The sequence below is a fragment of the Amaranthus tricolor genome, chromosome 3 (assembly GCF_026212465.1).
Source record: "Amaranthus tricolor cultivar Red isolate AtriRed21 chromosome 3, ASM2621246v1, whole genome shotgun sequence".
Lineage (NCBI taxonomy): Eukaryota > Viridiplantae > Streptophyta > Magnoliopsida > Caryophyllales > Amaranthaceae > Amaranthus > Amaranthus tricolor.
This window is the reverse complement of record NC_080049.1, coordinates 8583786-8655874: the sequence shown is the minus strand read 5'-3', so window position 1 is coordinate 8655874 and position 72089 is coordinate 8583786. Positions and strand designations below refer to the sequence as shown.

Genomic DNA, 72089 nt, shown 5'->3' with positions numbered 1-72089 from the left:
TAAAAAATTGGTTCAAGTTTACAGTAGTTCGATCTAAACTTCGTTTGGGTTAAGTCGGCTTTAGCCGGATCGAGTTCGGTTTTGAGCATGATTCGGGTCGGAAATGACTCGAGTCGGTCATTATTAAGTTCGGGTAATCTCGGTTAACAATTACGTGTCGGTTAGAAAAATCGGTTACAACTCGGGTTCAGTTTTCCCATTTTCGGTTGTCTACCGGTTCGGGTAATGTCGGTTCGATAAACCTAAAAAAGGAACACATTTTCAGGTCGGTTTACTTTCGGATCGTACTTCGACTTGGGTCACTTTTGAACAGCTCTAATCCCAGCCCATGGTTGGATCTTGAAACCCAAACCCACATAACAAAGTCTAACTTGTAACAGAAGAGCAATAGATTACAAAAAGAAATCAAAGTCAATTTTACCAAGCATACCTATATACACATGTAGAGTAGCACTTGAGATAAGGTAACCAGTTCATAACAAATTCTTACAAGATCTAGCAAACTCTGTTTGATCACATCCAAGCAAACCATAGAAAATGAAAACAAAACAAACAATAAAGTTAGTAGCTATCACTCATTAAACCAGAGAGCTCATCTTAAAAGACAATACTACCACAAAATTAACTTTTTTTGACATATGATTTAGTGACATTAAAAAAATATCATTGCTTTATATTTTTAGTGTAATAATTAGTGGTTTTTATTAGTTCCACTATAAAGTGATTTAGTGGCTCTATATTTGTCCTTTAGTGACATGTAATTGTTACTATAGCGTGTATAGTGATATTTATCAGAAATGTCACTAGATTCAATGTTGCAAAAAGCTTTAATATAATTTGTTATTGTGCTGCTAAATAGTCCAATAAATGTTATTAAATCCACTAATATATACTACTAGAAATTTAAAATAGTGACATTTAAATAAAATATTACTAAATATATTTCAATAAAAGTATATTATGTTTTAGTGCTACTTAATTAAGTTAGAGAGCATGTTAGACGTATGGACCCCTCATTAATTAGTTCTCTACACAACCAAGGTCAAGGCAAATAACTTGGAATGGGCTTAAATCCGATACGAAGACAAAGTAATCAGACGTAACAATCAAACGACAACTTTAATATATTAGTTTTAATAGACATTCATATGGATTTTTCTTTTTTATTTTTCTTTGTTTTTATAAGTGAGACCGAGAATAACCGACAAAATGCCATCTAAATTTTTCTTCGTTTTTCTTCGATTCGTTTTAATAGACCATCTAAATTTATAAGTCTAGGTCATTCAAATTTTTTTCCACTCTTTTATCTGGAATTGAGACTGAGAATAACCGACAAGCACTTACGGGCAGAGTTTGTGCATTGCTTAAAACTGAATCCACAAAATGCCACTTGCTTTCTTCTAAACATTTCTCAATCTCGTTATAAATGTCATTCAACAACCCTTTATTTCTTTAAAACTCCCCATGGTTCGTACGCTCTAGCATACTTAATACCGGATTATCTATTTGTCATTGTACATGCCCTAAACAATCGAAATCACTTGCTTCATCTTACATTGCACTACCAAAACTCAAACTATCCCCTACTTGAATCTTGATTGTGAATTTTGTTCCTTAAACATGTACTTCCATTATCTTGTTTTTCTATTGTTCCTTTTAATTCACCTCATTAATTTCTATTTTAAACCTTCCTACTCATTTTGCCTTATTTAAATTAATTTCTTTTGATCTCATATATATATATTTCAACTTCTTTTAACACCATCCACACTATTTAATTTCTTTATTTATTTATACTAAATTTACACTTTCCTTTTAAAAGCCTTATTTACACATAATGATGTAAATTCACAAGAACAAAGACTACGTTAACAGTTATAATCAGTGACAGATTCAAAATTAAGAATGAACAGTGGCATCAACATGCAAAGGAAATTAAATTTTCAAATTAGTTGCATGAGAGCCATAAAGACAATAGATAATAATGATGTTGTTAAAGAGATTTTTTAGTATAAATGATAATTGATAAGCGAACATAAAGGTTAGAAAAACTAAAATGGTAGACGAGAAAAATAGAGGTTCTCTAAAAACTTGCAACTTATTTTTGTTTTTCCAAGGGTAGCACCCCTTCATAGTCGATACTCATATATCATCGGTAGGACACATGAAACTTCGTTTTAGACCAAAAATATTGAATTTTTCATATAGAAGTATTAGTTAAATCTGACTTAAATAGATACGCGTGTGTTTCATATGAGCTATTGAGTTTGACTAACATAGATTGTCATGAGTCCATCACTACACCAAAACATGAACTAGGATGCACACAAGAGCTAGATACACTAAGCGAATTTCGCATATGCTAAGTTTGGTGGTTTTGATATACAAAATTTTGCCCTTATAATTCAAAGAGATTGTTTTCGATTTACCCTCGATAAAAAAAAAAGTGTATAACGAGTTAAATCTTGAAAATGATCTACATCTTCACCTTCGGGTATCTCTTTAACCCTAAGGAGTTTTAATCATTACTCCCTTAATAATTACTTCCTTAATAATTACGCTTTGATTTTCTTATAAGTTATACTCTAGATAGAAGTTTCCTTATACTTTAAGCTAAACACCCTAACAACACTTTTAAGAGCATTTTTTATATCAAGTTGGTGTGTCTTGTTTTCTAGAGATCGTTTCTCTATTTATATGCTTCACATGAATTTGAGCTTTAACTGTCAAGTCTTCAAAGACTTTCTTCAAGTTATCTGAGTCTTCAGGAAGGCTATTATGCGGTTGGTCGTATATTTTAAAAGTTTTTTTTTCCAAAATATTCTAAATATTCGTTTCTTGCTCAACAACCTACATTTTTTTTAAATTCCAAAACAACAGAAAATATATCTTCCGCAAGTGTTTGTTGGTTTGAATACAATAGGTTGTGTTTTTATAAATTCAAATATTAATAATTAAATCTTATAATCTAGAATTTAGTGACATTAAAAAAATGTCACTGATTTATATTTTTAATGTAAAAAATTTTTGATTTTTATTTTAAGTTACACACAATAAAGTGACTTAGTGACATTTTATTGGGTGTGTAGTGACATATATAATTGTAAAGTCTATAGTGGCATTTATGAGAAATGTCACCAGTAACTATAAAAAAGTTTTAATATGTTTTTTTATTATGCTCTTAAAGAATCTAATAAATATCACTAAATTCACTATATATACTATTAAAATTTAAATTAGTGACATTTAAATTAAATGTCATTAAATATATCCCACTAAAAGTAAACTATATTTTAGAGTCTATCAAGAATTTAGACGCACTCATAATTTGTAATCGACCCAAAATAATATTCATTGAATTACAAATAAGGAAAAATGGACTAGTGAAAAGTGTTTTCCATGTACGAGATGCTTACAAAGTAATTCCGGAGAATCGGAGCTGTGCTTCAACTCTAGTGGTTACAATCGCATTTGAAGTTATCTTTGGAAGCTTTTGGTAGAGGTGTTTGGCACCTTGGTGTGGCAAATATGGTTAGCTCACACGAAATTGTTTTCGAGAAGATTCAGACTCCAATTGATCCTTGCTAGCTGCTGCAAACAAGCCCACTATGAACAAAGCGATGCAAAACAAAGCTTCTTGGATCCCTTGCTCAAGGCACTCTTAAATTTTGTTGAATCAGACTAGACTTATTGTCAATATCAACATATAATCGAGAAAATACGAAGTGCAAACTCTTAATATGCCAATGAGATATCACCCCAACACTCCGCTCTCATGCATAGTCCATCAATTTTGCATATGGAAGTAATCAATTAAGGTAGGAACATCATTATTCTTCTCGGACCTACCTAAAGTTGTTTAAATCGGGATTCTATTGGAATCGTTCAGACCTGTAGAATCAAGTTGGTAGAATCCAATCGTAGAATCGTAAGATTCTACAATAACCTTAAATCTGCTACCTTGTCATAATTATTCACCTCAAAAGCTTAAGTTTATCAATTAAAGTTTCATTCACTTTATTTTTTTTAAATGAAATAGAAAAATATTTAATAATTAGTTTAAATCTTCATACCAATGAAGAATTTTATTTTTTAAAAATTATAATGATGGATCGTTAAATTGTAAGAAAATTAAAAAAAATTAAGAATAAATTTGTAGAGTCAAATCGTTAAATCGTAAGATCGTAGAATCGTGTTATGATTCTACATCTACATATTTAATTTTAATTAGAATCGTAAGATTCTACCAACTTACGATTCTACCTACGATTCGAATCAGTTGCTTATTTTTGGATCGTAAAATCGTATATCAGAATTGTGAGTTTAATAACCATGGACCTACCATTACACTCCATAAGATTTAGGAGATACCATCCCAAAATCATATGGTATGGAAAGAAGGACTTTAATGACTTATAAAATATGCACATAATTTTTAATTCATAAGATGGAAGGAAGAATTAACAATTTTTTAATCTTTATTGGGCTGACTCATGTACATATAGTGTATTAAAATGATCACTTACAATTTTAAATTAATCAATTAGAGAAATAAGCTAGTTATATGGGTCTGACTCATGGTGAGACAGTCTCATACTAGACGAACTGCTTATTCTATCGTAGCTCTTAATTTGTCTCATTTTTTTATATTAGATCATCCTATATAAATTGAATTTATTAATTTAAAAATAAACTTATTGTTTTCTTTTAATTTTTTCCTATACGTTTTAACTTTATTTTATTTATTTATACAATTCAATTTCATTATTTCAATTAAAAAATATTCATTAATTTTCTTTATTGGGCTAAATACTTGTATTTTCTAGTGATTCATGACGGAGTAGCATATAATCTAGGTTTTAGACTTTTAGCCAATTAGTTCTCCACTTCTCCCTTTTTTTCTCATCTTAAAACCATCTACGTACATGGGTTTTTGACTTTTTTCCAGACTCGTATTTGACGCAAAGGTGGGCTGGGCCAGGGCCTTATATTTCAAAATTTAGGTAGGTTTAAATTTAAATTAAAATATTAAAAAAATTAAGAATTAAGAGTAATAGTGGAATAATATATATTGGCATATAATGCTCACGATTCATTAAATTAAAGAGATTGCAATTTGGTAGACAGCTTAGTACTTGGTATTTAAGAATCGGGTTATATTGCTCCATCTTCATTTTACTTATATTATTATATTATAATAATATTGCGATGAAAATATTCATTTTGTGAAAAAAGGAAAAAAAAAATAAATTAAATAAATAATAGAATCACAAAATAATTTAGCTTTTCATGAATCCAATGAAATACTTTATGAGGATAATAATAAAGATTTTTTAGCGATAAGGACCCCTTTTTTAATCTCGTCTCTAGGCCACCGAAAATTCAGAAATGGGCTTGCTTTTTTCTAACCTATTCCTATTATATTATGTATTATTATATAAAGTTTAAGCACTTGATATAACCCCTAGTCCCCTACGATATTAGCAATGTATATCGTTCTTTTATGTCATTATTTTGTTATTTGATAACTTTATGTTATTATATAACTTAAGTTATGTGATTTTAGGATATATAATGAAAGAAAATCAAGACCAAAAAGGTGTTAGAGGTTATAAATCATCATCAACGAAAAAACGTATTAGAGTTCGCAAATCATCATCACCGAAAAAGCAGAAAAAGCCATCTCAAAGAAGATTACACTACAGAAAACTATCAAATTGGCAACAGACAACTTCGTCGCCATTTGATAGCTAAATGGTCAAAAATAGGGTTGGCGACAGGCGGGCGACGGGTTATTTAGTGGTCGCTAATTTCTTCGTCGCTAATCCCCAAATGGACGCCCGTTCGTCACCCATTTTAAACGAAGACTTGGCGACAAGCAGGCGACGAAATTATCCATCGCCCAAAAGGTACACCTGGCGACAAAATGGCGATGAACAATGGCGTCGCTTCTGGCGACAAATTGGCGACCACTAAGCCGTCGCCCGCAGACATGACTGGCGACCAATTATATTTCATAGCCATGCCGTCGCCTTATATTTTATAGTATAATGTGTTTATATTTTAAATTTTTATATATATTAGTTATATGTATTTTATATTTTATGTTTATATTAATTATATATATTTTATATTTTTATATATTTTATATTAGTTATATTTATTAAACAAAAATATAAACACATAGAACAAATATATTAAAATGAAAAAGCTGAAAATATTATATATAAATGTAATATTTAATTACAAATTCACAAAAATTACAAATATTTTTAATCATTCATTGAGGAGGTGGAGGAGGGGGTTGATTCAAATTAAAATGCGATTCAAGGAATTTCATAAATTGTTCTCGTTCTCTTGCTATTTGTTCAGTCATCCTTTGATGATACTCATAGGCTGTCTGAGCATTTCCTCTTCGTATCGCTTCCCATAATTGATTATTAAACTCCATTTGCCGGGCTTCTAAATCCGCAAACCTTTGTTGTATAATGGCGTCATAATCAGGTTGTGCAGGCTGAGAAGACGGAATATCTGTTGGCTCGGGAGGGTAAATAATCTGAGAGGCGGACCCTTCCAAGTACTACCTTCGACATCTTGCCTATGATTGAAGGTAGCCCTTATTTTGGATGCGATGGTATTTCCGGATATCGGATTAAATCTTACAATAATTAAGAAAATTAGTAAACATTGAAATTTTAATATTGAAAAAATATTAATGATAATAAGATGATTAAAATATTTACTTGTTTATTATTGGTAGCCATGGAAGATCCGGACGAGGATCATCTCCATCATCCTCTTCCATATTTTGAACGGAATCACTTGGAGTATTTTCACTACTCCCTTGAACTGGGTTACTGTTATCTTCGTCGTTATTGTCGTCGTGGCTACTCGACAAATTATTCAAGAAATAGTTGCTAGCCCAATCATTTGGGTCGCTGCTCATTTTGCCTATAATATTTATTTCAAATCCTAATATTATTTTCAACAAAAATCAATCTTATCTATACCATAAAATGTCTCAATTTTATCTACGTAATGATTTTTTTCATCTCAAACTAAACATTACTACGTATACTATTAAAGCAATTCGAAAATTAAATTTAAAAATTACATTAGACATGCTCAAAAATTCGAAAATTTGAAACAAAAAAAAAATTCGGAACTATATAATAACAACATATTAAAAATAAATTACTCTATAATTCAAAAGTTACATATTAAATAAAAAAAATCTAGAAAAAAAATATAACATAAAACATGCTCAAAGTATACCATAATTCATAATTCGAAAATATAAATTACTCCAAAATTCAAAAAACGCATAAAAAAAATTAAACATGCTCAAGTTATACCATAATTCGAAAATGTTAAAAACATACAAAAAATGATGAAACAATATAATAACAGTAAACATGCTCAAAATATACCATAATCCGAAATTTTAAAAAAAACATACATAATTCAACATGAACATCGTGAAATAACTAGAAAAACATGTTCACGATGACAATGTACTCCATAGCTCGAAATCAAACATAAAAAAAAAAGCATTCAAACATAATTTATCATCATCATCATCAAGAACATTGAAATAATTTAAAAAATAAACAATAAACACTAACCTTTTAATAAGAAGATGAGTTTTTTAGAGTTGAAGATGAGTAGAAATCACAAAATAATGAGCAAAAGATTAAAAGATAAAGGAAAATTAATGGAGAAGGAAAATGAAGAAGTATGGAAATGATTAAAAGATTAAAAGATTAAAAGATGAGTAGAAGTTGAAGGAAAATGAAGAAGTATGGAAATGAGGTTTGCGTAGGAAATGAGGTTTGCGTAGGAAATGAGGAATTAGGGCTTCATATGACGTTTTGTCTTCTGAAGTGGGCGACCAGTGGGCGACCAACAGGGCGGTAGCTGCGTCGTCGCCCGAACCTCGAGAATGAACAACTTTACTTGCTGCAGTGGACAAGTTATTTGGCGCAGCTTTTGAAGTGGAATGGCAGCAGTTAGCGACGAGGGGTTGGTCGCGGGGTCGTCGCGGACTGAATTGAAAAGAGAAGATTGTTTGACTTCTCAGGCTGGCGACCAGCGGTCCAGTCGCTAGTGCGTCTCTAAGCATCGATAATTGCGTGCTGCAGTGGTGAAAAATATGGCTGTGCAGTTACCTCTCATTATTACTATTAATTTCATTATTATTAATATTACTATTATTACCTCTCATTATTATTATTATTATTATTATTATTAATTTCATTATTATTATTATTATTATTATTATTATTATTATTATTATTAATTTTATTATTATTATTATAATTATTAATTTTATTATTATTATTATTATTATTATTATTATTGGTATTATTATTATTATTATTATTATTATTATTATTACAACTGTTATCGTTATTAATATTATTATTGTTGTTAAAATCAATATTATAATTATTATTATAATTATTACTGTTTTTATTTATTATTAGTATTGTTAATATGATTATTGTTGATATATATTTATTATTTTGTTGTTGTTGTTATTATTATTATTATTACTAAAAAATATTAATAATTCGAAGGATTATAATTAAATTGTATTAAATATTACAAAATATTAAATAATTACATATAAAAAATTAAATTAATCTTCATCACTAAAATAGTCGTCGTTCTCAACATCTTCATCTTCGGATTGTTCGTCTTCTGACAGTACAAGATCCACATCTTCTTCAGTATCTTCATCATTATCATGCACCTGTTGAACAATTTCGCCAGATGGATCAAGAAGCGGTGTGTGGGATACATCTTCTTCAATTTCAATACGGTCCCTATTTTCTTCTTGGAAAGCAGCATCTTTGGATTCTTGTTCTACTTCTTTGTCAAATTTATTCTGTTTGACTTTGCAAACCGCTCTCCAATCTTTTAAATTTTGTCTTGTACTCGGACATGGAAGATAATACACTTGACATGCTTGACTTGCTAACACAAACGGATCATATAAACGATACGAGCGACGTTGATGTATGTCAACTAACTTATATCGTTTATGAATATTTGTTCCGCGGCTATTTCCAGTAGTAGTTGGGTCATACCAATGACATTTGAACAACGTTACTCTTTTGATAGGTATCCCCGGGTATTCAACCTCTACGATTTCAAGCAATTGCCCGTAAAAATGTTCTTCGTCACGACTGTTGTCAACAGCTTTGACGCACACTCCGCTATTGTCTGCTAATTTATTTGATGCATGACGTACTGTATGGAATCTATATCCGTTCGTGTAACAGACATTGTAACTCCGAGCATGTTTTAGTGGTCCTTCAGTAATCTGCTTCAAAATGTCACTGTTCACTCGGTTATCGAATGATCCTTGTCTTGCCTGTAACACAAATGGAAATAACTTTATGAATTTAATTAACGTAATATTGACATACATACATAATAACTAACGTAATAGATGAACAACATACTGCAGTTCTGAACGCATTAGTGAAATTATCTTGCACAAACGCTTCAATCCTCTGACTTGACCAATTCGGTTGATGTCTTTGAATTGAACTTTTAAACTCAGATACAAATACATCCACTTCTGGACAATTCATTAACACGTATCTATGTATCTCTTTCATCCAAAATATATGCTACTCCTTTTCCATGAAATCTTATTGGATGACTGAAGATTGTGAATACACCAGTTACAACATTGTTGTAACTTCCATCGTCATTCCTAGGAAGGTCTCTGACCCTACATCGCACATGTGGCTCAAAATAATGGGAAACAAAATGCGATGCTTCCTCGGTTAAATATGCGTTGCATATCGACGCTTCAACATGAGTTTTATTTTTGACATTCAGTTTCAAATGTCTAAGGTACCTGTATGGAAAAATTAGTTCACTGGTAGAATAATGAAAAATTTAATTACATATGATTTTTATACCTCTCAAATGGATACATCCATCTGTATTGGACCGGTCCTGCAATTCTAGCCTCATATGCCAAATGGATAGGAAGGTGCTCCATGCTATCAAAGAATGTGGGCGGAAAGATAGTCTCTAGTTTGCAGATGATAACCGGAATATCTGCTTCCATTTTCCTCAAATCCTCCACACATAGCTTTGTGGTTGTCAAACTTCTAAAATATAAGCTCAACTCTGTAAGAGCTTCCCAAACCTTCACCAGTAGCAATTCTCTGAATGCAATTGGAATTAAGCATTGCATGAAAACATGACAGTCGTGACTTTTCATGCCGAACAATTGATGCTTGGCCATTTCAATATTCCTTGCCATATTGGAGACATAACCATCGGGAAATCTAATACTCTTCAACCATTGAAGCAAGGCACGTATCTGTTCTTCATTTAATGTATAGGAAGCTCTAGGAATAGACGTACCTGTATATAATCATATGAAGATGTTATATGAATTATTATTAATTATTAATTAAATAAAGGTTTGAGTGTACACGTACCTATAGGATGCAATTCTGAACGTATACCAAGTTCACGCAGATCGTGTCTTCCCTTGATGTGATCCTTTGTTTTACTTGGCACACACAACAAAGTGTTGAAAATGTTATCAAAAACATTCTTCTCTATGTGCATAACATCCAAATTATGTCGAATCGTGTTAGTTTTCCAATATGGCAAGTCCCAGAATATGCTCCTCTTCTTCCATCCAGCAGAGTACTTACTAGCCTCTTCATTATGTTCCGGTGCATCTTCTTCATTGACTCTAAAAAAACCAACACACCTTCTTGCTATGCGTAAGGTAGAAAGCTTGGGAATCATCCATGCAGTAAGGGCAAGCATATCGGCCCGCAGTACTCCACCCGGACAATATCGAATAAGCCGGAAAGTCATTGATCGTCCACATTAAAGCTGCTCGTAGTTGGAAATTCTCCTTTCTTGACACATCAAATGTACAAATACCCTCCTCCCACAACATATTCAACTCTTGTATTAGTAGTTGAAGATATAAGTCAATGTTGTGCTTTGGGTTACTCGGCCCAGGGACAATCACGGTCAAGAACATATACGGCTTCCTCATGCACATCCATGGCGGAAGATTGTACGGTGTTAAAATGACAGGCCACGATGAATACTGTTGACCCGAACTTCCAAATGGGTTAAAACCATCTGTACACAGACCAAGCCGCACGTTTCGAGTCTCCAATGCAAAGTCTGGATGAATGTCGTTAAATGTCAACCATGCTTCAGCATCGGACGGATGTATCATCTCTCCATCCTTAGTGCGGTGCTCTGCATGCCACCTCATATGCCTAGCTGTTGCCTCTGAAGCATACAATCTTTGTAATCTGGGCCCTAGGGGAAAATAATGAAATTGTTTCCACGAAACCTTATCACCCTTACTGTTTCTTCTCCATCTAGAAGTTTCACAAACGTAACAGCAAGTTGCATTCGCATTATTCCCCCAATATATCAAACATCTGTTAGGACAACAATCTATCTTCTCAACAGGTAATCCAAGAGCAGCTATTTGTTTTTTCGTTTCGTAAAAGTTGTTTACCATCGTATTGTCTTCTGGTAACACTTCGTTCTGAATACCACAAATATCGTCGTAACACCTCTCAGTGAGATGATGGTCTGTCTTCATGTAACATCTCGGAATAACTCGGATCGTACGAAAAGAGAAGATGACCTTTTAAAAACAAGTATATATCGTCCGAGTCAAACCAGGATGTTAGAAGGCAGTTAAAAACGGATTTGAAATTAAGGGAAGCTTGCGGATCGAGTTTTATTAGTGTTATTATGAACTACTAGATATAAGAAATTCTTAGCAGCGGATAAGAACGAAAAATTAAATTTACTTATTACAACTTGAGAACGAAATCGCCTCATAAAACCAAATATTCTTTAAACTTTATTAGAAGTTCTTATCAAGACTTCTGTATCCTAACGATTTATTTCTCCAAGGGACAATCCTCACTCCCCAGACCTGCAACTTAACTTACTGCTAGTCATTGCCCAGATAGGAAACAACATCATCGCAGGGTCGTTAAGACCAAAAGTACACGTCAGCAACGTCGCATACCAAATAAATAATAATATAAGAGAAAGTTTTAATTTATTAGCTGACAATTCACAGAACCTTATGCTTCGATCATGCTTATTAAGAATAATTATTTTCATGTAAAGGTTAGTCAGCCATACTGCTGTACTATCCAGCCATACTGCCGGTACACTCCAAACTCCATAAGTGAGACAATACATTAGGGGGAGCTAACCCCTAAGCAAGTCTCTACCATAGACACTCGCCTTACTTCGGTGCCTATGGTTAAGTATGCATACCCCCGCGGTGGCTCATAATGCCCTCATATACCGCGAGTAATTCATTTCCACCAATTGACGTCATACTACGTCCACTTTAAAGTTAGTGAGGTCATACTACCTCTGCTTATCAAAACAATGTATAAAAAATTATTGATTCGAAAGATAACATTATCCGTACTATATATCCATACTTTACTTTTGTATACCATTATTATATGATACATCGGACTAATGCGAACCACGCTGCGTGTACATACCTTAAGCAAGATAACCAACTCACAAGCGTCTTAGTCAATTCCCGGTCACGAATCGACTTCCTACAAGGTTCAATCATATTCGGAAAATAAGCACACATACACATTTTCCTCAAATCATCCATAACACACATATACAATCACATCCATACCTAGAATACTACACACAACATGAACATCCATCACATACTATAACATGGTATATACACAAAACCGGACAGCCTATACAATATGTCCAAAAACTCAACTTAAAACTGTCAAACTGAAAATCCGATTTCACCGTTGCGTCCGGAAGGCGTCAAAACCCCCGGGTACCAATTTTCATAATTTATAACATAGTATAAGTATTTTTAACTTAATTTCAAAGCCAAAAATGTTCCAAAAACACATTTTTTTCACCATTTTCAAAACCTACGGGATTTTGTCATTCCATCATTTTTTTATCACAAAAATATAAATATCAATGTTTGATGTCCTATTAAATCTAAACAACAAAAATTACATAAAAATAAATTTTAATGAATTATTATTATATATTTTTTTTTCAATATAATTCTTTTTACACAAATGTTTTCACACATACACATCACATATATACATGTATATTTTTTTTTTACCAACATTATAAATTCCTTCTATTAATCAATAAAAATAAATAAATAAATTCCTAACACCACATACATTTTTTTTTTCTATGAACATCCATTTATATATATATATATATATATATATATATATATATATATATATATATATATATATATATATATATATATATATATATATATATATATATATATATATATATATATATATATATATATATATATATTTTCAATCATCCATCAAACAATTTCTTCACTCATATGTAAACATATCCAAAACCCTAAAAAAAACCATACATCAATTTAGATAGAAAAATACATCCCAAAATCATACATGAAATTTTAAATTCTTAAATTAAACATGAATTATAAGATAAAACATATAATAATCATAGAATTTTAAATTAAAACTTAAGAATCAACATAGATTAAGAATTACACTTACAATTGTAAAGGAAAATACCTAATGATCAAGTGTAATGGAGTTAGGAATGTAGATTAGGAGGAATTTTTAAAGGATATGTTTTTTTTTTTTTTTTGTCCTTGGAAACTTTAGAAATAAAAGGATGTAAAAATGAAAATGATTAAGGAATTAAGAAGGATTAATTATATGGGATTAATGCCTTGATCCTTCATTACCCTAAGGGAGTTACAAGCTCCACCAAGAGTCACTCCTATTTTTTTTTTTTTTTTTTTTTTGAAAATAAAAGATGGTTTAAGGAAAAGTTTAGGCCCAAATAATTCTAATTGCCAAAAAGGATTGCAAATCTCATGACCAAGCCCAATAATAAATAAAATATATATATATATAGAAATAATATTATTAGTGAATTATTAAATATATCAGGAAGAAAATATCGGGAAAATATCGGGGTGTTACAGACTACCCCCTTAAAAAGGTTTTGACCCCAAAACCACACTTATCATAACACATAACCACAAAACAAGTAAAACAAACATAATCTCTATACACACATACACAAAGAAACCCAAAACATGAATCGCACGAAAATCCTATCGCCTTCCACCCCCCTTAACGAAGTTACGTCCCAGTAACTTACTAACTTGAGAGAAAAAGTGAGGATACTGCTCTCGCATGGAGTGTTCTGTCTCCCTGGTTGCCTCTTGTGAGCGGTGATTGGACCATAATACTTTAACCATGGTGATATCCTTCCGACGAGTACTATGGACCTTCTTATCCAATATCCGAACAAGCTGTTCCTCATAGGTTAGGCTCTCATCAAGTTCTAACGCCTCTGGATCTAATACATGAGAAAAGGCTGCGACGTAACGTTTAACTGAGAAATGTGAAAAACGTTGTGCACTTTACCCAGAGCATTAGGCAATGCTAATCGATAGGCTAACTTCCCTACTTTCTCCACAATGTCAAAAGGACCTATGAAACATGGGCTTAACTTTCCACGAGCACCAAAGCGAACTACTTCTTTCATTAGAGACACACTAAGTAGAACCTTGTCACCCACTTCAAATTCATTAGGCCGACGTCGGAGATCGGCGTAAGATTTTTGTCTATCTTGGGCTACTTTCATTTTCTCGCGAATTAACTTTACTTGTTCAGTCATTTGAACAAGCATATCAGGTCCTAAGGTGACAGATTCAGTAAAATCATCCCAGCATACAGGACTATGGCACTTACGACCATAAAGTGCTTCAAAAGGAGCTATTTGTTTCGTAGCTTGGTAACTTTTATTATAAGAGAACTCTACCAGATCCAAATGTTCATCCCATGAACCTTGCCATTCCATGGCTATCGCTCTCAACATGTCCTCCAGTATTTGATTGACACGTTCAGTCTGACCATCCGTCATAGGGTGAAAAGACGTGCTATGAAGAAGAGTGGTTCCCAAAGCCTGTTGTAATGACTTCCAAAAATGTGACAAGTATCGAGTATCACGATCAGAGACAATAATACGAGGTATTCCGTGATATCGAACAACGTATCTAATATAGGCACGAGCAAGTTGTTCCATATCCCACTTACAGTTCATCGGAATAAACCTTGCAGACTTAGTAAGCCTATCCACAATCACCCAAAGAGTATCATTACCAGCCTTAGTTCGTGGCAACCCTAACACGAAATCCATAGATATGTCATCCCACTTCCATACCGGGACTTCCAGAGGTTGCAGTAACCCAGCTGGTCTTCGATGTTCACTCTTAACCTTTTGACACGTTAAACACTTGGAAAGAAAATCTGCAATATTCTTTTTCATACCTGACCACCAAAACATACATTTTAAATCTTGATACATCTTATCTCCACCAGGATGAACCGAGTATCTAGAATAATAAGCCTCGTTCAATAATTTTTCCTTCAAGGAGTCACACCCATCCGGCACACACCACCGTCCTTTAAAACGAAGACTACCGTCCTCATGAATTGTAAAACCTTCAGCTTTCCCTTCACTGATCTGCTCCCAAAGTTTAATGAACTTTGGGTCTTCCAGTTGCTTAGCCATAATCTCTTCGAAAAAGGTAGGTTGAATAGACAAGGCACTCAACTTGGCTTCCAATTCCCCTTCTTGGATTATCTCCAAGTTTATTCTCCCAAACTCCTTACACAACTCCTCAGAGGTTATTCACGCTGAGACTGAATGCCTCGATTTTCTGCTCAAGGCATCAGCGACTACATTCGCACGGCCTTCGTGATATGAAATCTCCAAGTCATAATCACTGATAAGTTCTAACCAACGTCGTTGGCGCAAATTCAACTCGGATTGAGTGAACAAAAATTGCAAACTTTTTTATGATCCGTAAAGACCTTGCATTTGACACCATAAAGGTAATGTCGCCAGATTTTCAATGCGAAAACCACAGCCGTTAACTCCAAGTCATGTGTTGGATAATTCACCTCATGAGTCCTTAGTTGACGTGAAGCATACGCCACCACCTTTCTATCTTGCATTAAAACACAACCTAATCCATGTTTGGAAGCGTCACTGTAGACGGAGTATTCCAAGGATGGATCAGGTAAGGTCAACACAGGGGCTGTAGTTAACTTCTCCTTCAATAACTGAAATGCCTTCTCACACTCCTCAGTCCATTCGAACTTCTTTTCCTTCTTCATCAAGGCTGTCAGTGGACGAGCGATGCGAGAAAAGTCCTTCACAAAACGACGATAGTATCCTGCTAATCCCAAGAAACTCCGGATATCTGTAACATTCCGAGGTGTAGACCAATCTCGAACAGCTGCTACTTTTGCTGGATCAACGGAAATTCCTTCCTTAGAAACAATGTGACCCAGAAAAGCCACTTGCTCTAACCAAAATTCACACTTCGAAAACTTAGCATATAACTGATTCTCTTGCAGAATCTGCAAGACTATCCTTAAATGCTCTTGATGTTCTTCTTGGCTCTTGGAATATACCAAAATATCATCAATGAACACCACCACACACTTATCGAGGTACGCGTTAAAAACCCGATTCATCAATCCCATAAACGTCGCCGGTGCGTTGGTCAACCCAAAAGGCATCACGGTGAATTCAAAGTGTCCATATCTGGTTCTAAAAGCTGATTTACTAATATCCTCCTCCTTAATACGTAACTGATGATACCATGACCGCAGATCAATCTTGGAAAAGACTCCTGCCCCTTGTAACTGATCAAAAAGATCATCGATCCGTGGTAATGGGTACTTATTCTTAACAGTGACCTTATTAAGTTCTCTGTAATCAATGCAGAGACGCATCGTTCCGTCCTTTTTCCTTACAAACAACACCGGGGCTCCCTAGGGCGACACACTGGGTGTTATATAACCCTTCTCCAACAACTCCTCCAATTGGACTTTCAATTCTTCCATCTTCTTTGGGCCATTCGGTAAGGAGCTTTTGAAATTCGCCCTATCCCAGGCATCAAATCGATTGAAAAGTCCACGTCTCTTTTCGGTGGCATGCCTGGAAGCTCTTCTGGAAATACATCCTTGAAGTCACGGACTACAGGAATATCATCAATTCGAACCTTCCACACCTCCACCTTACTTATACTACAGAAAAACCACGGTTGTCCCTGCTTTATTAGCTTCCTTGCTTCTAAGGACGACACGATTTTTACCTTGAGTCCCTTGGAAAACTTCCTATATTTAACTTTCTCTCCTGGGGGTCCGCTTAGCGTTACGGATTGTCCCTCACAATCTATACTGCCTTATATCTACCCAACCAATCCATCCCAAGGATTACATCTAGACCTTCCATTTCCAAAGAAAACAAATCACTCGAGAAATTTGTCTTTCCTATATTGACCGACACCCCACGAAATAACATACTACAATGAAAGGTCTCTCCGGAAGGAATAACAACTGAGAAAGATGTTTTCTCGGGATTTTCCAATCCTCAGTCTTTAACTCTAGATTTAGAAATAAACGAGTACGATGCACCAGAATCAAAAAGAACTTTAACAGACTTTGAATTGATGCAAAAAGTACCTATGACCACATCAGACACTTGTGCTGTTTAACTAGCGTTAACTGCTGATAGTCTGCCATTATTGTGAGAGACTGGGGTAGCGCCTCCTTGACTACCTCGTTGTCCAGGAAAGTTCTCATTCCTAGCATTCCCTTGAAGTTGCTGAATTCCGGAATGATTTCTCTGAAACCTAAAGTTTGAGACACCCCCAAGGTTTAGGGTTTCTACCAAAATCACCACCGTTTCGATTTCCACTTCTCGTGTCATTGCCACTCCGACCATTATTGAAGCGTTGTTGTAGAAAACCTCTGTGATTCCCCCCTTGAGGCTCTTGTTGTCCCAATCGAGCATAGCACTCATGCATCCTATGACCCGATTTACAACAGTAAGAACAGCCCATTAATGCTCCCCGACAATCTCTCCCTGGATGATTTTTCTGGCATCTCCTACAGTTATAAATTCTTTCCTTTCCATTGCGGTCATAAAGTGGTTTTTGTACCCTGACCTCAGATGTCGAACCTCTCCCACCTTTACTTGACTGTCCTGGCTGGTACACTTTTTCTTGATAATCCCCATAGGTTTTGTGTTTCTTAAAGTGGTTTTGTGCATGATTACTCCCGCTCTCTGCATTCTGGAACATAGGTTCCCTCCTCTTGTCCCCACTATGGGCCAACTTCTCCTGCTCCTTCCTAATAACATATTCTATCTGGGTTGCCCTCTTATATAACTGGTCTAAAGTATCGTACCTATCGATCTCAATGTGTTTTTGAATCTCGTACGATAAACCCAGTTCGAAGCGTTGCATTTTCTTTGTTACAGTCGGGACGTCCTCAGGGCAAAACTTCAGAAATTCCATAAATTTCTAATAATACTCATCCACTGTTAAATTCCCCATTTCAAACCTAGCAAACTCGTTTGAATTATCCTTCTTCACGTGAGGTGGGTAGAATTGATCCCTTAACGCTCCCTTAAAATGTTCCCAGCTTAATTCACCATCATTCTCCACTATCAGCCTCGCCTTACTATGTGTCCACCAGTAGTCAACATCTTCGACCAGATAAAATGTAGCCTGGTCGACCATAAATTTTGCGGGACATCGAACTACACTAAAGAGTTTGTCAAACTCTCGAAGCCAGTTTTCCAACGCAGAAGGTTGTCCTTTCCCATCATAAGTAAAGGGCTTACTCTGGGCTATTCTCTTACTAATCGATGAAGCCCTCTTTTCCAAGGATTTCTGTCTGGGGTTTCTTGTACCAACTAGGGCTTTCACTAGGTTCCGAAGTACACGGTCAGAATCACCTCTATTTTCGTTCTTTCTCAAGAATGGAGGCATGATGGAGGGTATACTACATATTAATAAACAAGGTATATATAAATATTCTATTTCCATCATCGAGGTTAAACAAAACTTAGGCTAATATAACTTCTTAGAGATAAGGAAGTCTATCCTAATAGTTGGTAGAATTAAAAAGTTTGGCCTGTTGAGCTCCTAAGCTTCCACCAAATAAAAATAATTATTTTAATTGATTATACTAATGCTCAATATTCAAAACATTTCAAAATTCATGATATATCAAACTTCACAAATTCAGCTAATGAGAAAAGGTTATAAATAATTAAACAGAAAATCAAGATGATATTATAATTCAACCCGCATACTCTGCCATAACATATTATTAAATTCCAAAATACTTGGGTACAAAATCCCAAATAATCACTGTTCTTCTTAACCATATTGTCAAAACAAAACAGAAGAAACTTCTCGACAGAATATCCATACATCATTATTAGCGTGGAAATAGTCATATAAAATCATAAGCATAAATACTACAATCAAAAGCAAGATCATATAGTAAAAGGCGATGCATCCATACGATCCCGATCTTCCTCATATAAGTCAGGGTCAAAAATCAGCATCCACGGAGTTGTCACTATATGTGCTATCAGAATCAGTGGGTGTCTCTATGGGTCGGGAGTCACTCATATCTAGTTGTTCCTCAGAATCTGAAAGCTCAACAATTTCTGGTTCGGGTAATATTTCTTCCCACATTGTAATTTCACTATCGACCTCACTCATACTGTCTTCTTGTTCCAACGGCTCTCCTCCCCACATCACAATATATCTATCACTCTATCTCATAATATCTTCCCTATCAGCTGCTTCTACCTCTATATCAACATTACATCCCCCTTCCGCACTATCCTCATAATATTCTTCAGCCTTCTCTTCGGATTTTTCCCCAATATTTTTTTTCCAGACCTTCTTCGGGGACTTCCTCGGGATCTTCTTCTAGATCCTCCTCAGGATCCTTCTCATCAAAATCTATCTGCAGCACTGAGTTAGGGTCGACCACTGGAACATCCTCCTCAACAATCTCAGCCCTTGCCCCACTAGCTTCAGCATTCTTACATCTCTCATTATCTACAACATCCATTCTTCTATCCCATCTGTCAAACTCTCGCTCCAATTGAGCAATTCTCTCATTAAATTCAGCAATTTCCTCAACTATTATTCCCTCATAAACTTGTTGAGACTTTTTATATATCATATCCATCCTGCGCTTATAATCTAGCTCACTCTCTCCTTCTTTCCTGTCTCAAATTTTTAATTCTTCTATCTCTGCCCAGACTGGTACATTTACTAAGGCTCTCCATGGTTCTTCTAGGGTACTACTTTCCCCTTCAGCAGGTCTTTTTCCTTTATCCATGACAGATAAAAAAAAATTTTCGTAATCCTTGACTCACGAATGAAAGAAAGAGCAAAGGAACAATCAATTTCCAAGCTCAAATAATATCATAATTCATCAACAAAAATATCTAACAAGCACACAACAAAATTATCCATAACATCATGATTAAAGACACCAAGCAAAACACATCATATCCCCTTAATGTCTACCCCTTTACTCTCGTCATCATTTTTTTTTTTTTTTTTTGCGTTAGTCTATCAATTTAGATAAATAACACTAAATAAAACTCCCGCTCTGATACCAATTGTAACATCTCGGAATAACTCGGATCGTACGAAAAGAGAAGATGACCTTTTAAAAACAAGTATATATCGTCCGAGTCAAACCAGGATGTTAGAAGGCAGTTAAAAACGGATTTGAAATTAAGGGAAGCTTGCGGATCGAGTTTTATTAGTGTTATTATGAACTACTAGATATAAGAAATTCTTAGCAGCGGATAAGAACGAAAAATTAAATGTACTTATTACAACTTGAGAACGAAATCGCCTCATAAAACCAAATATTCTTTAAACTTTATTAGAAGTTCTTATCAAGACTTCTGTATCCTAACGATTTATTTCTCCAAGGGACAATCCTCACTCCCCAGACCTGCAACTTAACTTACTGCTAGTCATTGCCCAGATAGGAAACAACATCATCGCAGGGTCGTTAAGACCAAAAGTACACGTCAGCAACGTCGCATACCAAATAAATAATAATATAAGAGAAAGTTTTAATTTATTAGCTGACAATTCACAGAACCTTATGCTTCGATCATGCTTATTAAGAATAATTATTTTCATGTAAAGGTTAGTCAGCCATACTGCTGTACTATCCAGCCATACTGCCGGTACACTCCAAACTCCATAAGTGAGACAATACATTAGGGGGAGCTAACCCCTAAGCAAGTCTCTACCATAGACACTCGCCTTACTTCGGTGCCTATGGTTAAGTATGCATACCCCCGCGGTGGCTCATAATGCCCTCATATACCGCGAGTAATTCATTTCCACCAATTGACGTCATACTACGTCCACTTTAAAGTTAGTGAGGTCATACTACCTCTGCTTATCAAAACAATGTATAAAAAATTATTGATTCGAAAGATAACATTATCCGTACTATATATCCATACTTTACTTTTGTATACCATTATTATATGATACATCGGACTAATGCGAACCACGCTGCGTGTACATACCTTAAGCAAGATAACCAACTCACAAGCGTCTTAGTCAATTCCCGGTCACGAATCGACTTCCTACAAGGTTCAATCGTATTCGGAAAATAAGCACACATACACATTTTCCTCAAATCATCCATAACACACATATACAATCACATCCATACCTAGAATACTACACACAACATGAACATCCATCACATACTATAACATGGTATATACACAAAACCGGACAGCCTATACAATATGTCCAAAAACTCAACTTAAAACTGTCAAACTGAAAATCCGATTTCACCGTTGCGTCCGGAAGGCGTCAAAACCCCCGGGTACCAATTTTCATAATTTATAACATAGTATAAGTATTTTTAACTTAATTTCAAAGCCAAAAATGTTCCAAAAACACATTTTTTTCACCATTTTCAAAACCTACGGGATTTTGTCATTCCATCATTTTTTTATCACAAAAATATAAATATCAATGTTTGATGTCCTATTAAATCTAAACAACAAAAATTACATAAAAATAAATTTTAATGAATTATTATTATATATTTTTTTTTCAATATAATTCTTTTTACACAAATGTTTTCACACATACACATCACATATATACATGTATATTTTTTTTTTTACCAACATTATAAATTTCTTCTATTAATCAATAAAAATAAATAAATAAATTCCTAACACCACATACATTTTTTTTTCTATGAACATCCATTTATATATATATATATATATATATATATATATATATATATATATATATATATATATATATATATATATATATATATATATATATATATATATATATATATATATATATATATATATATATATATATATATATATATATATATATATATATATTTTCAATCATCCATCAAACAATTTCTTCACACATATGTAAACATATCCAAAACCCTAAAAAAAACCATACATCAATTTAGATAGAAAAATACATCCCAAAATCATACATGAAATTTTAAATTATTAAATTAAACATGAATTATAAAATAAAACATATAATAATCATAGAATTTTAAATTAAAACTTAAGAATCAACATAGATTAAGAATTACACTTACAATTGTAAAGGAAAACACCTAATGATCAAGTGTAATGGAGTTAGGAATGTGGATTAGGAGGAATTTTTAAAGGATATGTTTTTTTTTTTTTTTTTTGTCCTTGGAAACTTTAGAAATGAAAGGATGTAAAAATGAAAATGATTAAGGAATTAAGAAGGGTTAATTATATGGGATTAATGCCTTGATCCTTCATTACCCTAAGGGAGTTACAAGCTCCACCAAGAGTCACTCCTATTTTTTTTATTTTTTTTTGAAAATAAAAGATGGTTTAAGGAAAAGTTTAGGCCCAAATAATTCTAATTGCCAAAAAGGATTGCAAATCTCATGACCAAGCCCAATAATAAATAAAATATATATATATATATATAGAAATAATATTATTAGTGAATTATTAAATATATCAGGAAGAAAATATCGGGAAAATATCGGGGTGTTACACTTCAGGTTTGTAAGTCGACCAATAATAGACATCTTCGTGTGATTTTTACAACCTTCATACAGAGGACAATTTACAGAATTTAACATCTCAAAAAACTGTTGACACTGTGGGTTTGGATATTCGTCAATGTGTACCGGTGGTTCATTATCTACTGACTCTACATTATGCTGTGAGGGAAAAAAGTGATGGTAATTGTCTGGAAACACACTAGCTACAGCATCATGCACCATCTGTGAGTATGGATTTGGATTATTTGACGATTGCTCTCCGACTTCCGCTACAACATCAGATGTTGTTCCTATCTCTGTGTTCTGATGATATGCCCACTCGTAGTAATTTTCAACAAACCCCCTTCTCATTAGATGTTCCCTTACTTCACCTGCTTCCTTAAAACAACAATTTTTACACTTTTTACAAGGACATCTAATCTCAGAACTCATGGTTTGTGAACGAGCAAAATCTAAAAACTCTTCCAACCCTCTCATAAATCTTAAACTAAACTTTCCATTTTTTCGTCGGTTGTACATCCAACTTCTTTCTTGCCTACAACTCATTTTTAACACCTAAATATAATATAATAACATAATTATTCAACTTATCAATAAAGTAAGTTAATGACAATAACAATATATGACAATAATAATATAATTATTCTAATAAAAACTACTAAAGCAAACTAATGTCAATAAAAATAAAATATAAAATAATAAAAAATATAAAAACTCAAGAAAATAACAATAGAAATTAAATAATAAAATTAAATCAAGTAAATATAAAACTCAAGTAAATAACAAAGTAAATAAAATATGTACTAATTCAATAATAAAATTAAATCAAATTAATGACAATAGAAACTAAAAATAAATAATAAAAATAAATAAAACTAAATCATATAAAAAAAAACAAAAAACTCACTAACCTCTTCAAATTCTTTAGCTTCCAATATATACTACGATACAACAATCGGGTTATTTATAGAATAAAATGGCGAACCCATCGCCAATTCTGAATTCAAATTCATATACATGGCGACCAAAGGGCTACCAAAGAAACTGTCGCCTACTATTTGAAAAATGGACCGTCAAGTGAAAACAAAACTGGCGACGCATTCGCGAGAAACTCTACCCGTCGCCAACATTTAAAATTACAAACAAAAAGGAAAAAAGAACTTGGCGACTGACGCGCGACGACAGCACCCGTCGCCCAAAACAGGGAAATTTAAAATTAAAAAATTAAAAAGAAATGTCTTCTGTGGCGACGCCTGGGCGACCAAGAATCCCGTCGCCAATTTACTTTTTGCCTTGGCGACCAAACCTTCCCTCGCCTATTCGTCGTCAGTTTGCTTTTTGCTTTGGCGACCCATCTTTTGCTCGCCATGTCGTCGCCATTGGGCGACCAACACTTCTCCTCGCCAATTTTCCATCGCTAATTCAAGAGTTTTTTGTAGTGTTAAGTGTTCTGTGCGTAGGTCAATCCAAGGAGCTCAATTGATTCGTGAATAGATCCCACTTCCAACCAAAGCTTCTATAGTAATTTGTCATTAAGTGTTCCCCATAATGAAAGAGTATGACTACTCCATCTTTCTCTATTTCTCTTTTTTTTTTCCTCTTATGATTTTATTAATTACGTTAAATTGATCATTTAGATTGGGAAAATTCTACTCGGTAACCTCGAATTATATGCCAATCACGAATCATATTTAGGTCGGATATGCCAATCACGAATCATATTTAGGTCAGATCATTTAGTTACAGGTCGGTTTAACCACGGTTATTTAAGTTATCAGGTGCGCACCGATTTGTTACCAGTTGAATTCCAATCAAATGTCCATACAAGTGGTACTTTTAATGTTTTTTAAAAAAAATTAATTAAGTAATTGAACATTTGTATTTTTGGTTTTTTTTTAAAGTTTAATATTAAGTCAGCCCTTATTATCTCACGATGAGACGATCTATTGGGCCTATTCATTCGAGCATCTAGTACATATCCAGACCCACATCTGTTTTGGGTATTATTCATACACAAGATCTTAGGAGCGACTCATATTGAGACCAATAACTCAATTGACTCAATTATATTTTTTTAATATGCGATTAATAATTGACCAATTTAATGTCATAATTAATACCTTTAAGGTGAAAATTAATTTCTATTACAAATTACAATTCATCATTTGATTGATCATTTTATATATGATTGATCATTTTAAGGTCTATACTGATCATTTTAACGTCGAAATTAAAAATGGTAGAATAATAGATCCATTTAAGGTTATAAACTTGTAACAATAAATTGATCATTTTATATCAAAATTAATCCCTTTAGGTCAAAATTAATTTTTTTTATTTTATATGATCTATTCAAGGTTTATTTTAAATTAAAATTAATCACTTTAATGTTAGAATTAATACCTTTAATGTCAGAATTAATACCTTTAAGGTCGAAATTGAATTTTTATTTTTAAATTTTTGGCTTTTGAATCACTTTAATTTAATTTTTGGCTTTTGGCCGACCTAAATGTATCGTCTTAATAGGAGGTGGTATCCCCCAAGTTTTTTGTAATTCGGTTTCTTTAAAATTAAACTTGATCCAAATCATATTCTTCAGTGTTAACTTTGTTTTCAACATGGTTTTTACATTTCCAAATAATATTTATAATAAGTTATTTATTAATGTTCCTTATTTTAATGGGCCAGATATTTAAATTTTTTTGATTTTGAATTATAATAGGACTCATTATATCACGTCCAAATGTACTTATTTATTACCTTAAAATGAGTACAATTGCATTCATCTAACCCTAAACACCACTTTAGATGTAAGTCAATTAGTGCTATTGGGCTAATAGAATGTGAATCACCATTATTTAGAAGAGTTCAATTAATTTACCCATTTAAAAAAAATGAGTGATGTCGAAAAGAAGAGTTAATCCAATATATATATATTTCATGCCAACCAATTCATCCGATTCAAAACCCTACAATTTACAAACGTAATTGGTAGATTTCCTAGATTAATCAATTAAAATACCTTAAATGCCTCCTTACAATATTTTTAATACCCACCGAGTAACATACTTTATATTTTTTTTTTACGATTTTTACCATTTAAAGATGGTTACTCAAAGCTCTCACAAGATTCTGTGATACACCATTCCAATCTTAGATATGATGACTTAATACAAATTAAAATGATTAATTTTCTCTTTTGTACTAATTTTTACACTAATTTGGGTTTTATCTGTGTTCTCCGTGTGGGTGAATCCAATGAACTCAGTTGATTTCTGAAAAAGAGCCCCCTTCGAAGCAGAGTTTCTATAGCAATTTGTCATCACCTTTGCTCCGTAAAGAAAGCGTTTAATCTTACTCTAATTTTGTTTTCTTTCTCTTTCTCCTGATTTCATTAATTGTGTTAAATTGATTATTTATATGTTGGATGCATCTTTATGAGTGTTTAATCAAATTTTCTTATTATTGTTTAACTGAAGATTTTGGGTTATAAGTATAAATATTTTGCATAATTATATTTGTATAATTAAACTTTGGTTTCTTGCGCAATCTCACCTTCATCAGACCAGATTTTCTTGTGTAATTAGTAATTTTGTCTGTTCATGCATGAATCTGATATGCTCAAGGTATTACTCTTAGCTTTAGACGATCTATTCTAGTTAATTGGATTGTTGATGTAGCTTTTGCATCAAATCCTCCCACGATGAACATCCTCTTCTAAGCTTTCATACAACCCTTGTTCATCTCTGTGATTATACCATGCATAGACCAATCTATTGTGAATAGTAATTTACAAGATTTTAGTAATGAAGGATGGTCTAATCTATGATGCCAAAAAACATTTTTATTTTGTAGGTGAGGAACAGTTTTATGGGGACTTGTCGAAGGCCACTCATAACCACCATTGTTACTTGTGCCATGAAGCAAGATGCGTCCGAAGATAGGTTTCATTTCTTGATATAAAAAAAAAGATGATGAAAACTCAATAGTAACATTATTGTCAAGACAAAATTGATAAACAAAATTATATTACGATGCATGTTAGGAACATATATGTTTTACGATCTTGCTTCTGTTGTCGCACAACAATTGGTATCATGAGCTCAAGTTTAATCCTATGCAAGGTTTTTTGAGTGAAATAATGACAGAAGATTTTACATTAAGACTTGAGAAGTTTAACGGAAAGAATAGCTTCAGGCTATGGCAAATAACGATGAAGGCTCTTTTGAAACAACAACAGGTCTGAAGACGAATTGACTGACGGGCAATTAGCAGTAATGGAGGAAAAAGCTCATTCTACCATTTGCTAAGTTTGGATGATCATATCATCACGGAGGTTGCTGATTTGGGAACGGCGACTAATGTTGGAATTGGAGTCGTTGTATACGACTAAGTCGCTGACCAACAAATTATTGTTGAAGCAAAGGTTGTTTAGCCTCCGAAAGCAGTTAGGTACCCCCTTATGGGAATATTTAGAAAAACTCAACTTTATTTTACTTGATTTACGTAATTTAGATGTTAAAATTGATGATGAGGATGTTGCCGTTGATTTTACTTGTGTCTCTATTGTCTAGCTTTGAGAATTTTGTTGAATCTTTTGTTGTTGGTAAAGATTCACTAACCTTAAAAGAAGTGAAGGCAGCACTTCATACTAGGAAACTTCGTCAAAAAGCTATAGTTAATAATGTAGATAACGGTATTGTGGGTTGTTTGTTAAGTCCGGAAAGTCTAAAAAGAAAAAGGGGTTTAATAAGGGCATAAATGTTGGGTTGGGTGCTGGAAACGACAATGATAGATCTAGTAAAACTGCTAGTAGGACCTGTTATTACTGTAAAGAACCGGGTCACTTTAGGGCTAACTATCCAGTGAGGAAGGGCAAGTCTCAAGCTGTTGTAGTTGAGGAAAAACCAAACGAGAGCTATAATTCAGAGGAAGATTTAGCATTTGCGAGTTTTGCTAGGTCGGGGAATCTATTTGATGATTGGGTTCTAAATTCGGGGTGTTCGTTCCATATGAGTCCACGTTGAAATTGGTTTGATACATATGAGTCTTGCAATGGGGGTACGGTTATAGTTGGTAACAATGCTCCTTGTAAGGTTACGGGTATTGGGTCCATGAGATGAGGAACTGTTGATGGGCAGAGGTTAACTTTGACTAGTGTGCGATATGTCCCTGCTTTAGGAAAGAATCTGATTTCATTGAGGACCTTGGATGATTTGGGGTACAAAGGTATGTTTTCGGATGAGAAGTTGTCTATATACAGAGGTTCTGAGTTGGTACTTAAGGGTATCAAGAGGAACAACCTCTATGTCTTTGAGAATGTTACACTGTCTAGTTCTATGGTTTGCAATGTTACACTGTCTAGTTCTATGGTTTGCGCATCGGTGTCTCACCAGTAGATAATTAATATTTGGCACATGAGGCTTAGTCATATGGGGGAGAAGAGGATGCAACTATTGTCTAAGAAGAGTCTTCTATCCGGGATCAAGGTTGCCAACCTTGAATTTTGTGAGCATTGTGTGTTTGGGAAGAAACACAAGTAAAAGTTTAATTGGGGTGCTCACATTACTAATGTTGTGCTTGATTATGTTCATTCAAATTGCTGGGGTCCATCTAAAGTAGAAGGTATAGGAGTTTTCCACTATTTTGTGTCATTTGTTGATGACAAGTTCCGATACACATGGCTTAGGTTACTTAAGTCAAAGGATGAGCCCTTCAAAGCATTTAAGCAATGGAAAGCTTTGGTGGAAAATCGACAAGGTAAGAAGATTAAGAAGCTACGAACGGACAATGGGCTAGAGTTTTGCAAACATGAGTTTAATCAGTTCTGTGCGGATAAAGGTATTGGTCGGCATCATACCATGAGGATGACGCCATAGCAGAATGGTGTTGCAGAGCGAGTTAATCAGATACTACTAAAGAGAGTTCGATGCATGCTCTTCAACGCAGGTCTTGGGAGGAGGTACTGGAGTGAAGCTGTAATGACAGCTTGTTATACTATTAATAAGGGTCCTCATTCAGGAATCGACTTCAACATTCACTTTGAGATCTAGAGTGGTAAGTTGCCTAGTTTTTCAAATTTAAAGATTTTTGGTTGTGTTGCTTATTATCATGTTAGTGAGGATAAGCTAGATTCACGAGCCAAGATGGGATGTTTTGTTGGCTACGGTGATGGCGTGAAGGGGTTTAAGATTTATTCACCTTTGGAGGGTCGGGTCATTCTAAGTAGGGATGTCACTTTTGATGAGAGCACCATGTATTCCAAGAAGAGCACGAAGACTTCTGATTTGTGGAAGAAAGGGGAAATTTTGCTACAGACAGATGAGGTGCTTATGGTGCATCAGTTACCATTGCTGATTTAACTCAGGTACAATTTATTGATGATGATGCTGAGTTTTTAGTGTCGGATACTCCTGAACCTTAGGTTACCATACTTCTCCTAACTCTGGGGACGAGGTGGAGCAATCTAATTAGGGGTCATCTAGTCAATACGACACCATTCTTAATAGACCTAGACGAGTTATCAAGAAACCTATTAGGTTGATTGAAGAGATGAAAGGTAGAAATTGTTGTGTCGAGAAGTTGACAGGTTTTGCATTGAGTGTAGATGATGATGTAGAGTCATATAAACCTGCCACATATAAACAAGCAATTAGTTGTAGTGTGTCGGCGCAATGGTTTGCTGCAATGGGTGTGTTCAATCAGTCTCTTTACAAGAACCGAGTGTGGGAACTGGTGAAGGTACCGTAAGAGAGGAAGCTTGTAAGGTGTAAGTGGATTTCCCAGAAGAAAGAAGGGTCATCAAAAACTTAAAAAGTGCGTTTTAAGGCTAGGCTAGTTGCTAAGGGGTTTGGTTAGGTAGAAGGGATCGATTTTGGGGAGATATTCTCACTTATGGTTTGACATACTTCTATCAGGGTGCTATTGTCCATTGAAGCACATTATGATCTTGAGCTGGAGCAGCTGGATGTTAAGATGTTTTTCTTTTATGGTGATTTGTAGGAGGAGATTTTAATGAAGCAGCCTGAGGGATTCGAGATCCCAGGAAAGGAGCTCTATGCATGCAGGTTGCTAAAGTCCTTGTATGGACTTATGCAATCCCCCAACAGTGGTACAAGAGGTTTGATTCTTTCATGGTATTGAATCGTTTTAATAAACACTCTTATGATTGATGTGTGTATCATAGTAAGCTGGATGATGAATCCGTGATTAATCTATTGCTATATGTTGATGACATGTTAGTTGCCACAAAGAAGAAAACTAATATTGCTAGACCGACAACAACAAAGAGTACTTCTATATTTCAATTTATAATCGTTTCAAGGTAAACAGGTAAAAGTTCAATTTGCATCGAAAATCAATTTAATATGAAATAATACTCTACGATTAGCTCTTATCATGAACAACTAAATTTTGTTTCCCATTTTTTTCTAACAATTCCAAATAAACCTAAACTATAGTGAGACTAACTGAAATCTCAACTTTCAATAACAACCTTCAATTTCTAGTTTGATGCCAACAATATCAACTCTCAACAATCTACAATTTTTTTTTTTATCTACACATACAAATAAAGTTGTGTACCACAAATATCAATTTATACTCTTTAAATTTAATTCACCAATTGCTAATTTAACTTGTCTTCATCTTCAATCTAATCAATTAAAACCCAACAATTAATAATTGACCTAGTTTCTATAGGTTCCACATGATTCAAATATAAAACATAAAATTTCACTTATAAAAAATTTAAATCAAGCAATTAGTTTTGTTTGAGTGGGAGTGTACCTCAAGAGAAAAATATATAGAAATGAAAGCTGCACGTTTGTTCAGTCTGTATCTGAGTATACAAATGACATGAGATTTACTATTTCAAATTGAAGAGCCATGAGATGTTTAACAAAGATGAAGATGAATGAACAAGGGGTGGCCCTGAGTGACCATGGCCGACCACGCCTGGCAGCAGCTGACCTAGGTGGCGGCGGTGGGTTAAAATCGGCAGTTCAGATGGCGGTGGTTGTGCTAACTGCATCAAGATAGAAGGCTTTGTCTCTCATTTTCAAAGATATTGATTGAAAGAAAAAGAGAAGTAAGATAAGGAAAAATGATACAAGAAAGTTGTGGCTACTTTCACGTGAAGACTTAAAGTTGATGAATTTTATTATTTTATTATTTGTTTTTAATATTTATCCTTATTTCTATTAAAACTATTACTGATAGTACTACTAGTCTACTACTATTACTATAGTTGCTACTACTACTACTCTTATCTTATACAAGCTATGGAGAAAGCAAAAATTCAAAATTAACCTTAATATACTAAGAGTACTACTTTATTTGGTTTTTTTTTTCAACTAAAACTTCAATTTATTTTATTTTAATACTATACTAGCTTAATTTTAATATTTGGTTATTTACTTTTAAAGCTTTATGAAATAAACACAATATAGCTTCACCAAAAATAATTAATAAGCCTTCATTCAATCTAATAGTTTTAATAGGAGTATTAAATAAGATCTTTTAAAAACAACAAAATTTCAAACATTAATATTATTAATTAATTATGTAATCTTAGTTTAAAATGATAATCAAGGATGTTAAAATTGTAAGTGTTACAATCTCCCCAGCTTCAAGAAGTTTCGTCCTCGAAACTTAAAGCGAAAGCTGTTAGGTAAAACAAATTAAATACCTTCACAGGAAAAAAAAATCAAAATCAAAATCTAAAATAAAAAGTTATTCATTTACTTATTTGAAATACCAATTGTGCCGCAAAATTCATCAATATCTTGAAAATTTTATCATTACTTGATTTCTAGTTTCAAGGTTAGAGTAAAGGTTGATCAAGTCTTCACTCTAACTTGAATACTAGTTGCAAGATTAAAATTTCCCAAAAGGGCAAACAATAATTTCAAACCCGAAAAAGATTTTCTTTAAAATGATAATGATTTTCTTAAAATGCTTTAGTTAACTTTGTGAAAATCGACTCTCAATCTAACAGTTACACTCTAGACTTTCTCTCTTAGTAAAATTTCGTATTCGCTTTTGTCCTCAACATGATGATTGGTGCATCATTACGCAATACAATTTATTCAACTTTCCCTAAAGAAACTTATGTATCAACAATTTTATTCGAACACCAATGATTTGATACTTCTCCTCAACCTTAAGAAAAAACTTCCAACAAAAACAAATATCTTTATGACTTGACCTCAAATTACATGGTAAGCTTCGTCACAATATAAATTTATCAATCAGAAATTTTTTTTGGCATCATAAAGCTTTGTAATTATTTAGTTGAATCCAATCATGACCCATAAGCATTTCTTTAATTATATTTTCTAATGTCTGATACATACTTAAGCATACTTAAAATCATCCCATATCCATCAGTATCTTTGGAAAGAAACTTTGTTCACCTATCAAACTCGACTCATTATTCATAACCTCTTAACACATTATGAAATCTAATATCTTTCAAACCAAACGTTCATCAAACAATCACCAAATGTAAAATTCTAAAAGATCCACATTTCGTCATTTAGTAAAACATTTAATTCTTTATACTCCACAATTTTCTTTTAACAATAAATTATTATATATATTTTTTCCATCAAACTATCTTCAAGTAATCAAGGGATTCTCATGAATCCAGTATCATTCAATCTCTAAAACATAATTTTTATTAATGTTATTCATAATCAGTTATCCTCATAACATAGTATTTATATAAATACCTTTCCAACATTCCCCTTCATGTAAATTCTTGACAAACTAATCATTATAAATATACCTCAACTGAATTTAATACCTTATATTCCTCAAAGCTCGGATATGAAGATCCGTGCGTATCGAAAATCGAACCAGCTTTGATACCAAGTGTAACAACCTGAAACTAACAAGCTGATTAAACAAGATTAATTTAAACTAATGCGGAAGCTTAACACTTATATCGGGCTATTATGTTGATAATATAATCAATTACTCAAATGATTATATTATCTACTAGACATCTATCAAAAATTTAAATATCAGAGTTTATAATCTTTAAAAGATGTAAAGAAATTACATTATAAGAATCATTTGAAACGATTTAAAATATATAAATTTCAGGAGAAAATCCGACAGAGTTTTGTAAATCAGATACCAAATTTTTATTTTTTTTTTCTTTTCCTTTTGACTTAAAGTCACCCTGCAAGTTCAAAACCAACATTTCAAAATAATAACCAGCCAGTGGCACAAGCGCCAAACATTCTAAAATCACAACACCTCAGCATCATCATCATCAATAAATTGTATCCGAGGTAAATCAACAATGTTAGACAGATGCACCTCAAGCACCCCATTAGTCTGTAGCAAGGTTTCCCTTTTCTTACCCAAATCAGAAGGCTTCATGCTCTTCTTAGAATACATGGTGCTTTCATCAAAAGTAACACCTCTATTCAGAATGACCTGACCCTTCGAAGGTGAATAAAAACAAAACCCCTTCACACCATCACCATACCCAACAAAACACGCCATCTTGGCTCGTGAATCCAGTTTATCCCCATTAACATGATAATAAGCAACACAACAAAAAATCTCCAAATTTGAAAAACTAGGCAACTTACCACTCCAGATCTCAAAGGAAATGTTGCAGTCAATTCCCGAAAGAGGATCCCTATTAATAATATAACAAGTTGTGATCACAGCTTCACTCCAGTACCTCCTCCCAACATCTGCGTTGGAGAGCATGCATCGAACTCTCTCTAGTAGTATATAATTAACCCGCTCTGCAACACCGTTCTGCTATAGTGTCATCTTAACGATATGATGCCAACCAATACCCTCATCTGCACAGAACTGATTAAACTCATGTTTGCAACCTTGATCCCCGATAGAAGAATCTTCTTAGACAATAGTTGCATCCCCTTCTCCCCCATATAACCAAGCCTCATGTGCCAAATCTTAGTCGTATCCTGGTGAGACACTGATGCGTAAATCGCAAAACTAGACAATGTAGCACCCTTAAAGACATAGAGAGTGTTCCTCTTGATACCCTTAAGTGCCAACTCAGAACCGCTGTATACAGACAACTCCCCTTCCGAAAACACATCATTGTACCCCAAATTATCCAAGGTACCCTATGAAATCAAATTCTTTCCTGAAGCAGGGACATGCCGCACACTATTTAAAGTTAACCTCCGCCCATCAACAGTCCTTAATCTTATTAACCCAATACCCAAAACCTTACAAGGAGCATTGTTACCAACTATAGTCGTACCCCCATTGCAAGACTCATATATGTCAAACCAATCTCGACGTGGACGCATATGGAACGAAAACCACGAATCTAGAACCCAATCATCAAAAAGATTCTCAGACCTTGCAAAACTCACTAATGCTAAATCTTCCTCTAAATTATAGCTCTTCTTCGGTTTTTCCTCACCTATAGCAGCTTGGGACTTGCCCTTCCTCACAGGACAATTAGCCCTAAAGTGACTCAGTTCTTTACAGTAATAACAGGTCTTACTAGCAGGTTTACTAGATCCATCATTGCCGTTTCCAGCACCCGACGTAGTATTGTTGCCCTTTTTAAACCCTTTTTTATTTTTAGATTTCTCGGACTTAAAAAACAACCCACTACCGCTATCACCATTATCACCTATAGCGTTTTGACGAAATTTCCTAATATGAAGTGCTACCTTCATTTTTTCTAAGGTTAGTGAATCTTTACCAACATAAGTAAAATCAACGCAGCATCTTCATCATCAATTTTAACATCTAAATTACGTAAATCAAGTAAAATAGAATTAAGTTTTTCTAAATGTTCCCGTAAGGGAGTACTTGTCTCCATTCATAGGTTAAACAACCGCTGCTTCAACAATAATTTGTTGGTCAGCGACTTAGTCATATACAATGACTCCAATTTCAACCACAGTTCAACCGTCGTTTCCTGATCAGCAACCTCCATGATGATATGATCATTCAAACTTAGCAAAATGGTATGAACCTTTACTCCAACGGACAATCCATCTTCAGACCCCGCAGTTATATTCTTTGGAGCCAACGGACGCCACATATGCTGTTATTTCAAAAGAGCCTTCATCTTTATTTGCCATAGCCCAAAGCTATTCTTCCCGCTAAACTTCTCAATTCTCATTGTAGAATCACCTGTCATTGTTTCACTCAAAAAACTCTCCAAGGATTAAATTTGAGCTCTTAATGCCAATTGTTGTGTGATAGCGGAAGCAAGATCTAAAACAATAATGAAACAATAAAAAAAAACTTTAAACAAACAACAAGAAATAACACAAGAGATTCAACGTGGTTCACTGTTAATGTGATAGCTACATCCATCGACACCGAGAACGAACAATTTCACTATAAATCGCAAAGGATTACAAGAAGAATCAAAGTTTCTCTCATAAATTACAATGACTCCATTTTGTGATCTCTCTAATTTTGTGGCTTAAAGCTCTAGCACTAATAGAAGGAAGTATATATAATAAATCCTAAGTAGAAGATACTTGGGCTCCAAGTCTTGAAATTAACCATCCCAATATCATGGGAACATATAGTAACCACCACAACATCATGGGAGCAAGAAGTAACCACCCAAAAACTTGTAACTCCTTTTGACCCATCTCTTGATTCATCATTTTCCATGACTAAGACTTGATTCGCGTCACTAATCATCAACAACATATATAAAATAGGCAATATGAGAGAGATGAACCAGAGTGGAAGGTGGGAAAATCAGAGCCTTTACCAATAAAAAATTTCATGGATTCCATTATATGGGGCGTGATGATTGGTACCATTATCAAGAAGCCATGATTTGTTAGAATTGGAGATGGAGTCAGCTAACATGATTCACTTGTGGTGAAAGAGTGTTTGTAAAGACATGAGTATTGTGACGAGAATTACAAGAATTCCAAAGTAATAGATTAATGAACGGTTTCAATGCCAAATTGAATGTTCTGGAAAAATAAACTTCTAGTGAAACAATCTAACGAATGACCATAGCGTAATTAGCTAAGCTTGACGATAGCCTATCTTTTTTTTAATTATTTTTCTTATAAAAATATTATATTTCTCTTTGCTATTAACCTCTAGGAACCAATGTTAACACATTTTTTTGTATGAGCAAAAAGGGCAGAATCAATTCATGTTTGAATAAAAATGGTATAAAAATAGAGTAAAATCGACCAAGATTCTTTTGTCCATACGCAATTCGCTTGGAACTTAGCAAATTGCGTGAGACTGACAATAGACAATCACGCTACTATATAGAATCATAAAGGACAGTTGCAGGAGCCAGGGGATAATTCCCTCTCATTAAAAAGTACACTGTCAATGGTCATTTTTGTCCTCGTCCTATGGCCAAGTTTAGCAACGCTTTCTCTTCAAATGAATTTGTTTTTTAGTGTTAGTTAGTTATAGCTAGAAGTGTTCATTCGGATAATCGGGTCGATTTCGGACGGATGTCATTCGGTTTGGTAGAACTTCGGATCGGTTATCTTTCGGATTCGTGTTACGACAGGTCTCACTCGGGTGGGGTCGGTTAGTCACGGCTTAGTTGAAGATCAGTTATTCGAGCTATCGGGTTTGCATCAATTCGGTATCAGTTGATGTTCGAGTCGAGTGTAGATCGGTCTTGGCTGTTATCGGTTAATAATTAGTTCTGTTTTATCGGGTCCAAGTTTTTTTTTCAAGTAGAATTCGGCTACAAGTTACTAATTACTATCAATCGAATCAATGTCACATTAAGTTGCTAATCATTTTTTAATTCACGACAAGATTCTCTTTACTTAAGGAAATAGTTAAAATGCAAATCAATTAGTGATTATTGCTTTGTTACTTTTACTTGTTTGACAGTAAATTAAAATTAAAGTTTTATCATTTTTCATTTAATTTGATTAAAAATGGTTTAATAAACATTGACCATTGATTATTAACTCTAAATATATAAAACCATGTATTTTTAAAATTTAATTTATGAAAATATCTATCACTTTATTGGATTAACTAATAAGATGATTGAATATGAGTTGATCATACTTCTATATCTAAATTGGTTTAGGTTTATAGCAGTTCGATTTAAAATTGGATCGAGTTAAGTCAATTATAGTCGGGTCGAGTTCGGTTTCGAGCATGATACGAGTCAGATATGACTCGGTTCGATCACTTTTAGGTTCGGGTAATCTCGGTCAATAGTTATATGTCAGTTATAAAAATTGGTCGCAGTTCGGTTCATTTTACCATTTTCGGTTGTCAATCACTTCGCGTGCAACTTCGATTCGAATAATGTCAGTTCGGTAAGCCTCAAAAAGAAAGTTTTTCGGGTCGAACCGGATAACTTCGGTTTCGGGTCGGATTTCGGGCCGGAAAACATTTGAACAACTCTAGTTACAGCAAGTCTTACATGAGACCGTCTCACCGTGAGACGGGCACAAAATCATTCTTACTTAAAATTGAATTAATTGAGTTTGAATTACACAACAGATAACTAAATAAAAACTGATTTTTTATTAGCTTATAGGAAAATAAAAATTCAATCAGCTCATATTAAGTCGTTTTACAATGAGACGATGTTAATAAAAAATTTACCTACCTACTATCCGTACCTTTATAACGTCACCGGTTCTGAATACGCCTACATGTCCTCAAAAAGACTACTAATTGTCACAAATGACTTGGACAAAAAACACTAAACAAATTAGTAGAGAAAAATATACCCTTAATTTGCATCTAAAGGTTAACAAACCAACCGAAATGACCTCAATATCCCATCTAAATAATATGACCATATTTAGGCAAAAAGTCATTGAACACATTATATGCACAATGCAAGCACACAAACAGGAAAACACTAGCAACCATACCTATACGAGAATTCCGTTCAAACACCCAATATAAATGTAATTTCTTAAATAAAAAAAAATTAAAAATTATTTCCTAAAAACAATTAATTAAGTGCTACTTATGTTTTTTTACCACCATCCATCTCCCCTCTTTATCTCCCTACCTTACTCTAATAACATCCTATATTCATTTCGATATTCTACGTCTTTTGACAAGAAGGGAAGAAATAGAAAACCAAAACACCCTTAAAAAAGAATTACCCATATTTTCCACTTCTTTCTCTTCTTCAAAATTTTTTTATTTTTTTATTTATTTTTTTTAACTAGGAAGTCAATTAAGATAATTAATTATTGTATGCATGGCTTCTAAAGTATGGATAGCTCTTGTTGCGGTGGCGGCATTGATTATCGTTACGGAGTCGATGTCGTTTGATAAATCTACGTGGGGAATGTCTCGATTGTCCGTCGATGGTGACGGAAATCTACCCATAATGCGTACTTGTAATGGGCGTAGAGGAGATTGTATTGGTGATGAAGAAGAAGAAGATAATGAAATTACTGACCGTCGCCAATTAGCTCGTAGAAGGTAAATGTGATTTTTGATCCTTCTCTTATTCTTCTACGTGCGTGGCTCAAGCTATTCGTTGATGAGGATTTTAATTTGCTTATAATTAGTTGTAAAAAACAATCGTTTATAATCAGGGATGGCACAGGGTATAATTCTACGAGTATTGCATAGCATCGGCGTGCTAGCTTTATGCAGATGTGGATATAAATTTGGTGGTGTTGGTGAATATGGGTATGAAAAGCTTTATTCGTCATGAATATTGAGTAGGTGATGGGCAAAATATCTTACCTGCATCATATCCACTTGCCCCACTGTATCTCCACCCGCCCCTCCCCAAATCTACAAGTTACTAAATATTTATATGATGGAGTATATTTTTATTAAAAACTATCGATGGAGTATATAGCGTGAACTTGAAGTGAATTTGAGGTGTGTGTAAGATAGATATACCCAATAGACGATAGTGGGTGGGGATGGTTTGAATGAATACCCAGATGGACAGGTATGGATATAAAATTTTTTACCAATATGGATGATGAATATGAAATTTTAGATGGGTATAGGTATGGGGAGGATATACTGCACCTACTCCAACCTAGTTTGCTTGCCATCCCTATTCATAATTACTTTTTCTAATGCATTGTTAATAATAATAATAATAATAATAATAATAATAATAATAATAATAATAATAATGATAATATATAAAAAAAAATTAAAAAAATAAAAAAATAAAAAAAAACTTGAAGAAAATGTTATCAAAAGTATTTTTGTATTAGGTAATTCAAAGAAAATGTAATAGAAAAAAATAATATAAAAGTGGTAATTCCAACATTGGAATATTTACGTTGATTGTCATTAACCTGTTACAACCCTCTTCCTTTAGTTGGATTTACAACGGACACTCCAAATAGTAAGTTTACAATACAAGTTAAAAGAAAACAAAAGAAAAAAAAAATTCCAACGTATGTGATGTAAAAAAATAAATGGATGACGCAGGTACATAAGTTATGATGCATTGAAGAAGAACAACGTACCATGCAACAGGCGAGGACACTCTTACTATAACTGCAACTCTAATGCAAGGGCCAACCCTTACAATAGAGGCTGCACCTACATCACCCATTGTGCCAGGAACCTTGGCTAATTTTCATCTAATGCCTAAAACATTTACCTTTTATTTTCTTCTATTTTACGCATTAATCATGTTTATTCTATACATTTTTTACTTTATTTAAGATATGCTATTTTTGTACTTGAACCAAAAACATTTGGAATAAAGAAAAAAAACTCCGATGTACTTAACATTTATACTTTTTGAACAATGATCTGATCTGATATGATATGACCCGAGATTAAGTTGTTGTAAAGCTGGTGTAACTCGAGACTTGATTTTGTGCCGAAATTGACAGACTAGTCTGATCTGATCTGATCTCTTCTAAGTCGAAACAAAGAAAAAATATTGCGTTTTCGATTTACACGACCAATAACTATCAGAATATAAAGACATTTGAAACAGAATGCAATCTGGCGATTAAAAAGTTTTGAATGAACAAAAGGCAATGAAAATTCTAAGAAAATAGAAGTATCTAACAGGCTCCTGATGCAACAAGCAGTCTCTCAAAATACAACACTGTGTTTGTATGATCTTCCATCAAAAGAACCACCATCTTCGTGGCCTTGACTTCTGCTGCAATCGATAAAACATCGTCATAAGAGAAAGAAAACCTCAATGAGTAGAACGATTGACTACAGTGAACAAGCATACTATTCCAGGCAACTACAGAAGCTGGTTTTAAACAGTTCACGGTTAGGTCATCCGTTAAGGCCATTTTTTTCAATGAATTTAGTTTTCGCTCAAGAACATAATACGACGTAATAGCCAATAATATGTATGCAAGAAAAATTACACTGAAAATGTCAAAAAGACAAAGCCATACTCGAAGTTTTTCCCGGGATACCATAAACATAGCCCTAAGCCCCTAATGATACTAATATTGAGTAGTGAAAAAACCTACACGGGAATTGAATAAAGAACATCAGTCATTCATGTAAAAGGACAACGAATACAACAGCTAAACACGCCGTTCAAGGAGAATATAAGTTATAACTACTACTAAACTAACTAATTTAGAACGGCTTTCTCTCATGTCATAAAGTTCTTTGCGACTTCATCCGATTTCTTTTCTCGTCCTAAATTCATATTTTTCAGATTCTAAAGCCATCCAAATAACAAAACTTTCAACTATTGACCAATAACAAGACAAACAGAAGAATCTAGACACGGGCTTTCTCGAATCCTAATTAATCTTTAAACACAAATGTGTTCCACTCATTCTCAGTCAAATTAAGGGCACTAGCCATGTAGTCAAAGCTGAAACTGGTCCCCCATAGATTAGCAAAGGTAAGAAAAGTAATTTTGACGACATATTACCGCTTTCATAACTATCGTTCAGCCCTATGCCAGGTTATAGACAAAAGCATAACCCGGGATTAGCGAGAAAGCAAAATAAACCATACAGTGTGCAACAACAGAAACTTCAGCATATTAGAGACAAAGAAATAGTGGGGAGGGGCAAAGAAAATCTGGTCATCTCAAGTACGGTACAAAAAACTTTTAGCCCAATATTACCAACCTTATTCTGTTCCAATTTTGCCTCTAACTGCTCAACCAATATTTTCTCAGAGGTTTCCCTTCGAGCGTTGAGAAGAACCGTTGCCTCATACAGTTTCTTAGGATCTTTAAGGTCATCATTACTCCAAAAAGATTCATCTAATGGAAGATTTGATCCCTGTAATCGCAAAACAGAAAGTACATTATTGGACATAGAGAACCATGTTTCAGTCATACGCTACTTCTAAAATCAATAGTGTCATTGGTGAAAAAGCAGAACAATTTTTACAAAAGCACTCCCTCCGTCCACAATTTCAGGCCGTAAGTAGAATCTCAGCTTAAGTAACAGACATATGTATATCTCAGATATTACTAGGATCTTAGTATTTCAATATTTGAATATATGGCGACCCTTTTGGCTTAACTTAATTTTAAATGATGTCAACCTGCAGTCTTACCAGTATGGCAAATGATGCTTTTAACTTACTTCCCAATTTTAGCTTCACAACTTCCATCTCTGGTTCTTTTTTTGCCTTGTAGTAGAAATATTCATTTGAGTCATCGGATCAATTTTGGGTCACATGTTTCCGGACGGTTCAAAATCGGGTCTTGTGTCCACATTGATCTTTACTTACTTTTAAATTCATTTTGAAGTCGGGTCAAGTCGAGTTCGGTTATAAGGTCGGGTAAATATCGAGTCATCGGTCTATTTTGAACACCTCTATCTTGTAGTAAGGAACATTTTAAACTACAACTGAGTCATTGATAAAAGCATTCCATTACCCTAATACCATTAAAAGGCTCCCGCCATGGTGGGTTTAGGGGGTCCGGCTCTACACAACCTTATCCTTGTTATAACCTTGTTAGGATAACAAATTCACATAAACAAGAAGTGCATATAATTCAATGGGCTGTTTTACAATAATCTATTATAATTTGTAACCAAAAAAACTATGACAGGGTCATCTCTAGAAATATTATCAAGTAAAACAAAGGTTAACTAAACAGCTACAGTTCATAGAGTGGTATAGTAGCAAAAATATGTAGGAAATCAAAAGGTAATATCTATCATTTTTTTCAGCAATAAGTTGAACTCATTTCAGGCGGATCAGTGACAGGAGCTTATGAAAGAGAGCTATTACAAACCTTTTTATCTTCAGCTGCTGGATGCATGACGATTGGTGGAGAGAGACCAACCTTCTCAGCATTTTGAATATAAGGTCGCACCTTCTCATCCAGCATCTCATTCAACTATTCATCAAAAGAAATGTTGAGTAATGATTGATTTTGATGATAATAAACAAATGATGATTATCAAACTAATATGTGTTAAGATGTGCATGCACAAGTTATAGGTTATAAATATGAAGGTTCCCAAGAACATCAATCACGTGAAAAGTTATTTCAAAGCATACAACAAAATAAATGAACAGTTTGTTTTTAAGAGATCGTACAGGACAGATATCTGATCCGGAGTAGGATCGTGGATGAGAGTACGTAAAGAATTGGTCAAGAAAGTTGTGATAATTTGTGATATCCAGAAAAGCTGAAATCTGTTAAGGATGTTAAAGGGTAGACAGGAGGTCTACTGTTCCCGGCTAATAGTCTACTGTTTTTGTGTTGATAAGTCAGAGACAATGCAATATTCTCGGAAATCAAGTCTGAAAGATTAAATTCAAACTGAGAAATTCTAAAGAGAAGCTTCGAAGTCGAAGCCAATCACCAGAGACATGGAGATTCAAGTATGAGTGTACTAGGCTTCATGTAAGTATGATGCAACATAGAATATGTTAATATAAGTGAAGGAACAAGATTCTGTCTCGGAACAAGTCAGTTTAGGAATGAGTCAGTTTAAAAACAGGTCACCGTCCCTAACAGAACGAGTATAAGTCAGTTTAGGAACACCCTAATGAATATATGGCTAACAGATCTGCGTAAAACACAATAAGGTATAAAATAATACAAATCAATAATTTAATAATTTATTTATTATTAAAATGATTTGTTTTAAATACGAAGTTAAAAAGATAAAATTTTCTATAAATAGGCCACATTTTAATAAGAGGTTTTTTACTTGAAATAATTAATTCCTTTAGAAAAACCGTCCCTTAAAAAGTGGAGTGAAAATAGGAGATTTTTACTCCATGTTTTACTAAGAGGTTTTTCTTTGAAATAATCAACTCCTTTAGTAAAATAAATCCTTAAAAAGTGGAGTGAAAATAGGATAGTTTTACTCCACTAGAGAAAACGCGTGTGACTTGTTTAATGGAGATATTTTAATTTTAGTTTGCTATTTTTTAGGAAAAAATATCTCATCTTTTTAATAGCTATTTTATCTAATTGTTTTATAAGAAAAAATATATCTTTTCAAATATGATTTTATTAAATATTTTTATGGGATTATTTGAACAGAATTTATATAAAACAAAATTATATTTTACGGTGAAAAGATTTCTAATAAAACAAAATTATGTTCTACGTAAATTAAAAACTGGTTATTGAAAAAAGTAAAAGTCATAAACACCCTTAAATTTAGGAAGATGGGTGTTAAGGAGAATTAATTAACCGACATTATATTTCCACTTTCCTAAATATAAGGGTCATGTAAGTTATATAACTAATGGGAAGTAGTGGGAATTTAACTTGCCGAAATATACCTTTTCTCATTCTTATATAAAGACTTCCGTTAATCAATTAGAAAGTGAGTCTCCACAACTCCACCATGGGGTATTCACTCCTCAAGAGTGTTTACTTCATTAAAGGATGGGCTTCATAAATATTGAGTTTCACGTAATATCCTAAATACATATTTGAAGTCTATTCCTGAAGTTCCTGTCGTGTAATGGTATGTTCCGTTACACAAGTACATTAATATAATCTAAAGTTTCATTATAATATCCTAAATACGTAGAGTTTTATGCTCATCCAACGATGAGTTTGTACTTCGAGAGAAGTGTAGAGAGTTTGAGTGAACTCTTATAATTTGGAGAAGTGAGAGTATGAGTGAACTCTTGTAATTTGGAGAAGAGGGATTTGAGTGAATCCACATAAGAAAGCTGAGAACTTTGAGTTAAGTTCAAGATGGTTGTGTCTCGTGATAGCTTGCTCGAAGTTGGAGACTGGGAACAAGGGGCTATTCCCAAGAGCATTAAGTTTGGAGAGGAACTCAATAGGAGGCCAGTGACTCGTGATAGCTTGAGTGAAGCTGAGAGAAAGTGAGCTTCGTGAGAAGCGAGAGAAAGAGAAAGAGAATTGTTGGCCTAGTTTTGTTTGTTTTATGTAATTGTAACGAATTGCCTAAAACATAGTAGAGAATTTGAAATCCCAGGGGTTGTGGTTTTTCCTTCTATTTAGGCCTAAAACGTTTCCACATAAAATATTGTGTCTCTTTCATTTATGTTTTACAACTTTACGTCTTTAATTCCACAAAAGATTTGAAAAAAGCTATAACTAGCTCATACAACAATTCACCCTCCTCTTGTAGTATCCATCCATAAGTAACAAGAAAGTATTATACTCAAAATGAATATTTTTTGGTTTACAAATTAGTTAAAGAGGAGTGTGAAGTATCAAAAATTTTATAATTTGTGAATATTGTCCTAGTAAATTAAAAACACAACTCTAATGACGCTAATATTCATCAGGGTTAAACATGAGAAATGAATGATATAGAATAGTAACTATCAAAACTAAATGCCTAATAAATATGACATTTTAAAAACTGCCTAATTTAGATGAAAAAAAACGTGTCAATTAAGCTACCTAAATCTTCATTCCATAATCCTAGCAAGCGGGGTTCATTTCCCTCCTAATTCATCCAATTTTCCGTCACATACCCATGAACATAACAAAAGTTGTAATCATCAAGTCCCGCGTGTTTGCAATTCAGAACTCTTTGAGACCGAAAAGATTTTACAGATAACTTGCAAAAAAACGAAGAAGGTCCAAGGCAATATTTGTTCTACAAACATAAAAATTAAAAATAGAGCTCATACTATTGAGACTTTTTACTACCTAGTATCTATTCAAATTGGTTTAGAACTTTCACAAATTTTATATCCCAAACCCCCTTAATATAAAAGCATTTCTCAACAAAGCCAATGAATTATACAACTACGGCTACAACTACCATTTACTTAGACGACTAACAGTAACATAGAAGAAAAGGTGTCACGGTAGGCCCCAAGTAACAAGAAGTTTAAAAGTTTTGTTAGTTGACAATGTTAGGGTGATGGAATTGAAATTTTAGGCAGTTTGATTCTAAAAAGATTATATTAGATGGGAGCCACTTAATGTAATTAAATTACTGAAATATTGTCCAAGTTTTTCTCGAACCGTCATATTTATTAGATAGCTCCTAAGAGTTTTCCTTTGTGGATATAAAATAATTTCCACATATTTCCTGGAAAACTGTAGCTAGTATGGTAATATAGACATTCCTAGAGAATAACGAAGTTAACAATGAACGAAGATATCAGATTGGATAATCCATTTAGTTTGCAATAGCGGCGATTTGAACATGGAGAAAAAGAAAAAAGGAGATGTCATGGATTGTGAAGAAGATCTGGCTAGCTCGAGTACAATCAAAAATATATATATGCTCAGGGAAGCATCCAAAATGACCAACCTTATTCTGTCGCCATCTTGTCTCCCACTGATCATCCAAAATTTTTTCAGCAATCTCCCTTTGAGCATTGAGAAGAACAGTCATCTCATACAGTTTCTTAGGATCCTTAAGGTCATCCTTGCTCCATGAAGATGCATCTAATGGAAGATTTAATTCCTGTAATTGCAAGACGACTTGTATGTTATTGAGAAAAAGAACCATGTTTCAGTCATATGCTACATCTACAGAAACAATGTCCCTGGCATAGAATAAAAACAAGGCCGCATCACGTCGCATCAGCCACGTTTTAAAGGTTGTCAAAATAAACGAACCGATTTCCCGCGTTGTAAAGGTATAAAAAACTGCGTTTTGGTCCGTATCAAGGGATATCTTATGGTTTCAACCGATATTTAGGGGATATGATAACCGCATCAGCGTTCTGTTACTGCATTTTTACACTATGGTCTCTGGTCAGAAGACCATACCACACTTTACACAAAAAGGTCAAACTAAAAAAATTCCACTCCATCCATCCAAAATTTGAAGTTTTAAGTTAGGTAATTTCAATGTCCAAAAACATTAGGTATTTGCATATATTAATCCCAATAACAGTAAACACAACCATCATGGCATTGTAGCTCATATCTATTAATGAAAAATACAACTAAATAATATTGTAGCAATTTTGTAGTAAATCATAATCATCATTAAACATATTTTTAACAGCATCACCATTAAACATTATTAAATACTCTAACTGTGCAATTTCGCTAAGTGACAAACTCAATATGGACGGAGCAGTTGTCTTTGCCACATTTTTTTCCTTTATATTAATGTTCCAAAAGTCAGCTCCCCCCGGCCTTGTAGAGAACAAAAAAGTGACACGGACTATAATAAGCTTGACAATGACAAACATGCACAAGGCCTAGGCACTAGAAAGTAAGAGGCCAGCTTATTATATGACAAACACTTTTATATCTCGGGTATTTACAAGGACTTTAGTCAGTGCTATATATTGAATTGCTGACTTCATTCAACTTTATTTTTATTTAGTCCTACATAAGTAAACCTTCAGTTAAAAGGTATACAAAGAAAACAAATCATACTTACTCCCCAATTTTTTGGTCGTGGAGGAGGAGTTATCTTCATGACTTCCATCTCTAGTGCCTTTTTTGCCTTGTAGTAAGGAACATTTTTTACTACGACAGGATCATCTCTAGCACGGACAGGATCAAGTGAAACTAAAGCCTGTCAACAACAAAAACAACTTTTATTTCTAAATCATATAATCCTATCTAAGAAAAGTTTACATGTTAAAAAGTTTCAAATATTCACAGCAAAGCAGATCAAACCATGCTAAAATAACAGGATTAAAATTGTGCCTGTTCATTCAATATTGCAATTAACAGCTAAAGTATTTCCATCATTTGAGGACCAACAAACACAGCTGCAAATGCTTTCTCATTGCAATTGCGGTGTATGGTGATCGATAACAAAGGTGATGCAGCCATGGAATAAAAACTCCCCCGTTACGTTACGTAACACCCATTATATAACCTGTTTGAAAGTTACCGCGCCGTTAAATCCCGTTATATAACGATGCATGAAATTTCACGGTCAAAACACCACGTTGATCGTTACGTAACGTTTAACGCCCGTTATTTTTCCGTTATAACGATATTTCACCGTTACAACACAGTTTGTTTCCCGTTAAAATTTCATTAATACCCATTAACTTTAATTATTACAATCACTTAAATTATATTTACTCATAGTTTTATGTTGATTAATTATACGCTAAAAGAATCTCAAATATTGCAATTGTAATAGCTAGTTGCATATTATTGCATAATAATTGTAGTTCAACAACAAAGATGCAATTATAAGTTCAAAACTCTCTTTATGTGATTTTTTGTTCAAAAGTCACACCGCATCCGTGACCGCGATTTTTTTCCATGGATGCAGCTATCGTAAAGCCGAATACCGGCCGAGATCATGAGATAACCTTTGAAACGTCCTACAATGCATTTCTTGCACTTCTATAATGCTCTTATCAGTATGCTAGATTGAAAACCATGATACGGCCTTTTTTTCCCGAAAACATCCTCCTCACCCCATCATCAGGAATTATAAACAATCAGGATACAAAACCTTGATATACAGGCATGAAGGAAAACCCTTACCTGTTGCAAATATTCCCATCCAGGCTGTCGTTGAGCCACCACATCTCGCAATTGATCATAACGCATTGAATCCTACAAGAGAAAAATATTTTACCATAAATCAATAATGTTCATAGCATGGAAATATTTTAAATAATACAACATTGCATCACCCTAAGGTCCCCAATCCCACTAGGTAGCTTCTCACCTAGGTGGTGGTAGGGGGAGGGATCAGATGTATATTCAATGATGACTATCAAATGCAGCTGCCAATAATTATCTCTTCTAGCATCATGCACTTAAATTCCTTTGGAATTTGAACTGTATAGCAAGTAAAATGTCCAAAGAAATACACAGCTCACAAGTTACTCGAAAACGAAATTTATCCTTAAACAAATTAGTTGAAGAGAGATTCACAGTTGGTCCTGTAGGTTTTACTAGGAAGAAAAAGAAAAAAGAAAATATAACCAAGGAGACTGCAAAGGATGGACTTTACATGTTAGCTCATACGCCGATGATCTATACAAACAAAATTTAGAGGGTTAAAACTTAAAACTCAGATTTGTTTAATTTCAGATTCAGAACCACTTCATGCTTTACATGGAAAAAACAGGCAATAGATAATTCTCTAACAAAAATAAACAAATATAGGCTGCACGAGCTCAAGTAACAGTATCTTTGAATTTGGAATTGATACAAAAAAATATTATAAACCTTGTACTGCCACCAGATTTTCTGTTTTACTTCATCATCAAAGTTGAATCCACCAACAATTTGTGGCATGGTAAGAAGCCAAAATGCAGCAATGCTTGGATCCTTCATGCTATGGACAATATGCTGCCGAAAAAAGCATCAACAAGGTCAGTGGTTACTGAACAATGAGTATAATCAACCATCATCTGAACCATATTAGCCCACAAAGTGGCATGCAACCTGCTTTCCTTATTCTTTTTTCTTTCAGGATAAATAATAAGAATGAGCCCTACCCATTTCATTAAAAATATGGATAGGATTCATAAACAATGAACATCAAGCACAAAGGCATTAAAATCCTAGAAGGTAAGAAGAAGGTTAGAATTAAAATCAGTGCCAAAGCTAAACGAAACCATTATGATATCATCTACAAAGTTAGGTAATACGAAGCCATTACATAGCGCAGCCTATAAAGCATTTATTAGGTTATCAAAAAAATGTTAGTTAAACCCCGAAATCGATTTTACTATCCACAACATGAGACCAATCCTAATACCTTCTCTAAGTTCATACAAAAGTGCAAACACCAATTTCACAAACACATCTATATGATAAAACTAAGATACTAGTATACGTCACATTGGAAGCCGTATTTCCTTGCTCCAATCTTGAATGTTGAATGTTGAACCCACCAATTCTCACCCATAATTCCTTACTCCAATCTTTGACCAAGTGTGGCTTAGCTTATGTAGTTCCCTCTGCCCCTATTAGAAGCCATTCATTCTAATTGAGAGCCAAAGATAATGATCTTTTAGCAGCACTATAATACAGCATCCTCCTTGATCAAAAAATAATAATATACTAACAAATAATTTTAAAGAGTTATATTAGAACACAAGATCTAGGATATCTACATTATCTAACACTTAATTCCTCAAGTTTCTATGCAAACTGATCATTATGGATTTTATCCTGCACTAGTGTCATAAGCAGAGATTAAAAGGTTGGTACATAGGACATCAAATGTTGAATTTTTTTCTGTCAGAAAAATCAGAATTTGCTTTTCTAAGTTCTAGATACCGAGAAGAATATATATATTGCCGATATAGCCAACATCCTAATCTCATGATTCTTAGAAACAGTACTTTAAAGACATAGATATCAGAATACAACAGTAAGAAAACAATAGGCAAACAGGTAATTAAGAGAGGCAGCGAAAATAAGCCTAGACACTTACCTCATATGGATAGTCCATTTTCTTCAAGACCTTATAAGCTTGCCAAGGAGGCTCCATAATCTGAAAAGAAAATGGCAAGAGTAACGCAAGGGACGAAGAAAAATATTCAGAAAAGCTTTTGCCATAATATATCAGCAAATTAGTAAGATAAAACAAATTCTAGAAAATGGTCAAATGTTTGACTAATGAGTTAAGGCTAATAAGTAATGATTAAAGCTCAAAAGTTCAAACAACTACAGAAGGTTTAACAAGGACTAATAAATTTTAGTTCATATCGATAGAAGTACAAGGGTTTTTGGTGAATACATAAAATCATCGTTGCAATTTCATACAACTCGAGAAACATTTGATAAAATATAGATGCATATTGGCTACATGATTTTATCATTGGTCATAACTCCATCACCCCAAAATGTCATTGAGTGGCTCCCATCTGACCAACGAACCCATTCGAACCCAAACTAGAAAGCAAAACTCACCTAAACTTTTTCCCTCACCACAAGACTCTAATCACCAACCCATAAACACACAAACGGTGGTCAACCTGCCAAACAAACCAAAAGGAAAACCTCTAAGAGAAAGGAAACGAAAGAATGAAAAGAAGGAAAGTGATAGAAAACAGGAAAGAAAGAAAGATTCACAAAAAGAAGAAGAAAAGGTGGAAGATACCACAAATGTTCGCCAGAGAGCATAGTGCAAAAATACGGTAACGGTGACGATTGTGGTAACGAATACGGTCGCGGTGGTGATGGGTTGTTGTATCCCCAAATTTCGACTTAAACTAAGAAATATCGCTTGAAACGGTCGAAAATGCAGTTTTTTACACCTTAACAATACGGATAATATCGATTTAATAAAATTGAAAAGCTTTACGATACGGCCTTATTTTTACTCTATGCCTAAGAGAGAAAATTTGAATGGGAAACGCCATTTTTTTTGGCCGAAGAGTGAACATTGAGGAAGACCACCAAAGAATGTGAAATAGTGGCTGTGGTATTCCGAACGTGGATCTGACAGTGGTCCTGAAAGATCTAACATAGAGGGAGTTGGCCGGAGAAGAAATAGTATATACGAGGGTCTGCTGCGGGACTCGAAATTCTCGACGGAGAACATGAAAACCAGATAAAGTGAGATGAACTTACAATTTTAATGGCAAAAGTCCAATAATAATGGCAAAAGTCACATAAGTGCAGCATCAATAACTTATGACTTATGAATAATAATTGTTAGTATGGTTATTCAATTTTCAAATCACATTGGAGCTGAATAATCCATTGATAAGCCATGACAATATAAAAAAGCAGAAATGTAATTGATATGGTGTTAATGAGTTTCAAGAACTACAAAGATAGAAATACAAGCTTTCGATAGGCTTGCAACTCTTCCAAAATGAGTTTAGAACTCAACCTAAAGTGTTTACGAACGATTATGATACGTATTTCTACTCATTCTTATGTGTTTATACTAGTTTCCATCTCTATACTAACTAACTAATACTAAAAATACCAAATACACCCCTCTATCCCTATATGACGTTGTCAACCCCTTGAAGTTTCCCCTTGTCCTTAAGGTGGATAGAAAAGAAATTCTAATTGCATGTATACCATGAGGATTTTAAAGAAAAAGTTTGAGTGAAAAAGAAGAGAATTAGACATTGGGTGGTTATAAAGGAAGGAAATAAAAAAGTTGGCTTTAAAAACTCTCTTAGGTCCTTCAATACGGCTAATCAAGAAAAAGCAAGAAGAAAAAGGAAATTTAGCTTCATAGCTTCTCCTTCCATTACAGCTCACCAAGAAGAAAAGGGTGCATGTAAAGTGACAGAGCTCACATCAAAAGGAAAATTTCGCTTCCCAAAATTAGCTACAAAGTTTTATTTAGGGCAGCATTTGTTCTTTCTCCCACATCTTTTCTCAACCCAACTTGAACCAATTCATAATCCCCATTCGAACCAAAGGAAGAAATGAAAAACCAATTATCAACCTTTCCTTTGTTCTTCCCCTTCCCTCTTTTCCTTATTCTATTGATGCTATCATCGTCAATGCCATTCTCACCAACCAACTCATCGGAAACATTTCCATGGTCGCTACCATTTCCTTCAGCTCAATCTCAGTTTCTCGCCTTATTTTTCAGTGGTCTTCCATGACCAATTAGAGACCACCATAGCTGGCGATGCTTCATATTCTGACCATCTTTCAGTTAAACTTTCTCATTAAGTTATCTCCTCTTCCTCCTCTACTTCGCAATTGATGGCCAAAGCGCCATTTCCTCTCCTTCGCAACCTCTTCACCGGAGTCCTAGCATTCCCCAGGTACTTTCCTTCGCTTCTCTTTCTTTCTTCTTCCTTTTTTCTTGCTTTTCTCTTTTTTCTTCTTTTGAAACCCTAATTTCTCACCCTTAAATTTTTCGCTGAGCACTCGAACAATTCCATCCAATAATTTTTTGAGGTTTTTCTGTGAAACAAGTTTTCTTGATTGGATTACGTTTTCTCTCTTTAAAGCCTTCAACATTGAAGGAAAGATTTAAATTCATCTTAATATAAATCTTCTCACTCGACGGCGTTTCTGGAATTTGCTCTTCTCTATCCTATTAATTTCATCAGTATGTTCTTTAGCGCAATCATTTTCTTTGAAAGAGATATCACCTAAAGGAAACCATGTTTTAGGTTGCTTTCTTATTTCCAACAAGATTTTCTTGACTTGTGAAAAACGCTTTTGGTGTTTTCTATCATCTCCATGTATGTTTTTTGCAATTGCTGTTATATTTCCATTGTCTCGTTGTTGTACCACGTAAACATTTCATAAAATCCATTTCTTGAATTGTTTATTGCAATTGTTCTGAGTCATCTTCCATTGGAGCTTTCACTGTATGGAAATGTATGCCCAACTCGAAATCGTCAAATACTGAAAAATTTCACATTGGTTCAGCTCTGAATATACAAGTTTCAAGGGACTGCAGCAGTTAATTGATATGCCATGAGAGTATGGAATGGAAATGTAGAGTTTCTTGATGTATTTGATAGAAAAACAAGATATTACAATTTACAAGCATTTAAGAGACTTACACTCTTTCAATAATGAGCATAAGTCTCACCAAAAGTGTTTACAAAATATCATGATATGTTTCCGTACTCATTCTTCCTTATTTATACTAGTTTCCTCTCCCCTATACTAACTAACTAACTTGTACTAAAATACCCAACATACCCCTCTATCTTGTATATGACAATGTATGACGAAGGAATTATGATAATCAATAGTAAGCAAATGAAGATTACAAAAGAGGTCATGAGACTTTATATGGTGAGTAATTAGGTATGAAGGACCGTATAGCGTTTAATAGGAATGAATAGAAAAGATGATCTATTACGTTCATTCGTGTTGATTTATGTGCCAAACCTCATATCTTGGCATTAAGGTTTTCAAATTGTTGTTAATTAATAGTAACTCAAACCATATATTATATAATTATTAGCACCAAAATAACATAGAAGTGAACAAAGAAAAAGATTCGTTTTGGACAACAACAAGAGATAAACTACCAATTCCATTTCAATATCTCTAAGGATCTCAAAATTTTTATTGAGAATATCATTGGATCGTCCTCAAATCAAATCACAGCCAATAAATAAAACAAACAACTGTAGTTATAAAGCATAGAAATGACATACATTTATGTGAGGCAGACAATATAGAAAGATTGGTAAAGAACTAGGAAATGTTCAGACGTTGAGGCACTTACATCATCAGCAGAGATCCGAATCTGTAATTTATTCTTGCATTCAGGACATTTCATCACACCCTGGAACACCACAACGAAAAGCTCTACCAATTGAGAAAACCCAAAGTGTTGCAGAAACACTGGACAATAAGACTCATACACTCACAGAATGAAACAGGTTCCAGAGGTTTGGGGTATCGCTAAAACAAGAAATAGTTGGATACAAACATATATCACCACTACTATAGTACGTAGTCTTACTGTTCCATCACAAGTAGGACAATCCTTTGATGGCAATGGTGAATGGAAATCAAGGGCAGAAGGAACATGAAACAGCTCAGCTTGATTATTGACAATTGCATCTGCAACAGACTCAGCTGTGGTTTTTTCTCCACTGCCAAAATCCCCAAAAATTGTCAGAATCACATGTAATAATCGAACAAATGCCAATGTTTCCTTTAAGATTCTTTCTTATATGAAAATACTACTCGGAAATAATCACAAAAATGAATCTTAACAAAATAAAAGCAGGCGCACCTCTTCAAGGTGTAATTTTTCACTTGATAGCGTACCTCCCCGGTGCCTTTGCACATAGTACACTGTAATGCCTGCCATCCATTACAAGTTCGGCAATCTCTACAATAAAAAAGAGGTTACAATAACAAGATGTGTCGGAGTACTCAGCCGAAGACCTCAAAAGAAAACAAGCACCCCACAATTGATAACCATCAGAAAAAAAAAACATGAAGGAAGTTTTCTCAAAGAACTTCGATATGTTGTATACTCACAAGCAACACTAACATAGCTTTAAACTCAATGCTTATGAAGGAGAAAGATCTACCAAAAGAGAGAAGAAGGTAATTAAAAGAATACAAGGACTCCTTCAACTAGCAAAAAGGAAGATGAAGTGCTAAACACTCAAAATAATTTTTGAAAATCAGTAGTCTCTCTTTTAGGGATTAACAGGAGCTGAAAGCAAGGACTAACAGAGGAAGGTAGATTCAAAGCACCTTTGACATATCACCTTCTTCCCTAGCTCGAACGCGATATCCCAAGTTCCAAGAGTAGCAACTACCTGAAAGCATTCCAGAAATAATCTTTAACAAAACCAAGCACATCTTTCATACCTTAAGGGCATAGAATATTATCATCATTTCTTCGATATAAATAGAAATATAAATAATTTATCCAGCTTCTTTTATCTTACTGTCCTGACTCCTGGTATATTATTCAACTCAGTGTAAAGGTTTCTATTAATTCAAAATATGAGTTATCCCACAAGGAAGAAAAAGAGAGAAATAATTATCTTATAAGCCGAAGAAGTTAGGTTTCCAGATTCCCAATCAGTTTTAGCAAGGAAACACCCAGCTAAACCTATCAATGTTCCAACTCCTTTCCTCTTTCATGAGTAGCACAAGGCCCATTATTCAATGTATATTGAAAAGTTGACAATATACAATCTTACAACATCATTTTTATGTATGCATCTTAGTTAATGCTTGGCAAAAAATCATAAATTACACCCAAGTAACCAACAAGCAAAACAAACACTCAATTCTTAAAGAAATTGCACAAAATCTTAATTATTTGACTTTTTTTCTGGACCCAAATTTATATTTCCATTGCTAAACAGTTCCATAAACAACTCATCAAACAAATGTTGGATTAATTTCAATATGCTAAACAAAAGGCTCAACTTTTCCATAAAATTGAAAAGGGTAAGTAAAAAAAAACATAAAGAATCATAAATTACACCCAGTACCCAACAAGCAAAATAAACACTCAATTCTTAAAGAAATTGCAAACAATCTTAATCATTTGAAGTTTCTTGCTGGACCCAAGTTTATATTTCCATTGCTACACAGTTCCATAAATAACCCATTAAACAAATGTTGGGTTATAATCAATTTGCTAAACAAAAGGCTCAATTTTTTGCATAAAATTGAAAAGGGTAAGTAAAAAAAACTTTAAAATATTAAATTACACCCAATTACCCAACAGACAAAATAAACACTCAATTCTTAAAGAAATTGCACACAATCTTAATTATTTGACGTTTTTTTCTGGACCCAAGTTTATATTTCCGTTGCTGAACAGTTCCATAAACAACCCATCAAACAAATGTTGGATTATATTCAATATGCTAAACAAAAGGCTCAGTTTTTGCATAAAATTGAAAAGGGTAAGTAAAAAAAACTTACAAAAATTGTAAATTACACCCAAGTACCCAACAAGCAAAATAAACACTCAATCTTATAGAAATTGCACACAATCTTAATTATTTGACCTTCTTTTCCAGACCCAAGTTTATATTTCCATTGCTAAACAATTCCGTAGACAACCCATCTAACTAATGTTGGATTATATTCAATATGCTAAACAAAAGGATCAATTTTCGCATAAAATTGAAAAGGGTAAGTAAAAAAACTTACAAAAATGGCAGAATAAGAAACTTGAGAGATGAATTTGGGAATTCCAAAGCCACGAGGGGCAGAACCAGCAATGTCATAAGCAAGAGTGAAAGGTGAAAGAACAACTTTAATGGGGAATTCAAAAATGTCAATAAGCTGCTGTCCATAATGCTTAGTTATAAATTTGTATTGAGAATCTGCGAATTGCTTCACTTGTTCTACCAGCTTGTTTGCTCCTCTTGACATGATTATCAGTATAACCTTATCGAAATGCTAAGAGTTGTTTCGCACTATGGGTGTTTGTTTCAGCCTCAGGACTCAACTGAGGTTTTTAGAGGTTTTTCAGGGGTAAATGCTAATTGACAACAAAAAAATGAGAAAAAAAATTTAAAGGTGATTTTTAAAATCACATTTTTTTTTAGAAAACTAATATCTAAATCTCTCATTTACCAAATACATAATAATCTCATCTTTTGATTCATATGTAAGATTTAACTTTCATATTATTTATTCCACTAAAGTACTTTTCAATTACTTTACCTATAAATATCGGTCTTGTGACCCTCCATTGTTACCGGTAAGACATGCATCAACTATAAGGAGTTTAAGTGCAGTTATGCAAGATTAAAGTTGCATCAGATGGTGTTAAGGTGATATTGATTAGACAATTTATATGAAACAAAATGAAAACTTTACTGATGCATGACCCAAAAAAGATGGTTTGTAAACTCAAGAAATTTATCTATGGACTCAAGCAGCCGTCTCGTCAATAGTATCTAAAGTTTTATCAAGTGATTCTCTCATTTAGTTTCGAGATGAATTTGTTTGAAGAATGCATTTACCATAAGTTTAGTGGAAGGAAATTCATTTTTCTGGTTTTGTATGTTGATGACATATTGCTTGCCAACAATGAAATAAATTTTTGCGTAAAACCAATAAATTTATATCAAAGAATTTTGAGATGAAAAATCTTGGTGATGCCTCTTTTGTATTAGGTACTAAAATACACTGAGATTGATCTCTCGGTATTCTAGGATTATCACAATAAAATTATATCAAAAATCTGTTTAAAAGATATTGCATGCAAATTGCAAACCAGGAGATACCACTTGTAGCTAAGGTAGACAAGTTTAGTCTTTATCAACGCCCAAAGTTAAATTTGAGAAAAGGAATATGGAAAATATTTTGTATGTTTCGACAGTAGGGAGTTTAATGTAAGCTCAAGTCTGCACTCGTTCAGATATAGCATATAAAACAGGGATATAGGACATTCCTTGAGCAATCTAAGATTAGAACATTGGAGAGCAGATAAAAGGGCTTTACGATATTTACAAAGGACAAAGAAACGCATGCTCAGGTATAGCAGGTCAGAGAAGCTTGAGGAATAGGTATATTGACTCCGATTTTTCTAGATGCATTGATACAATGAAATCTACTTCTTGTTATATTTATATGTTAGTTGGAGGTGATGTCTCATAGGAGAGTGTCAAACAATCCATTAGGGCATCTTCTATTATGGAAGCATAATTCATTGCAAGCTATTAGGCATCAAATCATGGGATATGGATGCAAAATTTTGTCATGGGATTGTGTATTGTGGATTTTATTCAAAGACCACTTAAGTTATTTTGTAATGACAATTGCGTTGAGAAATTTTCTAATAATAATAAGACTTCGAGGAAGTCAAAGTTTGTGGCTCTCGAACTCTTGGTTGTGAAGGAAAGAGTTTAGGTTAAACAATTGACAATTACATTGGTATAAACTCTATGATTGTAGATCTGTTTACCAAGGCATTACCACCCAAGCGGTTCCTTGAGCATGTGGCTCATATGAGTATTGCTTTTGCTATACAGGATGTTTAATTACTTTTAGTGGGAGTTTGTATATTTAATTTATTGAACTTGTTATGACATCATGATTTATGTCATTCTTTGAAGGTTGATAGGAGATGACTATCGATTCTTTTCCAATCTTTGGGATTCAACATCTTTTATTAATGAACCCTAGATAACTAAAAAGATCTCTCCATCTTCTCTCATCATGTTCTTCCGCTTGAAGAATGTTTTATAAGTTCCCTTAATAAAAGTTCTAATCCCAATCTCACAAAAGAGAAATCAAAATGAATACTTTTAAAAGTATTCCAAACTTTAAGGCGTAGATGAAATTAAAAGTTCTAACTCTCGTTTACTCTAAGACCTATTACACATGGAAGAGTTAGATGAGCTCTGAAGAACCAAGTTTACAATACTTTTTTATCTTAAGAGTCAAAGTAAGTAGAAAGCTAAATTGTAAGTTGTGTTGCAATTCCTCTAATTAATGAATGAAGCCTCTTTTATATATGTTACGCCTCCAACATAGTTGTTAAGAAAATTTCAACTTCATTCCTTAATTTTCTCCAACTAGTTACGCTGAAGCAGTCTTCAAAGCCTTGGCCAAGTAAAACAGACGCTCCACTTTGACTTATTCATTACAAGCGTGTTTGTTGCAATTTTCTAGCTTCTCCAAAACTTTGTGATCCTGCCACATTAGTACTCATACCAAGCATTGGATATTGATTAATTCAAACAAAATAACCGAATTATATAAGCCACATATTATTCCTTGATTATAGGTTCATTTAAATTAGTCTACCCTATATTTTAGGTGCACTAAAAAACAACTCTATATTTTTAGGAAAACCTATAATTAGAATAACTTACTCACTAAGCAAATTATTTATTTTAATTTAACATTAAAAACCGTGCAATCAAGCTATAAGTTTTACTTAGTTTAAATAACTTATTTTATAAAATATTTAACTTAAGTCAATATATTTTAAACTTATTTCAACACATATTTGGACTTAAATTATTGGGAAATTCCACGTGGTAACCCTGAGGTTTTGGGTTTTCCACGTGGTAACAAAAACTTTTAACAAATTCACGCGGTAACCTTGAGATTTACATAATTGTTCTACCGTGACCTTTTTGCACATAAAAACATTAGCAAACGTTATTTCGAAGCTTTAAGGCTGCTGTACATCTATTTATGTGACTCACCATTTCAATTGCCATGAATTTCAACCTTTTCCCCACAACATAAACCCTAACTCTACCATCTTTCATCCAAATCATAATTTTTCCTCAAATCCAAAGATGGTAGAGTTAGGGTTTATATATTGGGGGAAAAGGTTGAAACTGATGGCAATTGAAATGGTGAGTCACATAAATAGGCGTATAACAGTCTTAAAGCTTCGAAATTAACGTTTGCTTATGTTTGTTAATATTTTATGTGCAAAAAGGTCACGATGGAACAATTTGTAAACCTCAGCGTTACCGCGTGGATTTTTTTAAAAGTTTTGGTTACCACGTGAAAAACCCAAAACCTTAGGGTTACCACGTGGATTTTCTCTAAATTATTTATCAATTAAACACTTTAAATCTAATATAATTTTGGACCTATTAAAAACTAAATATAATTACTTAATTTATTTGTTTAATTTAATATGCGTTTTGAATATCATCACTTAAAGGAGTTGAGTCTTTATCCTTTTGTGTTGGTATTATGGTCATTGATAGGTCTAGTTATGAAAAATATAACAAAGGCTACTTTAGTCTATGTTGATATGATTGATTGATAAGATTGGTTTCTGATACATTATACTTTAGTGAGTATGGTTGAGCTAAAAACTTTTTCTATAAAGGTACATGTTTATAAAGTTGTCACATATAGAACAAGTGAGAGATTGTCGGACCATAGTCCAATACCGGGCTTATATGTAAATATACATGTGTTTTTATATTTATTAAATCGTCTTTATGTCCAACTTAAAGTGTAAAGTTTAAGGATTTGGGCTTAATGTGTCAATAGGTTGTGTGCCTTAAATGTGTAGAGACTCCTTTTATAATTGTGTTCTATGGTGGATTGAATAATAGTCATAGGTTATTATTATATATAACAGTTATAGTCCCTAGGTTGAACGTATTCTGTTTCTCTTTGCCATTTCATTATCAGATAGAATTAAAGTGAGAACATTAAGGATCATCACTACAGAGAATACAAATTAATCTACAAGATCTAATCGCTCTCATTCTCTAATGTTCTCCTATGCAATGGAATCAAATTACCTTTGATCTTACTTTTAATTTGCTCTTGTATTTCAACATAATAGATCTTGTTTATTAGTAATGTTCTTCACCATTTTTGTCCCATTAGTTATTGCTTTTTCTATGGCAGTCTTGTGAGTACCCTATGCTATGAAATTTTCTGAAATGGTGAACAAAAAGCAATATTGATTGCAAGCGAGGGATTTCAAAAAATATGATCATTGAGAAGAATGTCTCCATGTTTCAAGTTTAGTAAACTCTAAGGTTCTTACTATAGTTGGTTGTTGCATTTTCACTTCTGTGTATTTAAATATAGGGGTGTACACAAATATCCGATCTGAATTATCCGATTTAAAAGAATTAGGTATGCAATTTAAAAATTGAGTAATATCCGTTTTCAGAAATCGTATTGAAATGAAAGCTACATGAAGTTAAACAAATGAAAACAAGATGATAACAAAAATCAAAAGTAATGGGAAAAGGACATAATGATATATGAGATTGACAATTTCTACACATGATGTGCTTAGTGTACGTGTTATGAGTGGTTCTTGCAGTGATTTTAAGGGCAAGTCTTTATAAGATTTAATTTGAGATTACATTATGTAGAAATAAATGTTATTGACAATTGGTTGTGTCTGTATTTCATATTTGTAATTGGGTATAAATAATGTCAGAGAATGCTAATTCCAAGTGCCCTATGGATTCTATAACTGTTGTACAAGTTGATGTTATACACCGAATTAAGGAAGTAGGTCGAAAAACTTAACACCATGTGGATAGTTCTGTAACAACCCGGCTTACCGTTGACTAAGTAAGACAGGTCATCATGGGTTTGACTTACTCAAAAAACTCCAATCTCAAACCATAACTCGTGGGAAGGGTCACGAGCTCTAAAACATAATCGTAACAATTAATTTTAAACCAAAAAAAATCTAAACCAAGGTCCCAAAGTAATCATAAACTAACCATAGAAATTCAAAATAGTCAACATAATTAACTACTACATAAATACTAAAACCCGATACAAACTCTACAACCGCTATACATACTCAAATACAATATGTCTTCCAAGAATACTCTAATCACCTCTGCTATCCCATCGTTCTCAGCTGGTACTGATCTATAAGCAATCTAAAAGACGAAAACAATAGAGAGTCAAATTTAACTGAATGAGCAGAAGCAACACCCATAGCTCTAAGACTATGTCACTCTAGGGTGAGGTTAGTCAATATTTGAATGACAATTCACCTCAAAATAGGGGAGTAGGAGATGATGTTTCACCACTCCGTCAATGATCAGCACGTAGGCCCGATCCGTTAACCATATCAATATCAGCATAATCATTCTTACAAATTTGTCTCAACAATATAAATTTTACAACAATTTTAATAAAACAATTTTTAAAACAGTAGTCTGGTCAGACCCTTCAAGGAACTGCTACTACTCACCAAACTCGACGCTTCAACTAGCAAAGACCAGTCCACCTAAACTATTAGAAGAGCCCCTTGACGAGGTCATCTCTTAAAACATAACCGTAAACATAACATCATTAACGTGCGTTCGATCCTACACTACGAACATACAACTTAATACATCTCCTCCTAAAACTGTAGATTAACCAAAACTTTATTCTAGTATTTCTAATCATAAAAGAAGTGTGCATGTTCTAACTCAAGCCTAATATGTCATCAAGATTTATAATCGCGATCTAAACTTATTTACATTCTTCTCTAAATTACCCATCTTCATGATTCTCTCCATATTTTTTTTAATTAAACACAATTTATTCAAGCCTAAAGTCTAAAAATCCTCAAAAGAATTAAACTATCCAAATTTTATCGATAACTACACCAATTCCTTAATTTCAATGTCCCTTAATTACATTCTAATCATCAAGATTCATCCAACATTTAACTTTTGCAAGTATTACTCAATACAATCCATAATCTCACATCTCTTAAATCCAATTCCAATCATCGTAAGATTCATCTAACCTTAATAAAACAAGTATATATAATAACCTTGAGTCAACTAGTTAATTTTATAGTGATAAAGGTACATGATGAGGGTAATAAAATCAACAAGTAACATGGATACAGATTGTTTGAAATAAATTTTATATCTATGAAGATAGAAAAAAAGATCAACTACCTCTAGTTGGTGACACAATGCCGAAAGGAGAACAATTATCTGCTTGTTTAGTGTTCCATTGAAAAGAACCAGAAATTCAGGAGTAATTTGTGATGCTGCTGCTTATTGAAATCCTCGACAGAAGGACAATGAAAACAGAAACAGTCTCTTCTTAAATGCTGATTTTCAAACCCTAAAGAACACACCTAGTTCGAACCCCAAATCAGCGAAGAAAAGGCTGAAATTTTTGCTTGTTTGTGGAACATGCTAAAATAAATTGATAGGAGATCGCATACCGTCTAGAGGGGTGAATAGAGAGTATGTCAGTTTAAAAAATTTTCTAGAAGGTAAGCTCAAGTGCTTGCGAGATCTTTCAAAACAATTTTCTAGAACTGTTTAGGTCGAATGATAGATCTAAGAAATATATGCGCAAATAAACTTAAGCAACAACAACAAGATATTTGTTAACAAGATTCAGCTATTAATAGCCTACTCCTCGTCTATGGCCTATGGGTTCTCTTCGAACCCCTAGGATTCAACGCCTTTTATAAATGAACTTTAAACAACTTAGAAGATCCCTTTATCTTCTCTCACCACGTTCTTCCCCTTGAATAACATCTTACAAGTTCTCCTAATAAAATTACAAATCTCAATCTCACAAAAGAGAAAACAAATTGAATACTTTAAAAAGTATTCCAAACTTAGGCGTAATCATAATCAAAAGTTTTAACTCTTTTTAACTCTAAAACCTATTACAAATGAAAGAGTTAAATGACCTAGGTTTTACAACATTTTATGAATACTAGATTAATGCAAGAAGAGAGAAAATTATGAGAAGTGTTGCAGTCTTAATTCTTGAATGAAGCTTCATATATATATATATATATATATATATATATATATATATATATATATATATATATATATATATATATATATATATATATATATATATATATATATATATATATATATATATATATATATATATATATATATATATATATATATATATATATATATATATATATATATATATATATATATATATATATATATATATATATATATATATATATATATATATATATATATATATATATATATATATATATATATATATATATATATATATATATATCATGCCTTACATAATCTAGCAAAACAAGGAAGTTTCATCCTACAATCTCACTAGTTCGATTTATTTGGGTCAGTCTTCAAAACCTAAAGCCTTAAGTAAAATTAACGCTCCACTTGAGACATTTTTTCAAACACGTTTTTGAATGCTATTTTTATCTATTTCATTTCTTTGATGTCCTACCACATTAATGCTCATACAAGGTATTTAAAATCCAATAATTCAAATAATAAAACCGTGTAAATATAATTTAAATTAAATTCCTATACTTTGGTTTAATTTGAATTCTTTTTTCTATTTTTAGTTAAGATTCAAAATATCTTCATACTTATAGGAAACCTATAATTAGTATACCTTGATTATCAAGCAAATTATTTATTCAAACATTTAAAAAACAAAACGTGTACAACATCTTAAACACACGTTTATATTCAAATACAAATTCAAATACAACCTTATCCAAAAACAATTAACTTAAGTCATTTTAATTTAAACTTAATTAAATATATTATGGACTTAAATTATTTATCAATTGACCATTTAATATCTAATATGATTTTGAACCTACTTAAACAACTAAATATAATTACTTAATTTATTTGTTTAATTTAATATGTATTTTAAATTATCATCACTTAAAAAGGAGTTGAGTCTTTATAAAAAAATTAAGGAGGCTTGCTGCGTTTTTTGTGTAAAGAAGGACAAGAAAACAAAATGGTGGTCACTGCGTGCTGTTTGCTGCCTGATTTGGGAGGAACGAATCCGAGAGTTCTTGGGTTCTCGAATATCAGGAAAATGGTGAAGTTCTAGAGCTTTTTGAATTGAGAGGGAAGGAAAAAGGTTTAGGAAACAAAGAAAATGAGGGTTTTAGGGAGATGAGTAGTATTTGGGAAAAGGGATTTTCGATTGCTAATGGGTTGATAATAATAATAAGAGTTACATAAACAAATTAATTATTAAAACAAAATGATAAAAAGGAAGGAAGGGGTCAATAAAAATAAAGGGAGATATTTAATATTTTTTAATCATGTACTTAAACCCCATTTGCTTCTTTGTTAACGTAGTCCATAATTTATTCATTCGCTTAATTATTTTTTTGAATACCGAATAATTCTCATTTTAATGTTTATAATAAATTTCTTAAATGTTACAAGTTCTTCCTGTCATTCTAACTTGAAACAAATAGGCATGGAGTATTTTGGTTTTTTTTCCAATTTAATGGTGTTGTATATAGTGCAATTTTGCTACACATGTTTGTGTTATAGTTGTTTTAGGATTTGTGGTACAAAATAACCTTAGCTTAAATCAAAAAAAGATTCTGCTCCTTCCGAAAGCCCAATGCATTATGTGATTGGTGTACAGCCAATTGTCGATTTACCAAAGAAACCAAACAGAAAAAATGATGTGTGTTAGTGTACAACTGACTAGGGGTTGTTTAAGACATTTTAAAGCAAAATACATAGTTAATTAGGTTTTAGTTTCAATTTGTTTAGCATGGAATTAAATTCAATTCTTTTAAAATACAAGGTTCAAAATATGGGTACGTTTTTATTTTACAGCAGCAGTAGAATCTAAGAATTTTCAGTGTCTTTATGTTGTGGTGCTACTGTGAATTTGAATACTAAGTGTAACACCCCACCTAATATCTACCTAATCAGATGAAGATTCTACTAAACATGATCCAAGATAATACTTTAATAAATGTCTAAAATGCACTATAAATGTAAAACTCAATTTTAATAAATAAATTAATGTGAACTTAAAATCAAATATAAATAAACTCAAAGGTACCTACAACCCCATAAAAGAATAAATCTCAAATGCTAAACCTTATTCCTTGTCTTAAAACCCAATAATTTGTCAACCATTAGTAAAATTCAACTCTAAACTAAATCTACTAAGAATGCGTAAAATAAATACTATGATATTTTACGTCACTCCGTGATACCCCACCTGTCAATCATCTGCTCCCCAATTCTCCTGCAATCTAAAACCAAAACAGAAAAGTGTCAACCACGGAAGGTTGAGCGAGTAGACACTGAAATTTACAGAAGAATAGAGAAAGAAGAAGAAGGAAAGAACAAAGAGAGAAAACAAAAGGTTTATTTTATTTCATCCTTCTTCCAGAAATATCACATGCATTTGTTATATATATACAACAATCTTAGTTGTCCTCTATTTACCTATCCACATGTACTAACATATTACAAGATTTAGCCAGCTGTAAAACAGAATTCTCTCTGTTTTTTTCCAACACCCCCCCCCCCCCCCCAAGCTGGGGGTGGAAACATTCCCAGCTTTAAAAGAAGAGTTTTGAAATGAGTTGGAGGAAGAATCTTTGTGAGCACATCAACCAATTGATTTTGAGTAGGTAAATAAGTCAATTGAATAAGTCCTTCCATTAGCTTTTCTCTAGTGAAATGACAATCAAGTTCAATGTGTTTTGTCCTCTCATGGTATACTGGATTTTTGGCTATTTGCATTGCTGATTGATTGTCACAGCGTAGAGTAACTGGCTTTAAAGAAGTGACATTAAGTTCTTCAAGCAAATTGACTAGCCAAGTGATCTCTGATGTTGCTTGTTGCATAGCTCTATACTCTGCTTCAGAAGAAGATTTGGAGATAGTTGATTGTTTCTTACTTTTCCAACTAATTGGAGAGTTCCCCAAAAGAATTAAGTAACCAGTCACAGATCTTCTTGAGAAGGGGCAAGAAGCCCAATCTAAATCAGAGAAGGCCTGCAGAGTTAAAGTATCTTCTCCTTTCAATAGGATACCTTGACCAGCAGTAGTGTTAACATATTGAAGAACATGTAGCAAAGAATCAAAGTGAGATTGTTTTGGAGTTTGCATGAACTGACTTAGAAGCTGAGTTGCAAAAGCTAAATCAGGTCTTGTATGAGTCAAAAAATTCAACTTGCCTACTAATGTTCTGTACAGAGTTGGATCTGAAAAATCATGAGGATCTTCATTACTGAGCTTACAGTGGAGAGGCTATGGAGTGGTAGCTGGTCTGTGAGAAAAATGTTGTAGCTGCAATAATTCCTTGGTAAACTTATGTTGTGTGAGAACAATTCCTTCACTCACGTAAGAAGCTTCCATTCCAAGAAAGTAATGAAGGATACCAAGATCCTTAATGGTGAACTCATCATCAAGAGGCCTTTTAATGCTGTCTATTTCAGTGGAATTGGAACCAGTTAACAAAATATCATCAACATATACAGCAAGGATTGTAATATCTAAAGCAGACTGCTTTAAAAACAAAGAAGGATCATTTTTTGATTGTTGATAATCTCTGGAGTTCAAGAAAGCAGCAAGCTTCTGAAACCATTGTCTAGAAGCTTGTTTTAAGCCATAAAGGGATTTCTTGAGTTTACAAACTTTATTGTGAGGATTTGGTATTCCCAACAGAACTCTCATATAGACATCCTCTTGTAAATTCCCATGTAAAAAAGCATTGTTGACATCAAGTTGATAAATGTTCCATTTCCTTGCTGCTGCTAGAGCTATAATTGTTCTTATTGTAGTCATCTTGACTACAGGACTGAAGGTCTCTAAGTAATCTATCCCATATTTCTGATGATTACCTTGAATGACAAGCCTTGCTTTAAGTCTTTCTAAAGAGCCATCTTTATTGTGTTTTGCTTTATAAACCCATTTAGAACCAATTGCCTTTTTACCTGGTCAGTATATTCCCATGTTTCATTCTTATGAAGAGCTGATATTTCTTTATCCATAGCTTCTTTCCAGCCAGGATCAAGAATGGCTTCATGATAGTTGTGTGGTTCAGTATAAGTAGCTTGTAATGCAATTGTTTTTTTTTTTTTGTTGAGAGATGGGTAAGGAAGAAAAGGTTACAAGGTTGCAGAAATGAGGTTGTTGAGATAAATGAGATTGAGAAATAGGTTGAAAAACATAATCTTGTAAATGACTTGGTGGTTTAGATTGTCTAATGGATCTTCTGAGAACAGTGGCATATGTAGGAGGAGAAGTATGAAGACTAGAAACAGAATCTGTGTGATGATTAATAATTGGAGATGAAGGATGATGAGAAGTAGAACAATGTATGTCTGAAATTGAGGAGATAGAAGAGTTTTGAGTAGGAGAAGAGGGGTAAGAGAAGAAAGTTGTGAAATCAGAAATAGAAGCAGGAAGGACAGATTGAGAGGTTTGAGAAGAAATGTGATGGAAAGGAAAAACATGCTCATGAAATTGAATGTTTCTAGTAACAAAAACCTTATTGGTTTGTAGATCAAGAATTTTATAGCCTTTTTGAGTGGTAGAAAAACCCAAAAAAATAGAAGGGTGAGATCTAGGAGCAAACTTATCTCTGTCCCTTTTAGAAGCGGCTACAAAACAGAGGCTTCCAAAACATTTCAAGGCACCATAATCAGGTAATTTGTTGTGAAGCAATTCATATGGGGTTTTGTAATGTAAAACTGATAAAGGAAGTCTGTTAATAAGAAAAGTAGCATATAATAAACATTCACCCTAATATTTGAGAGGGATTTTTGATTGAAAAAATAAAGCTCTTGCTACTTCCAATAAATGCTTATGTTTCCTTTCAACTCTGCCATTTTGTTGGGGAGTACCAACAAGGCTAGTTTGATGAACAATGCCCATATTATTATAAAATTGGACAGCATTGTCATCACAAAATTCCATGCCATTGTCAGATCTAACAATTTTAACTGATGTATTAAATTGTTTCTGAAGTAATTTGATCAAATTTGCTAGAATAGAGAAGGCATTAGACTTGGTACTCAAAAGATAAGTCCAAATAGCTCTAGAAAAATCATCAACAATGGTAAGAAAATATTTGTATCCATTGTATGTGGGAGTAGCATATGGGCCCCATAAATCTACATGAAGTAATTCAAAAAGTTTACAAGCTCTGCTATTGCTAATAGGAAAAGAATTATATTGTTGTCTAGCTTGAGGACATATATGACAAATGCAATCAACTGAAGGAAAAGAATTACAAGATTGAATTTGAAGATGTTTCATTTGCAGAAAAGGAAAATATCCAAGTCTGCAGTGCCACAATTGAGTAAGATTGTGTCTGGAGTGCAAACTGGTAGATGTCAAGCATTCTGTTAAGAGAAGAGAAGTTGGAGTAGGATATTGATTTGATTTAAGAGAAGTGTCAACATGATACTGGCCATTGTGAGCATTACTAAAGACCTGAGCATGCTTTATCAAATGGTCCTGTGAAAAAGATGGAAAGGGAATAAGCAAGCAATTTGTGGGTGTAAAAAGAACAAGATTGTGAAGCTGAGTGGTCAATTTATAGATTGAAATGAGATTAAATTGAAAATCAGGAACATGAAGCACATTATCAAGAATCAAATCATCTGATATTTGGACAGATCCTATGTTCATGACCTTAGCTTGTTGACCATTGGGTTGAGTTATGAAGTATTGTTTATTAACAGGTTTATAGTGTAGAAAATGTGCCAAAGAAGGGCTAATATGATCTGTTGCACCACTATCAAAAATCCAATGATCATTCTTAGCAGACGACAGAAAACAAAGATTGTTACCTGCTAGAAGAGTTGATTTTGATGAAGAAGATGTATTAAGATCTTTATTTGGAGCAAATTGTTGTGCCAACATGTTGACAAACTGTTGGTATATTTCAGGTGTGATATTGTTGTCTGACTTGGTGTCTGAGCTGGTATTTTCATCAGTTTCTGAGGTTAAATGCTGCCCTTCAGAAAACACTGCAACCCTTCTTGGCTTATTCCTCAATTCAGGATGAAGTTTAAAGCATCTATCTATATTATGGCCTTGCATTTTACAATGGTCACAGAAATAATTGCTCCTTCTTTCTTAATTCTTCTGATATGTAGAACCATTACCAGAACCAGATTGATATGAAACAGACCCAGATCTCCCTTTATTGTAATTTCCAGAATGATGACCAGTCAAGTAGGGGAAAGAATTCCTATTTCCATTGGAATTAAACTGGTTACTATTGACAGCAAAAGCATTATTTTCACTCACAGAAGCCAAATTATCAGAAAATTCTCTCTGGGTCTTATCTTGAATCAAGATACTGTAAGCAGTGTTAACATCTGGTAATGGTTTAATCATAAGAATATTGCCTCTAACATTTTTATATGCTCCATTCAAACCCATTAAGAATTTGTACAGTCTTTGATTCTTAATCAACTCAACAATTGAACCATTAACATCACAAGTACAAAGACCAGAAGAACATTTGGGAATTTTCACAAGACTGTCATATGCATCCCACAAACTCTTCAATTTGGTAAAATACTCAGCAATTGACAAATTTCCTTGTTCAAAAGAATTTAATTCTTTATCAATTTGTAGAATTTTAGGTCCATTAGATTGAGAGAACCTATTCTTTAACTCTTTCCATATATCAGCAGCAGAATTACAGTAAAGAACACTGGAACTAATGTTTTCTTTACAAGAATGTAGAAGCCAAGAAATTACCATTTTATCGCATCTTTCCCATTGCTTTGCCATCTAAGGATCTGCTGGATTTCTGCAAGAACCATCTACAAATCCCATCTTATTCTTCGTCACCAAAGAAATCTGGACTGAGCGTTCCCATTGTTCAAAGTTCAATCCATTCAGATGTTTGGTAGAAAGAGAATGGTTAGTATTGTCACCATGACCTAGAAACAACTCATGATTGTAATCAGGAACAAAATTTGGGGAAATTCCAGAATCCATTTCTTTCAAAAGAAAAAAAAAAGAAAAAAAAAAGAGAAAAAGAAAAAAAAAGTAAGAATCAGCTACTTTTCTCAGCGAATCGTGGCTCTTGATGCCATGAAATTTACAGAAGAATAGAGAAGAAGAAGAAGGAAAGAACAAAGAGAGAAAACAAAAGGTTTATTTTATTTCATCCTTCTTCCAGAAATATCACATGCATTTGTTATATATATACAACAATCTTAACTGTCCTCTATTTACCTATCCACATGTACTAACATATTACAAGATTTAGCCAGCTGTAAAACAGAATTCTCTCTGTTTATTTCCAACAGACACACCTCACGTAAAACATTTTTCAGCTATGATTAAAACATACTTTCATAAACAGAGAGAAGAGATGTAACATCCCATTGTTTTATTACGTCATTACTTATTTGAAATAATGATTTTTAGAGATTTTTTTATTTTAATAATTATTTTGAACTAGTTTATATCCATTATTTATATATGTATACGAATGTCTACATATTTATATTAAGAGTATATTTATAATTACTCAAATAAAGATGTTCAAATTAAACTTATACTTCTAATTCAAAATTTTTCTAGAATATTAAAAGTTGTCTTATTTTAGGCTTATAAGTAAATATGTGATTATATAGATGAGTTAGGATGTGGAGTTAAGAAAAAGAGAAAGAAAAAAAAGAAATAATAAAATAATAATAATGATACCCCCAAAACCCATTCTCCTCATTTTCCATCTCTTTCTTTCTTCTTCACCTCCCCTTCCTCAACATCAAGAATTATCCACCACCACCACCAGCTGCCGTCGGCAGTCAACAGCAGCCGCCACCTCCGGTGGTCCCCCTCTCAAGTTAGTTGAAAGTCTTTGCCTTTTTCATCATCCTCTCAACTCTCTGTGAGCAATTTCTAAACCAATTTGACTTTGTATATTCTTGATAATTAACTTGTTATTTAGAGTTTATTCTTGTTAAATTTGAGTATGATATCTTGAATTTTTGTTATGGGTTTGAGTAATTATGATGATTTGAAAATAGACAAGTTAGGATTTATATTAGTATGAATATAAAAGTAGTATGTACTACTTTTTTTTTGGTTTTGATGGTGATTTATTAATTCAACAGCCTTGTATAAGCTTTGTGTATGTGCCATTGTAGATGAATGGTGGTAGTATTAGTTATTAGTAACGGTCAGGATTGTGATTGTTAATTGTCATTATTATTTTTGGTAATGGTGTTTTATATTCTTAATACCATTAAGAGGTGTTAGTTAATAGTGATTGTTAATTAATTTTATTTGATTACTAAGAGTTGATAATGAACTTTTGTGGTTCTTGTTATGAGTCGACATTATTTTCATTGCACTTTAGAATTAAATTAATTGTCATTATTACTTAAACTAATCATTGTTGTAAGTTGTATAGTCTTGGTAAAAAAAGAAAAGGGATTCTTAATGTTGTGAGCCATATAAGTAATTTCTTTTAGTCTCTATGAACCTTGAATAATGTGGTGGAATGGATTCCATGTCATTACTAGCTTACTACCTTGGGTATTGTCTCTATTGTATGTAATACATTATTTTATACAATCTTATGTCTATTAATTCATAGTAATATGACAATGCAATATATATAGTTAAGTTTTGTTCCTTAGAACATACATTATCGTAAATATAGTGTGGAAAGTGTATGCTGTGATTAGATTAGAATTATTGGTATAGTAGTAAGAAACCTAGAATTGAAACTGTTGCTTTTGGCTAATTTGCTTGATAGCATGAACTAGAACTCGCTTTAATGGTAGTAGAGTACTTTCTTTTAGAGTAAGTGACTCTTATATGAGGTTAAGTAGACTTATTAGTCATACTTTAAACGTGCATAGGTGCCCAATTCATAAGAGAAGCTTGAGAATCTCATATTTGGCGGTTGTGGTAACTTTTTGTCTTGCAGCTACAATGCAGGTACGTGCACGCAAACTACTCTATGCATTTTAATTTCGAATATTAACGATAACTATGATTATACACATTGTATTGGAACTGTGAAGTACAAACAAGTGCATTAGATATGAATAACAATTGATAATGATACCCTTGAATTTAGAGGTAGAATGGAAGTATTAGTAGGAGATGAGAACAACCTCCTTACGGATG

At 33.4% G+C, this 72089-nt stretch overlaps 4 protein-coding genes across 5 annotated transcripts; 1 reads left to right on the top strand and 3 right to left on the bottom strand.

Annotated features, from left to right (window-relative positions):
* Positions 1-9562: 9562 nt before the first annotated feature.
* Positions 9563-11607, bottom strand: LOC130809456 (uncharacterized). Its single transcript, XM_057675249.1, has 3 exons — positions 10470-11607; positions 9939-10392; positions 9563-9874 (listed from the first exon to the last, which is right to left on the bottom strand). The coding sequence occupies exons 1-3, from the start codon at positions 10858-10860 to the stop codon at positions 9613-9615; spliced, it is 1107 nt and encodes a 368-aa protein (XP_057531232.1). The 5' UTR covers positions 10861-11607; the 3' UTR covers positions 9563-9612.
* Positions 11608-37969: 26362 nt separating this feature from the next.
* Positions 37970-39582, top strand: LOC130809467 (protein RALF-like 19). Its single transcript, XM_057675261.1, has 2 exons — positions 37970-38453; positions 39435-39582. The coding sequence occupies exons 1-2, from the start codon at positions 38227-38229 to the stop codon at positions 39580-39582; spliced, it is 375 nt and encodes a 124-aa protein (XP_057531244.1). The 5' UTR covers positions 37970-38226.
* A 245-nt stretch (positions 39583-39827) lies between these two features.
* LOC130809454 (uncharacterized) lies at positions 39828-56266 on the bottom strand. 2 transcript variants are annotated; one of them, XM_057675245.1, is made up of 13 exons: positions 55897-56266; positions 54475-54539; positions 54002-54100; positions 53726-53858; positions 53486-53545; positions 49748-49807; positions 48532-48654; positions 47839-47910; positions 46766-46903; positions 45677-45832; positions 42196-42300; positions 41072-41227; positions 39828-40125 (listed from the first exon to the last, which is right to left on the bottom strand). In XM_057675245.1, exons 1-13 carry the CDS (start codon positions 56119-56121, stop codon positions 40090-40092), a joined length of 1428 nt encoding a protein of 475 aa, XP_057531228.1. In that variant the 5' UTR covers positions 56122-56266; the 3' UTR covers positions 39828-40089. The 2 variants fall into 2 exon arrangements, with proteins under 2 accessions (XP_057531228.1, XP_057531229.1); XM_057675246.1 differs by having other exon boundaries at positions 39828-40122.
* Positions 56267-69062: 12796 nt separating this feature from the next.
* Positions 69063-69698, bottom strand: LOC130808316 (uncharacterized). Its single transcript, XM_057673794.1, has one exon. It carries the CDS (start codon positions 69696-69698, stop codon positions 69063-69065), a length of 636 nt encoding a protein of 211 aa, XP_057529777.1.
* Positions 69699-72089: the final 2391 nt, after the last annotated feature.

Coding starts and splice junctions, on each gene's coding strand:
- LOC130809456 (XM_057675249.1), bottom strand. CDS start 10,860: ATGACTTTCCGGCTTATTCGATATTGTCCGGGTGGAGTACTGCGGGCC. Junction 10,393..10,469: donor TTCAGAATTGCATCCTATAG/GTACGTGTACAC, acceptor GATTATATACAG/GTACGTCTATTCCTAGAGCT. Junction 9,875..9,938: donor TGGATGTATCCATTTGAGAG/GTATAAAAATCA, acceptor TTTTCCATACAG/GTACCTTAGACATTTGAAAC.
- LOC130809467 (XM_057675261.1), top strand. CDS start 38,227: ATGGCTTCTAAAGTATGGATAGCTCTTGTTGCGGTGGCGGCATTGATT. Junction 38,454..39,434: donor CGCCAATTAGCTCGTAGAAG/GTAAATGTGATT, acceptor TGGATGACGCAG/GTACATAAGTTATGATGCAT.
- LOC130809454 (XM_057675245.1), bottom strand. CDS start 56,121: ATGTCAAGAGGAGCAAACAAGCTGGTAGAACAAGTGAAGCAATTCGCA. Junction 54,101..54,474: donor AAGAAGGTGATATGTCAAAG/GTGCTTTGAATC, acceptor TTTTTATTGTAG/AGATTGCCGAACTTGTAATG. Junction 42,301..45,676: donor CAAGATGGCGACAGAATAAG/GTTGGTCATTTT, acceptor TTTGATGAATAG/TTGAATGAGATGCTGGATGA.
- LOC130808316 (XM_057673794.1), bottom strand. CDS start 69,698: ATGGTAATTTCTTGGCTTCTACATTCTTGTAAAGAAAACATTAGTTCC.